Here is a 72,089-nt window from a genome sequence, read left to right as displayed (position 1 = left end):
TTCTATTCCATCTAGTGCATTTTTAATTTCACTTATTGTGTTCTTTATCTTTGATTGGCTTTTTTTTTAATCTCTTGTTAAGGGCCTCCTAATGTCTTCCATTCTTTTCTCAAGTCCAGTGAGTATCTTTATGGTCATTAATTTAAATTTTTTTAAATTTTTTTTCAGTTTATTTATTTATTTTGAGAGAGACAGCATGAGCAGGGGAGAGGCAGAGAGAGAGAGAGAGAGAGAGAGAGAGAATCAAAAGCAGGCTTTACACTATTAGCATGGAACCCAATGCGGGGTTTGACCTCACGAACCGTGAGATCGTGACCTGAGCCTAAACCAAGAGTCAGATGCTTAACCGACTGAGCCACCCAGGTGCCCCAATTAATTTAAATTCTTTATCAAGCATATTACATATTATCTTTTTTTCACTAAAGTCTCATGCTGTGGTTTTTATCCTGTTCTTTCATTGAGACATATTCCTTTGTCCCATTTTGTCTGAATCTGTGTTTGTTTCTCCGTGTTTGGAAAGTCAGCTACATCTCCTGCTCTTGAACATAGAGAACTTATGAAGAAGAGGTCCTATGTGTATTACATATGCCTTGCTGTTGTGCCTGAGCCACTTTTTCCTTCAGACCAGATGCCTACAGTGGCTCTCGTTGCCTGTTTTGGACGTTTTGTTCCTGTGGTGTTATTGGGGCAGTCTGGGGCTTCCTTGGTCTTGAGTCGAGTCAGCCCAGGTGTTTGCCTGCAATGCAATGCCACAAAACCACCAGGTGCTTTCCTTGTGTTGTCCATTGGCAGACAAGTCCCACAATCAGACCAGCTCTCTGCTCCAGCCCACTGCTCTACCCACAGTATGACTGGTGTGTGTGATTATCTTTCCATTTCCCCAGGGCAGAAGTCACTTTGCAGTGGTGCTGGCGTCTGTTAACACACTGCCAGGTTTGTGGTACCACTTTGGATGGGCACTGGACAAGAGTTTATTGGAGGGGGTGGATCTGTAATGTGCGTGAGAGACACAGAGTTTCAACAGGGTCTGAGTTCAGGTCCTCTGCAAGAGGGGACCAGCTACTATTGATAAGATGTACTCATACCTGGCTGGAAGGGGTGGGTCCACCAAAGTATAGGCAGGCTGGGCATGGTATAAGCAAATTAGGTAAGGTGTTGGTGCTATGCTGGTTTCCACAGGTATTCCTGTATTTATTCTGGGAAGAGGAGAGGAAAATGTCTCCTGCCAATTCCTTTGTTCTTAGAGAGGTCCCCCAGTGATCTCTGTCCCTTGGGGACATGATCTGAGATTAGTAAATAACTCTCCCTCCAGTATGCCCCAGGCATTTTTCAAACTGCTGCTGCTAGGCTGTAGCTCCATGGGTTGTCTCTTTAAAGGCAAGGATTCATCTTCCTCTAGCCCTCCTGGATCTCCCAGAGATGAGCCTACTGATTTTTGAAATTCAAGGTTTTATGTCCCACTGATTATAAAAACTCATGCAACTTGGCCTCTGGTTTTTAATGCCAAATGCTATGGGGATTTATCTTCCCTGTGCAGGCTTCCTGGTGTAATAGTCTGTTTCTCTCCCTACTCTGTGCCCATGATGTCCTTCCCTCCCTCAGACAGACCCATATGTCCATTTATCTCCAGACTGAATGTCCACCCTTCCTACCCTCTTTGATGTGACCTCTTCTCTACATTTACTTGTGGACTTTGTTCTGCCAGTCTGTGGGTCATTTTCTGGGTTATTTAAACCAATGTGAGTGTTATCTAGTTGTATCCATGTGATGATGTGAGCCTAGAATCCTCCTACTCTGCCATCTTTCTAGCCTTCATTTCTTTTCCAAAAGTATCCATTTAAAAATATTCTAGAGCATACTTTTTTATCAAGAAGGCCTGTCCTCTTGAGAAACTATTTTACCAGAGCCTGATTTATTCGAGTTTTATCAGAACTTAAATGACCTGGGGGAAGGGAAACACCCAAATCTAGTCTCTTCTATTTTTTGACAACTAAAGGGAGGATAGAAATACTGAGAAGCACTCTCAAATTTCACACAACATTGCCACAGAGTGAAGGACTGAGGACAAATCGTAGAAGTTTAGAAAGCTTCCCCAAGTCCCACACTATACTGCTATACTACTAAAAATCTTTTTACCAAAGTTTCTTTTACCCACTACATTATAATCACCTGTCAACAACAACAACAAAAAAATTGTTAAGACATATGAAAATGAAAGGTAGAAAACATAGTTTGAAGACACAGATTATCAAAATCAGACCCAGATAAGGTAGGAGTCATGGAATTACAGATTGTGAATTTAAAAGAACTATGATTGATATGTTAAGTGCTCTAATGGAAAAAAAAAAGTATACAATATCCAAGAATAGATGAGTAGCTTATGCAGAGAGGTGGAAATTCTAAGGAACAATTTGAAATGCCAGAGATCAGAATCTCTGTGAGAGAAGCTCTTTGATATGCTCATTATGAGACTGACCATGGCTGAGTCTCTGAGTTGAAGAGATGTCAGTAGAAACCTCCCAAACTGAAAAGCAAGGAGAAAATGGCTGAAAAATAAAAAAGGAACAGAATGTCCAAGAACTATGGGACAACTATAAAAGGTGTAAAAATATGTGTAATGGAAAAATGGAAAATATGTGTAAAGAAAATAATAATGGGGAGAAATATTAGAAAAACAAGGCCTGAGGATTCTCCAAATCAAGTGTCAAAAATAAACCACAGATGCAAGAAACCCAGACACACAGAGCAGGACACAAGCTAAAACATAAAACAAACCCTACACCTAAGCATATCATATTCAAATCATAAAAATTCAAAGATAAAAAAGGGATCCCAAAAGAAGCCAAAGGAAAAAAACACCTTATCTATAAAAGAACAAAGATTAAAATTACATCTTACTTCTCAGAAACTGTGCAAGGAAAAATGGACTGAAATATTATTTAAAGTGTTAATACAAAACAACAACAACACTTTGAATCCTATGTTCTGCAAAATTATCCTTCAAAAATGAAGGAGAAATAAAAACATTCTCAGACAAATAAAAATTGAAGTACTTATTTCCAATAGACCTTTTTTGCAAGAAATGTTTAAAGAAGTTCTTTACAGAGAAAATTATAAGGTCAGAAACTCATAAATACATACATAAAGAGCACTAGAGAATGAACAAGTGAAGGTAATAAGAAAAAAATCCATTTTCTTCATTCTTAATTGATCTAATGGATAACTATTCAAAATAATAAGAGTAGCAATGTATTCTTGTGTGTGTATACATAATAATAAACATATATTCACATGCTTATGTATAAATGTATTAATTTCAAACAGAACATACTTGAGAGCAAGGAAAGTTATCAAAGTTAAAGAGGAACATTACATGATAATAAGGAACTCAAGTCTCCAAGAAAACAGAAACTCTTTAATGTGTATGAGTTGAACAACAGAATATCAAAATCCAATTTACAACTGTAGCAAAAAATAAAATACCTAGGAATAAATTTAACCAAGGAGGTGAAAGATATGTATACTGAAAACCAAAAGATATTGATGACAAAAACTGAAGAAGACATGAATGAATAGAAAGATGCACCATGATCATGGATCAGAAGAATTGATATTGTTAAAATGTAGATTCTACCCAAAGCAATCTGCAGATTCAATGCAATCCTTATCAAAATTCCAAATGCATTTTTCACAGATACAGAAAAAAATCCTAAAATTTGTATGGAACCACAAGGACTTGTATGGAAACCCAAATAGCCAAAGCAATCTTGAGAAAGATCAAAGCTGAAGGCATTACATTTCCTAATATTTCATAGCCATAGTAATTAAAATATTATAGTAATGACATAAAAACAGAAACACATTTTAATGAAATATAACAAAGATCTCAGAAATAAACGTATGCATATGATGAATTAATTTTCAACAAAGGAGCCAACGATATACAGTGGGAGGACAGTCTCTTCAATAAAAAGTGTTGGGAAAACTGGAGAGTAATATGCAAAGAGTGATAGTAGACCCCTATTTTATACCACAAGTGTGACTACATCAAACTAAAATGCTTCTGCAAAGCAAAGGAAATCATAAAAAAAATGAAAAAGCAACCTACCAAATGGGAGTAGATATTTGCAAACCACATATCTGATAAGCAATTATTATTCAAAATATGCACAGAATTCATACAATGTGATAGAAAAAAATAAAATGAATAAATAAATAAATAAATAAATAAAAATAACCCAATTTTTTAAGTGACCAAATGACCTGAATAAGTACTTTTTCCAAAAAAAAAAAAAAAAATGCAAATGGCCAACAGGTACATGAAAAAGTGTTCAACATCACTAATCATCAGGGAAATGTAAGTCGAAAATGAAATGAGATATCACCTTACACTTGTTACAATGGCTATTATCAAAAAGATAAGGTATAACAAATGCTGGAGCGGATATGGAGAACAAAAATCTCTTGTATGCTATTGGTAGGAATGTTAAATGGTAAAACCCCAATGGAGGTTCCTCAAAAAAAGTAAAAATAGAACAGTATGATTCATTAATTAATTCTACTTATGGGTGTATATGGAAAGGAAATAAAACCATTATCTCAAAGCATATATGTACTGCCATGATCAGTGGAGCATTTTTCACAATAGCCAAATTATGGAAATAACCTAAATGTCTGTCAATGACTTATTAAATGAATGGATCGGGAAAAATAAAAATTTAGGAAATCTTACCATTTGCTGCAGCATGGATAAACCATGTTGGCATTATATTCTTTTTTTGGCATTATTCACTTTATTAAGTGAAATAAGCCAGTGACAGACAAATACTACATGGTATAACTTATGTAGAAAATAATTTTTAAAACGAGGTGAACTTATAGAAATAGAGAATAGAACAGTGGTTATGAGGGAATGGAAATGAGAAATAGTGAAAATTAATTAAAAGGTACAAACATTCAGTTACAAAATGAATAAGGTCTGAGGAACTAATGTATACATGGTGACTGTAAAACAAAACAAAACAAAACAAAACAAAACAAAACAAAAACAAAAACAAAACATGATAGTTGATAATGCTGTATTATAAAATTGAAATTTGTTAAGTAGTAGAATTTAAATGTTAATTACCTTGAAGGAAATCCTTTCACATTGTATACATATATGAAATCATCACACTGTATATTTTAAATATTTTATAATTTATTTGTTGATTATACCTCAAAAAAGTTTTAAAAAATGAATATTTGCACAAGAAGTAGAAAATCTGAATAGGCCTATATCTTTAAAGAAATTTAATGAATAATTACTAACCTTCCAGAAAAGCAGGTACAGGTGGGTTCACTGGTGAATTCTACAAAACATTTAAGGGTGCAATTATTCCTATTATCTTCTATTTCAGAAGATATAAGCAGATGAAATATTTCCTAACTCATTGTATGAAACTAGCATTAACCTAATACAAAGACCAAATACTTTAAAAGAGGAGAAAATTATAGACCAATGTTTCTTATGATTACAGATGCAAAAACCTTTAATGAAATACTAGCAAATTGAATTACAGTAATATATAGAAATAGTCTTATAAAATTACCAGGTGGCATTCATCCCAAGTGTGCAAAGCTGGTTCATTATTTGAAAACAATTTACGGACTCAATCACATTGAGAGGCCGAAAGAGAAAAATCATATGATCATATCAACTGATGCAGAAAAAGTATTTGACTAAATCCAACATCCATTTATGATTAAAAAAAAAAACAACTCTCAGCCAACTAGGCATAAAGGAAAACTTCCTAAACTTGATAAAAAGCATATACAAAAACCTACAGCTAACATCATAATTGTGAAGAAATAGAAGTTTTCCTACTAAGGTAAGGAACAAACAAGAATGTCCCATTTCACCATTTCTTTTTAGTGTCATTCTGGAATTACTAATTCAATAAAACAACAACAACAAAAAAGCTATTGGGAAGTAAGAAACAGTACTGTCTTTGTTTTCAGATGACATAATTATCTGTGTTGAAAATCTGAAAGAATTAACAAATAAACAAACAAACAAAAAACAAATCCTGGAACCAATAGGCAATTATAGCAATATTGCAGGATATGAGGTTAATATACAACAGTAAATCACTTTCCTATATATCAGCAATGAAGAAGTGGAATTTGAAACTAAAATGTAATATTATTTACATTAACATTCAGAAAATGAGACATGTAGGAATAAATCTAACAAAATATATATAATACCTCTATGAGGAAAAGCATAAAATTCTGATAAGTGAAATTAAGGAACTAAAAAGTGGAAAGCTATTTCATTTTTATGAATGGGAAGACTCAATATTGTCAACAAATGGTCCTGGAATAACTTTACATCCGCATGTAAAAAGAAGAAAATCTAAACACAGACCTTACACCCTTCATGAAGATTAACTCAAAGTGAATCATGGACTTAAATGTAAAGTGTAAAAATACCAAACTCCTAGTAAATAACATAAGAGAAAATCTGGAGTATAGTGATTACTTTTTAGATATAACACCAAAGTCATGGTCCATGAAAGAAATACTTGATAAACTGTACTTCATTAAACTTAAAAAATTAACAATTTCTAAGACAATGAAACAACAAGCCACAGACTGGTTGAAAATATTTACAAAAGACATCAGATGAAGCACTGCTATCAAGATATAAAATTTAAAATTCAACAAAGAAAACAACCTGATTAAAAAATGGACCAAAGACCTGAACAGGCATATCACTAAAAAAGACAAACAGATGGCAGGTAAATATATGAAAAGATGCTCCACATCATATTTCATCAAGGAAATGCAAAGTAAAACAAGGAGCTACTACCACATACCTATTAGCGTGCTCGACATCCAGAACACTGACAACACCAAATGCTGTGAGGATGTGGAGCAAAAGGAACTCTGATTCATTGCTAATAGGAACGAAAAAATGGTACAGCCACTTTGGAAGACAGTTTGGTAGTTTATTACAAAACTAAAAATAATCTTACCATGCAATCCAGCAATTCCACTCCTGATATTTACCCAAAGTGCTTGAAAACATGTGCACCAGTAAAACCTCTTTTGCCCCCTAAGTCCTTTATTTCTTCAGAGAAGGTTAAGACCCATTAGTACAAAAGCCTACTGGCACCAAATTTAAGTTTTCACACGTCCAATAATTTTAAACATAGCTCAAGTAAGTAGATTTTTAACCATTTAGAGTTTGCTTCCTTTTCATACCCCACAATATGGCACCTAACATCTGCTAGTCATAGATAAGCCCTTGCCCTATAAATACCCAACACCAGTACTGCCTGTCAGAGCTGTATGACTGAGACTTCCCCTCCGTGGTGCTAAATGACATCACAGAGACATATAAGCCAATTCCTTTATCCTCTGGAGCTCCCTTGCCCTCCTCCCCCTTCTGAATAATGACCCCAATACAGGAATTCCTGACAGTTTCCCTCCCAGACATCTAAATCTATCCGAGTATCACCCAACAAAGCTTGTGTGGGTTAGTGCCTCATGGTCATACCTTTTTCTTTAATCAACCCTCAAATCCCTCAAACCCCCCAGTGTAGTTATAAAATAGAAACATTAAGAATCCTTGTGGTAATAGAACTATTTTGTATCTTGACTGTGGCAGCAGATGCATAAAACTAGATGTGATAAAATTGCATAGAACTGAATAAACATACAAAATGAATACAAATAAAACTGGGGAAATCTGAATAAGATCAATGGGCTGTATTAATGTCAATTTCCTGGTTGTGATATTACATTATAGTTTCTTAGGGTATAACCATTGGAGAAAATGGGTAAAAGTACACAGTATCTCTCTATTTTACAACTGCATGTGAGTTTTCAATTCTATTTAAAAAAAATGTTTAACTTTTAATAAATCATCATGAGAACATTTTAGGATTACTTCTTACAGTTTAGTATCATTTTAATTTTGGGGTATATATGTTGAAAACACCACAATTCTTCTAGGACTTAGGGCTCTCTGAAGGTCCAAATAAAGCTCTACACTGTCTAGGTAATTTTCTGAAGAAAATACACACACACACACACACACACACACACACACATACTCCCTAAACTCTGAGAATTTGTAGTACAAGACAGATGATGTACCATGCTGGACTCCTGTGTATTAAATGCTGGTGTCCTGGGGCGTCTGGGTGGCTCAGTCGGTTAAGCGTCCGACTTTGGCTCAGGTCATGATCTCACGGTCTGTGAGTTTGAGCCCCGCGTCAGGCTCTGTGCTGACAGCTCAGAGCCTGGAGCCTGTTTCAGATTCTGTGTCTCCCTCTCTCTCTGCCCCCCACTGTTCACGCTCTGTCTCTCTCTGTCTCAAAAATAAATAAACGTTAAAAAAAAAATTTAAATGCTGGTGTCCTTCTCAGGCACAGGTTACATTGATCACTTCCTTGCTCTGAAAGGCCTCAGATATTCAGCACTCTTTTATTTTATTTTATATTTTATTTTATTTTACTTATTTTATTATCTTATTTTATTTTATTACTTCTGAGGGCATTTTTTTGAAATTTAGTTCCAACTCCCTAATCCTGATTCCCCCACCCAAATTCTCTAGAGTAGGATAAAGATTAAGTTTGCTCTTGACCTCCTCTTTTCAAAGCAGGCCCATGTCTCCCTTTTTAGTAGTATCCCCTGATCTCAGCCCAGATCCAGGGAATATACTCTATATCAAAATACAGGTAGGAGAGATTTTAAAGAGATTGCTTATGTGCTTTTCAGTCCCCAAATCTAGATTGGGTTCTGGATACCACATCCTCCATCAGGAGAGGAATTAAAATAATCGCTTGCAGAAAGATCAGTTTTCTACTTAGTTTTCCTGAAGCTGAACTTTCAATGTTTAGCCCATCCCTTCTTCTCTATTTTTAGAAGACCAACAATAAACACCTAAACAAAATAAATAATAATAATAATAGTAGTAGCAGTAATAATTCCAGATGGTGATAGCTATTTGAAAGAGAAAAAGAAAAAAAAAAAAAAAAGCAAACAACATGAATGATGCTGTTTAACATGTGAGTGTATCAGGTAAGTCCTGTCAGTAATTATGACATTTAGGATTTGAACTAAGATGTGAAAGTTAAAGAGCCAATCATAAGAAGATAAGCAGGGAAGTGGCAGTGAGAAAGGAGCTGTGACCCAGCTGAGAATACTTATGGTAAAAAGGCCCTGGGGTAGGAACAAGGCCAGGACTAAGTGAAGGAGGCAAGGCACTTAGGATGCAGAATGTAAGGAGATACTCAATCTCAGGGTCTGCTTTTTGACCTATACAGGCCTGAGAGTGAGCATTGCCTTATATTTTGTGGCCTTGGCACCTCATTTATAAGCAGCACTGAGTGTCTCTGTGCAAGTGCGGAGTCAGCTCCTGAGAGCGAGTGCCTTTTTAAATTGTGTGCCCTAGTGCCTCAGTAGTCTCCCTCAGTTCCAACCATAGGTAAGAATAAGTTTGTGGCATTGAGGAACAGAAAAAAAGACAGTATGTCTGGACAATGTTAAATTGTTGCTGAAGGGTAGGCATGAGCCAGATTGAGTATGGGTTTACTGACAAGAAAAAGTAATTTTTATTTTATTTTATGAATAATATGAAATTATGAGAGTTTTAAGAAGGGCTGAGATCTTAAAAACTCATACTAACTTCTTTGTGGATTTAAATGGGAAAGTGTGGAAACAGACCAGAAAGGAGGCTATTTTTGGTGTTCAGGCAAGAAATTATGATAATTTGTACAATTTGATAGCAAGAAATGAAGAAAAGCACACAGATTAAAAATGAATTTTGGTATAGCATGACCACCTGGTTGAAATGGATGTTATTGAAGATGTGGAATGTGAAAGAGAACTGTGCAATTGTGAACTGCATTTTTACCATGTGATTTGAGACTCAGTTATGGATCAATGAGTACTTAGAAAGAACATTTGCCAGGTGGACAAAATCAATTCAAATACATATAGTTTCTTGTAGACATCTTGTACTATGAGGAATTTTCCTCTTGGATAGAAAAGGTTGCTAGCATCAGCTGTGTTGTCCCTGCATCTTCAACTTTATTGGGTATTGAAAAATTGTTCTAAAGGAGCTTATATCAAACTTAACCTCCCAAGAACAATGTCTATTAGCATCACTAAAGAAAGAATTCCAAAGAAAACACATGGTTTTGTTTTAAACCTCAGCTGGGCCGTTCAAGTACAACAAGCTTAGCCATTTCTCTCCTGCACTCGTTTGGGTTTCTTTTTATACCGTCACTCTCTCTTTTCTACCCTGCCACTTCTCTCCTCACTCAGCATGTAGCCTGAAACATTTTTCCCACATAAGAGAACGACTAGATTTGAATCTTTTTTTTTTCCCACTATGTTGTGGGATCTAAGCAACTGTAAGTTGCTTACAGTAAAGCAACTTACTTTACCTGGCCAGGTTTTAGTTTCCTCATTTATTAAATGGAAATAATAGCAATACCTATCTCTGCTATTAGGAACAAATAGTAAATGTAAAAATATAAAATAAGCATCTAGAAAATTGTATGACACATAGTATGTGCTTAATAAACTATTATTACTTAACAGAGAAAAGTGAAGCCTTTGGATAAGAATTCCTAAATTTCTACCTATAAATGATCTGTATCATGCTTACTCACACTTCCTTTATTCTTATATAATGGATAATGTTAGCCTTCTAACTCAGTTTAATCCTTCTACCTGTAACTGGATCCCAAACTTCCAGCCTCTTTTGGGTCTGGAATGTTCCTTGGCTTAGGTATCTTCCTTTTCTATATCTTTAGTCTCTCTTAACTAATACTTCACACACAAAAATACAAACATTCACTCTGCACTCCCTGTTCCCAATTTCTCATCCTTGTTAGTTCAGTCTTCCATTGCAAGAATTCTCTCTTCAGTTATATCTAATCTGTTATTTATGTAGCTACAATTTTTTTTTCAATTTCAATGATTATATTTTTTATTTTTATATATTATATTTGGTTATTTTTAAACATACCTATTTTAACTACATAGTATATTGTTATTTTTTCATATTCCTATTCTTTCTTTGATATCTTCAGTCATTTTAAACATGTTTATTTATAGCTTCACATAGATTTATTATTTGAAATTCTTTGAGGTACAGTTCAGCTGTTTACCTATTTGCTGACTCTTGCTCCTGATATATTACCTACTCATATTTCTCATAACAGTCCATCTACAGTGGCATTTCATCTGTGGAATTTTTATTTTGGACTAATTTGAAGAAGTAAGGTTTACTTTTAACTTCAAGACTTATTACTGACCTAGGACCATGTTTGAGTTATTTCTCAGCTTTGAGCTTCCAAGATAGTGAGGAGTATATCGGTTGGAACCAAAAGCTGTAGGAGAAAAAGGCAATAGCTATAAACTCTCAAAAAGAGTTTTTTTCTCCCCACTTACTACACAGAATAAGATGACCTTCTTTCTTTTTGTTTCTTTTTTCCTTTTTACCTTATATCCCAGGAAGAATTTTTCTCAGTGTATTCCTTGACAGGCATTTTAACCCTTCAGAGATTCTAGCTTCTTGTGAGGATATTAATTCAAACCAGTTGGGCCCAAGGTCTTACATCCTGCCATGTATGTCTCCTAGGTCCCAATGACTTGAAAAGTAAATGTCCTCTTATGTTCTCCCATAGGGTCCTGCACAAGCCTCTTTCATTATATCCCACATGATATGATAATTCCCTTCCCTATCATCTACAGATCCCTGTAAGATAAGGACTGCCTTTCCTCTAGTGCAGAGCCTGGCACATTACAGGCATTTGATAAATATTCACTAAATGATTAAATTAATGACTAAAGGGATGAACCAGTTAGCTGAAAATATGGGGCAGGATCATGGAAAACTAAGTACAAAATAGTTTCAAATTAGCTAATCCTCTATGGCTGGTAGAATAATTACTTTGTCAATCCATTCAAGTCCCACAGTATATCCACTAATGTTAACTCTGAACCTAATATGTGCTTAACAAATATTTACTAGAAAAATATTTTTAATTTTTTCTTTGATATACGTTTGAAAAGGTATGAAATTAAGTGTGTAGGTATGGAAGAGATAGAATAATGCTGCCTCCATGTTACTCTAGTTTAATACAGCTGAATGGGGATGTAGAATCTGCAAGAAGGAGGGAAAGAGAGCCAGGATATTGTGGCTCACAAATATTCCACCTCCTCTGTCTGTCTCCAAGACCTTCTGTTTAGCAAGTCTCTTTTCCAGCTATATTTTCCCAAGAACATACTCTGTGAAAAGCAAGAGTAAGGATTCTTTTTTTTCTTTTTTCTTTTAATTAAAGCATATTCTAAATCTCCCAGAAAAGCTTTCTGGTATTGTTCCTTGATTTGTGTTATTGTTTTGCATCAGGGTATTGATTTTTACTTTAATATTCACTGAAAGTGAAATTAGACATGGTTAACTGTGAGCTGTTGTCATCTGTGAAGCAACCAATTATGTTTTAATAACTGTTTTGCAGTGAAGTAATATTCCTGTTTCTCTCTTCTGGGGAAACAAATTCTATAAGATTTTCAGAACCCAGCTATCTCACAATGGATTTGCTTCCCCTCATTACCCTTATCCTGTCACCATATTTCCACTCTACTGTTCAGCATTCTAAGTATGTGTGCCAAGGTAAATAAATAACACTTCAGAGTATCCAACAACTCTACCTTAATAACCATACAGCCACCAAATTAGAGATATGTCATTTACCAGACATAGCAGTTCACTTTTTCTTTCTTTCTTTAATTCCCTTAAGGTCTTTGGCAGTTCAGTCTGGAAAAGTAAAAGCTCTTTACCCAAAAGACATTTAGCAATTTTAAACTCCTCTTTCAGATGGTCTCAAGAAAGAAATGGAACAGAGGTGGGGAGGTGGGGAGGGGTTCTTACGCCAGCTGTTAGAAGCAATCTTGGCTTGGAGAAAAATGTCTAATCCAACCACAACACACTGGAAATGCTGGAGCTGTCAATTTCAGTGGAGTAGTTCCACAGAAGGCCAAACACCCAACTGCCCAGGCTTTTCATGAACAATTCTCATCGTTATTTCTCTCTGTGTAGCTGGACCCTTTCAGTGGGGGCTGGGATTTATACAACAGAAGGTAATGTCAACAACAGCCAAGGCTGCCTCTTCAAATTACCTCTGCACTGCCCCAGGCAGTGCTCAGCTCGGTCCTCTGGCTCATACTTCAAATCTGGAAACCCACTGAAAACCCCTGCTATGCAAGCCTTTTTATTTAGATTCAGGTGGCTTTATTTTCACTTTTCTTCTTTCCATTATGTTCAGGATACTCTTTCTGAAAGGCAGATTAGACGTTCAACCACTCTGACTGCATTTGACTAAAATCCCAAGAGATCCCCATTAAAAATCCACACAGGCTTTGGGGGAGCTACCAGGGGTTTGTTGTTGCTTGTTTTTGCTTGAAGCATAAGCCAGTTTCTTGGCTTTTCTGTGTCTGGTGCTGCCCAACTGGTAGGAGAGCCTCTGCCAAGCAGTGAGGAATTACATGTTACATCTATTAAGCTCAGCCATCCTTTTTTTCCTTTCTTTTTTTCTTTTAAATCACACAATTAGAGTGTATTTGGGGATGTGAGGTCTTGAGTTTCTGCATCCTGCTTCTATCAGCTGCTTTTACTCTCACATCTGCAATAACCATCTCAACTGGGAGTCTCCGGGGCGAAACTGAGCATCGAGAGGAAGAGCTGTTTTGATTGAGAGCCAGAAGGTCTAAATGTCTTCCAGCGGAGATGTACCTCTTCAGCCGAATATTACCACATCCAGCAACAGATGTAAAACTCATCTCTTTCCTCAAGGGTATGACAAAAGAGCAAAAATCCCAGAAGCCAGGCTGCATTTTCACCCAGCCCAGCTCAAATAGGCTGAGAGCTAAATGAAGAATGTGTTTCCCATTTGTATTCCCTCCTAGTATTTCTGACAGAAGAGAGATCACTCATGTGCCTGGATAGTAGCAGAAGGAACAAAAGAAGGAAATAAGAAGATGGCACTTTATCTGGCTGGTTCGGCTGAAACCAAATTGAGAGAAATAGCATTTATTGAGCATCAGAAATTTATTAGGCATTTGCCATGTGCTAGGAAGTGTGCCTCATGGTATGTTTCTAATACTTAATGTGTTTATTTTATTAACACTATATTCTAGTCTTGAGGCAAGGATGATTCTAGCCCCCATTTTCACCTGAGGCTTTTCCAGCCACATAGCTATTATGTGACAGAACAGAAAACTGAAGCCAAGTGTGTTTTGAGTTCAAAGTCTGTGCAATTTCTAGCTTATTATGATGCTCTTATGGTAGCATACAAAATGATGTCAAAAATTAAGATTACTATTTCACTGAGTTATGCCATTTAAATACTAAAATCACAGCAGTGACATAACCCAAAGAAAAGCTTGTTGTAGGGTCATGGGCAGCCATATATTCAATAATTATCTTTTCAGTATTGGGTATAAAAGTGAAAGAAAGCAAAAAATACTTTAAAAATTAATAATATTTGTTGTGAATCTGCTTTGTGCAGAGAAAGCACAGCATTAGCAGTGTTGGTGCCACCACAAATAAACCAGAAAGGACCAAGGACACACAGCTTCATTCATAACAACAAAATTGCATAATCAAAAAGGAAACTCAAACCAACAGCTTGATTTTTTGAATATTAAAAATATAAATATTTCTACTTCTAAGTGCATTTAATTATGAAATCTTGATACATAGTTAAAAAAATCTTTAATTCGAGAAGACATAAAATATTCATTTAATTAACCAAGCAGTTAATCAAAATCTACTTCATATCATAAACTATGGTTGGCTCTGGAAATACAGAGATTAAAGATACCTGTGTTATGCTAAGGGGTATTATAAACTTACAAAAGTCTTCACAACAGATTTACTTTCAATGTTCTTTAATAAATGTGCTCCAGTTGGATCTTTGTTTGTCATAAGCACTATGACATTTGGCAAATCAAGGTAGCATGATGGAAAAGCTGTCAAATTAGGGTTTTGGACCTTGTCCTCAAACCTCTCTAACATTTAATAAATGGTGACTATTCTATTCACTAAGAGTAAGTCTCTTTATATCTTTAGATAGTAATTTTCTCATCTATAAATTAAGAGGTTTGATAGATAGGAAAGCCCTCTTGGAACTATTGTACCAATAATTCTTTAAACCTAATTTCGAAAAGGCTCACCCGTAGGAGATATTGAAGACTGTGTCACAGTCAGCAACTAATATCAGGGAAAGAAAAGTTAAGGCTAATTTTCTACAGCAGCTACTTTTGCTACAAAATAATAGAATTCATTTCCTCCTCTCTGCCCATTGCACCTCTGCATGGCTGTTAACCAGATTTCAAATTGACAGGTTTAAAATTCCATCTCATTTCTTGCCCACCCTAAGCTCAAATATCTAATGAGCAGAAAAATGACCAGAAGACAGGAAAGAGGATAAAAACAAAGTACTAGGATGATAACGAAGAATGTGACAGCTGAGAACTGACTGCTACTTGTTGACCTGTTCAGGGAGCTTCTTGAATAAATATATGTGGTTTAATTTTTTAACAAGGTTTATTTTTCAAGACCCTTCCCCATAAGAATAGTAAAAAAGAAGTAAAACAAGATCATTTATTAAAATGGTTTCAGGAATTCAAAAATCAGAAGAAAGAAAGATGAAGTGTAAAAAGAAATCTGGGTCTTTCTAGAAAGACAACAGATAGTAAAGGATTGAAAACCTCTAAGTCATAAGCATTTCCTGGCATGAGCCTAATCTTTTGTCCTCTGTGACAGTCCCAGTTACAGCCTTGAAGGAAGCTCCTATCAGTAGCACCCACCAGCACCTATCCGTGGGTGTGTGGTCACCAGTGAAATCTCCCCGCAGTTAGTACAGCTCTCACCCATGCCACTCTTATGTGGTCGCACCTTCTGATAGCAGTTACTAATTCTCTAAGCACCTGTCCTTTCACCCTGTCATCTGGTCACACACATTCTGAAGCTGTAATTCTGCATAGTGAAATTCTCTCATCTCCACCCCCACAGAGTGGCTCTTTCGAAAGCTAGCCCTGGAAAAGGCCAGAGACCCATTTATTTCTCATATCTCAATCCCACCCCTGTCAATACCCAACACTCTCTCTCTCTCTTTCTCTCCCTCTCTTTCACATACCCATACCCACCCACACACACCCCACACACACACTTTTTTCATAAGAAAACCAAGGTCCAGAGATATAAAGCAGCTTAAATCAGTGTACTAGTCCCTCAGCGTTCATTCCACCCTCTGTATCTCCTAAGGATGGTAATTAAAGGAGCTCTTTGAGATGCAGCTTGATCATTCAAAGGAGTTACACTAGGGAAGACCCATAGTGCTGCACAGCATCATACTCCTTGCTTCCACTTTCTTCTTATTATGCAGAAACAACATCTGCACACGTGCCACAGGAAGTCTTCCAAGGAAATGTGCTCTTTGTCACTTCATGAAGGCCGTGACTAAATGTGGGGACTAAGACAAAGGAATGGTGGAAAGAGCATGGTACTTGGCAACAGCAGTTTATATTATTACTACTTATTAATTTTATACTTTTATGTAAGTCATGCAAACATCCTCATGTTCTAAACTTAAGCATGGTATATGAAAATAATTTGTGAATAGTGAATGTGTTGGGAATACTGGATTTAGCAAAAGCCTCATTTTTCTTTTTATATACAAACCCTGCTCCAGAAGAAACAAAAAGCAGATGTGGAAACAGTTCAAGCTACAGTCCTAATTGTTTTACTATCCCCAACTAGTTATGCAAACTAAGCTCCAAAGGGACCCTGAATTTTTAAGAAAGAAAGTGTTTTTTAATAATCATAGTCGTTTGTCAAATGCACTCTAATCATCATTGGGATTTGTATAGTGCTTTACACAAAGTTCTTTATAGCTTCCAAAGAGCTTTTTCTTTCATTAATTGTAGTCATAGCATTATTAAGCAGTGAATTTGGGTTTGAAACCAGGTCTTCTAACTCTTATACTATTATCCTTTCAGTTTACCCAGTATCTGAAAATTGTGGGTGAATCTGAGATTATGAGAGGAATGGTGTGCATGTGAATTTAGGACTATTGTTTTTAAGTAAACCAAACAATGTTAATGGTTGAAGAGACCTTTTACTACTAGGAAGTCAACACATTTTATGCACAGATAAATGGAAGCCTGAATAGGAAAGAAAATTTCAAGTTTGGAGATATCTGATGTTACATCCTTGGCTGGAATTCAGATATCCTGATGACTACATTACATTCACCCTGGGCACATGCACACAGATTGCTGCTAGCACACAGATCCCTGATTTAATTAGTCATTGACTTTTCTCCAAGCGGGAAGAGCCATCTTGGCCAACTCACTTTGAGGATCACATTTCCATTACCAATAATAGACAAGTGCGCTGGCACGCATTGTAGAAAAAGAGAGGAGGTGTAGTGAGGTGCTTTTGGGCACAGTTTCCTCAGAAGATAGGGACTCAAGAGAGAGGCAACACTTTCTTCTGCCTGTGGAAGTTGTTTAGCTGTGGATGTGATGCCTGGAACTGCTGTAGCTAGAATGCAATCCTTAGGAACCAGCCTTAGAATATACTCAATTTAGGAAATGAATTAGTCTTCATTATTTAAGTTTAGAGTTTTGTGTAGCAACATAATGCATTCTTATTAGTTTAAATCACTTTGAGTTGTAGTGCCAGGCATTGTGCTTAATAAAGATAAAATATCCACACGGATGGATGGACAAATGGACTAATGGACGGATGATAAATGGATGAGTGGATATATAAATTAATATAATTATATAACTACCTATTATTTAATGCTCATGATAATCCAGAGCAAAAATTATTATGTGTATATTACAGAAAAGGAAGATACAGCTCAGAGGAGTTAAATATCTGTCCAAGGTTATATAGCTTTTGAGTGACATAACCAATTCATACTCATCCTACCTGACACATCATCCATGCATCTACTGCTTCCTAATACAATTTAGAGATACAAGGAATGAATATCTGAACAGTAACGAATGTTTTCCATTTCTAATGGTACAAATAGCTGTTTCATAACAAAGTATAGGTGATTACCCGGAGAATAGCTTTCTACACACAAAATTAGAACTAATTTCTCTATTTATTGAGTAGTGACCCAACAATTCAACAAACAAAGTAACTAGAATGACTACATCATCTATTAGCTAATTCAGAACACTTTTGAGAGTGAAATGACATACTATTAATAATTAAGCCATCACAATAAGCATAGACCCAACTGTTCTATGATAATTGGGATATATGGTCAATCTAAAGGTAGCCAAAGTGCACGTCCTGGATCTCTCTGTTAGAGACATCAACATAAAGAAAAATACAAATGAAATGATGAGAATTGTCTCATTCTCTCCCTGTGCAACTGAATCACTCCATACCCTTCCCTATTACACATAATAATTAATAATTTGTTCTGAAACTAAGAGTAAAAAATATAGTTCAGGAGTTTGGGGGTGACTTGGGGGTTGAAAGCAAACAGTTCCAGAAAGAACTCAAGCTAGATAAGCAGTAATAATGGTACTTATCATTTTACCAACTGACAGGCAGGGAAGAACAATGTAGGAGAGGGAAACTGTGCCATGAAAAATTGAAATAAAGAAGAAAACAAAATAGAGAGAAAATACAAAAGAGCTGGTCCTGAAAGAGAGCTGGTATCCAGGAGCGTATTTTACTTGCCCTATTTCACCATAACCCTGGGATACTTTTAATTACTTGGCTCTTTTACAAACAGCGCCTGACTATTTTGTCAGAGGGTCAAGGATAACAGCGGGACCTGCCCTTTCCTTGTGCTTAAAGGGACACCACCCCCATATACTTTCAGGGACACCCAACCTGGAACGACTCGTCAAGGACACGCATTTTTCCTGAGCGATCTTTCCCCAAAAAAAGCCTCTCCCGGAGACTGTGCTTGCTAAACCCGTGAGAAGAAGTCGGCATCATCAGACACTGTCTAATAACCCAGAATAAGATTTTGTCTGAGGTGCAGCAAATGCCTAGTCGATCTCATATTTAGTACTCACACTGAGACATGTCCAGACAATGGAATTAGAGACACAAAAAGGAAAACCAATGAATAAAATGCCAATGTTTAAAAAAAATTTTTGGAGAAAAATAAGACATGATTCTTTTTCTTTTGCCTTTTTTTTTTTTTTTTACCAGTTGAGGAAATGTGCCTTTTTCCTCAAATGACATAAATTACACTTTACTAACAAAGCCATTAGATTAAAACATTCAATAGGATGCAAGAAGATTTAAACTGGGAATTTATCATATAGCAGAGTTAATTAAAAGGATGCTTGTGTAGAAAAATCCAGCCTATTTTTACATAAGAATGAAAAAACAATCATGTCCATAATAGGGTTAAAAAGGATTATCATTTTCATATTTGTTACTTCTTCTTTAAGTTTTATATTTTGCTTCTCTCCTTAACTGTAAATCTTTAACATTGCATAACCCCAATTAAGAAAAATAAAAAGCAAAATGAGAGCCTGTATTCATAGAGGAATGCTCTTGGCTAAGGCCCCAGATATTTTTTGTATCTCCAGTGAATTGCTTGTAAAATTTCCAGGAAGTTTGGGAAAACTTTGCATTGACATCACTCAGCAAACCTTGGAAAAGTTTTACCAGGGGAAAGATTGGAAGCCAAGCTGACCGTCTGGGGTACTGATCCTGTGATATTTGTAGACTTGCTTAATGCTGATGAATTTTGCAGAAATCTCCATTCTCTCCTTCTCTCCTAGGTTTCTAGTTTATTCAGGAATAAGTTAATAATTCAACCATGTTTTGTTTTATCTTTTCTCCAGTTTTTCTGCCTTCTCAGAATTTTGTTATCTTTGTTAAATATTTTTGTTGATGTGGAAAAGCAAAGAAACTAAATTTTAGGTTTATTTTACTTTAAATCAAAGAATACATTGCAAACCTACACAATTGATAAGTTTATACATAAAAATTGTATTATGTTTGTATATTTAAAATTGTGATTGGAAATTGTCAATTTTAATTTAATTTAATTTAAATGTGAATCTTACAAAGAAATATTGTATTAGTAAGAATATATTTTTGAAACAAAATATGTGAACTAAAAAAAGTGTGAGCATTTACATGTTGTAGTGTTCACTACTGTGTACTCTTGGTCAAGTGTTTTGGTAACAGTTTTATTGAGATATGGCACATATCACACAGTTCAGCAATTTAAAACTGTACAATTTAATAGTTTTTGTTATATGTGTATATGTACAATCATCATCACAGCCAAATTTACAATATTTTCATTACCTTAAAAAGAAACTCCATATGTTAGCTATAGCCTCCTTATCTCCCTCCCCCTATTTCCATCCTCAGTTCTAAGCAGCCACGAATCTATATTCTGTCTTTATAGATTTGCCTATTCTGGAAATTTCACATAAACAGAATCAGGTAATATGCGTTGTTTTTATGACTTGCTTCTTGTACTTAGCTTAATGTTTTCAAGGTTTATCCTTGTTATGGTGTGTATCAATATTCCATTCCTTTTAATGACTGAATAAAAGACTTTTTAAGTATCTAGATTTGAATTGTTTTTTTTTTCATTTAAGTCATTAAATGACTTAAAATGAAATTCTGATCTGCATTGATATTAGGATGCTTCAAAAATACATTGATTTTAAATTCTTAATATTCTAAAATTTTCTATATCTTGCTAAATTTTTCTATAAAAATAATGTATCAAGTAACAAACCTCTTTCTGAAATCTATCAACAAAGAACTAAGTGTTCAGTAAAAATATACATGATTATTTGTTCAATAGGGTCAGGTTTTTTTAAAGGAATGAATCAGGTAAGATTTATTATAGATATTTTGGGAGAAAACTTTTACAACTGAAAGGATTTCAAGCATGTTTTGTGTTATTACATGATAGTTATTATTTATTGAAGACATTATATATTGGAGTGCTTACATGTGAGGTGCTTAGTTCTTTGCACCTTCATATTTATTGGACACTTATGTCAACATCTCCCCCAGCTGACAGATGGAGGAACTGAGGCTTTCTTAATTTTCTGGATATTTCTCAAGATAACAAGTAACAGAACCTAAGTTTAAACCCAGAGCCTAATTTCATATCCTATTTTCAAAACCCTATTTCAAAACCATTACTATGACAAATGTAAATAAGTGGAAAGAATTTTAGATGGGATACTAAACACCTAGATTCTGTAGTTAACATTATACAGTATTTGATTTATCACATTTCAATCCATTTGTTCATCCCTTTGTCAGTCCATCACCCCATATTATTTTTTAAATTCAGTTCATAGCAGAGTCCAGTTTGTGGCATTAGGCAGCTCAAAGCATAAATCATGGCTCACCTTCTTAATAGTTTCTCAGGCTAACCTCCGTTTCCTCATCTGTAAATTGGAAACAGTAATAGTACTATGGAAGATTCTTTGTAAGAACAGTCCTCATTTTACTTCTAAAGCTATGTCCCATTGTAAAGTGACTTTATAACTCTTCCCATCAAGAGGCAGAGTCTATGTTCCTCCCCTTGAATTAGTGCTGGTCTTGTGGCTTGTGACTTTCTTGGGCAACAGAAAAGGAGCAGAAATGATAATGTGCTTGTTCTGGACATAGACTCCAGGAATCTTCTGTCTACTCCTTCTCTTAGAAACCTTCCCAGCTGCTACATGAAGAAGCTTAGGCCAGAATGCTGAAAGCAAGATACCATATGGGGCTATAAAAACAATACAGCTCAGCCCATTCTAGACCAACCTGCCTCCTGATAACCCAACAGCTGACCACAGATTCACAAGGGAGCCCAGCAAGACCAGAATAATCACCCAATGGGCTCTAGCTTAAATAGCCAACCCACAGAGAATCATGAGCTAAACAAATATTTATTGTTTTAAGCCACCAAGTCTTGGTGTAGAACACAATACAAAATTGATACAAGAATCTACTTCACAGAAGTATTGTGAGGATTAAAAAAGATATAAGTGCTTGGAGTTGTGCTGATATGCAGGAAATAGCCAGTACTATTATTAACAATCATAGTTATCATCATCATCATCATCATCATCATCATCATCTAGGCATAAACTACTATGGTTTCTTAATGGTAACTCTAAGATCCTCCTCCCCTCTAACCGTAATAATGCTTCCCTCTCTTCCTCCCTTGGAAATATTTTCAGGCCCAGCCCAAATGTCACATCCTTGGAGAAATCTTTGGGTTACCTGCCAAATTAGCTTTGTCTTCTCTTAAGTACTTTGTTCATTTCACTAATACCATACTGTGATATGCATATTTGTATCAGTGTCTCTTCCCAAACTATACTGTAAGAATCCAGAGTATATCTTATTCTAATTTGTGACCTCGGCAATAGCATACTACTCAGTTAATAGTAATTAAATAAGTGAATTTTTAAAAAAGATCCATAATGCTTTATGCCAGAAGCTCAAAAACCATATTTGGTGTTCTTATTTTATTCATATAGGAAATCACTTTCCGATTTCTTTTCAAACCTAGCTTTTTCAGACTAATGACATCTAAATTCCACATTCACCTTGGAATCTTGCACTTATAAATACATCACAATCTAAAACTTTCATCAGAACTCATTCATCCTTTAAATTGTCTTAAGTTACTTATATAAGAAATTTATGCCATAATATCTAACATTTGAAACAAAGTGTGAATGTAATTGTGTGTTGTTAAATGAGGACTTCACTCATGTCCAGGCAAACACTGATTTATTTACAGTTAGAACTGTCCTTTTCCTCTCTGGAGTCATTTTGTAAATATTTAGTGATAAAATAATTAGTAAAGAAGAAACATAGCCTAAGTCATTAAAGCCATGGGGGGAAAATGTCATAATTACAAATCACATACAACTCGCCAACCTTCTGACTCGTCAGTTCATCCTTAATTGTTTGCCTTTACATCCCTTATTTGCACACTGTCACATGCAACCAGCTAGAACTGTAGAACATAAAAGATACATATAAAGTAGGAATTAAATAGGGCATAGGAAAGGTAAAGGGCATACTCTGTTGTCAAGTTTAATTAATTTGATGGTAAGTTTTATAACACCTTTTATATGTAATATGTGTTTAGTAGTTATGTTTCATCACTAGATGAAACCTAATAAAGTAGGTAGAATACCCAGAATAGGATCAGTGGATACTTTATGGACTGGAGAAAGCAGAGAAAGGACTGTCAACATGAATGAGTCTTTAAGACCCATCATTCTACTTTGTCTCTATAAAAAGTGTATTATTTCAAAACTTACTTTTGATGAATCCTAATAGTAGAAAACAGAAATCTGGAGGCAAGGTTTTTAGCTCCAGCTTTTAAGCTGTCTTCTCCCATGGGTCTGAGTAACCAGAACTTTTCTGTGACTCCATTTTATTTTGTTCACTTGTCTGGCTACTCTAACTGTCCTTGTGTGGATATTATACCCCCCCAAGAAAACTATTATTGAAATATTCTGGATTGAACTGGGCTCCCCTGTAGCACATGTTGCTCATCCCCCACCAGTAAGACTGTAATTGTCTCTGCCCACAAAACAACAGATTTTGGTTTTCTGTTTTTCCATTTTTGTTACTCTAGCCCTCACCCAATACCTCAAACAGAAAAATTATTTGGTAAAAGGTGGGAAGATTAATGGAATATTTAATAATTCAAAGCTTTGTGCTGAGCTTTGTAAGGGATCTAAAACCTTTCCATATGCCCTCTCAGGAATGTTACAGTCCAAATGGGAAGATATGACATGTATATGTGTAAAATCAGATAGCTTCATATATATATATATATATCTTCAGTATCTTCATGTTTACATGACATATTGCCTAGAATTTTATTGTTTCACCAATGTTGATAAGGAGATACTGGTAGCATATTGTTAAGTTTTAGGAGTATTTAGATTTAATTGGTCCTAAAACTGCAGTCAGGATCAGCACACTATGTCTAAATGTACAAATTAATTATTTAACTGAACTCACTTTATTTTTAATGTAGGTTATTGACTGGCAAGTTACTCAGTAAAGTCAATATGGTTACAGCACATAGCACAGTCTCATGGTAAACATGCAGCTCCAATTTCCTCTTCACAACAATAAAAAGTGGATAGATAAACATTACCTGCCAGAGCAAAAGAAAGAAATGTATATCCATGAAAATTTCCTGAGTATTCTTTTTTTTTTTGCCTTTTTAATACCATTTTAACCATTTTTACATACAATTTTTATTAACATAAGTATGCAGTCTGGTGATATTAAGTACATTCACAATGTTGTGTGATCATCACCACTATTCTCCAGAAGTTTTCTATCATCCTAAACTGAAACTCTTTACTTATTAAACAATAATTTTCTATTCCTCTAGCCCCTGGAAACCACTACGTTGGTTTGTTTCTATGAATCTGCCTATGCTAGGTATTTCAAGTAGGTCAGATCATACAGTATTTGTCCTTTTGTATCTGGCTTATTTCACTTACCATGTGTCTTCAAGTTTCATTCATGTTGTATCATGTATCAAAATTCATTCTTCTCTATGGCTGAATAATATTCTATTGTATGAATATGCCACATTTTGTTTACTCATTCATCTGTGGATGGACATTTGCATTGTTTCTACTTTTTGACTATTGTAAATAAAGTTGCTATGAATATCAGTATACAAAATTATTTTAGAGTTCCTGCTTTTAATTATTTTGAGTATATACTTAGGAGTGGAATTGCTAGTGTTATGGTAATTCTACGTTTAACTTTTTGAGGAAATGTTATACTGTTTCCAACAGTGGCTATACCTTTTTACATTCCTACAGCTATACACAAATATTCTAATCTCCATCCTTGCTAACACTTATACCATTCTTTTTTTTTTAAATTTTTAATATTTTATTTTATTTTATTTTATTTTTGAGAGAGAGAGACAAAGCGTGAACAGGGGAGGGGCAGAGAGAGACGGAGACACAGAATCCAAAACAGGCTCCAGGTTTCAAGCTGTCAGCACAGAACCCCATACAGGACCTAAACTCACGAACCATTAGATCATGACCTAAGCCAAACAAAGTCTGATGATTGACTGAGCCACCCAGGCACCCCATTTTATTTTATTTTATTTTATTTTATTTTATTTTATTTCATTTTATAAAAATCACTTTTATGGATATGAAGTGGTCTCTTTCTGGTTTTGATTTGCATTTTCCTTATGGCTATAAGTGTTGAGTAAATTTTCATGTACTTATTGACCATTTGTATATCATCTTTGGAAAACTCTCTTTATCAAGAACTTTTGCTCGTTTTTTAGTTGGGTTATTTGCTTTTATTTTTTTCTTGTTCTTAAGCTGGAGGAGTACTTTCTAAATTCTAAGATATTTATACCATATCAGACATGTGATTTGAAAATATTTTTCTCATGTTGTGGATGTCTTTTCAACTTATTGACAGTGGCCTCTGATGCACAAAATTTTTAATTTTGAAGTCCAACTTAACTATTTTTTCTTTTATTTCCTATGTTTTTGGTGTCATATATAAGAAATCACGGTCAAATCCAGTGTCATAAAGATTTTCTCCTATGATTTCTTCTAAGAGTTTTATATATTTTTTTCTTATAGTTAAAATTTTTTATTCATTTTGAATTAATGCCTATATAATGTAAGGTAAAAGTCCAACTTCATTCTCTTGAATGCATCTTTCATTTTCCCAGTACCATTTACTGAAAAGACTGGCCTTTCCTCATTAAATGGTCTTGGCACCCTCATTGAAAATTATTTGACCATATATGTGACAATTTATTTCTGGACTCTCTATTTTTTTTACCATCTCCTATGTACCCAGAAACTACATATACTGGTACTATGCACTATGCAAGAGAGAAAATCAAGTGGAGGAAAAATGATGGAGGAGAACCTTGAAAAGATGCAAACTTACTGAAGTCATAAGAAAAGGGTGTCTGTTACTCCTTGCAGGGTAGAATACCCAAAATAGGATTAGTGGATTTGAAACAGTAGAGAAGGGATTCCTAAGATGATTTTTTAAGAATCTACTGAGAGCTGCCAAGTATCCAATCCTTGGACTGAAGAATGGAATTTATTGTTCTTCCTATATTATGTTTTAATTTTCTTTCACACACAATCATCCATCCAATTATTTTGTCTTTCTCTTTTTACCATTAACTTACTATATCGTTTTGTATTATAAAGCATGTTACACTGATTGATTATGAGTATCTCCAATGAAAACAAAATACACATGGAAGGAGCTACACAAAACATTTAAACTATCCCTCTATGCCTTTATTCCTTTTCTCACCACCAAAACTTTCATTCACTACGTAAGTTAAGAAGTTATAAATATGGAGATAATGAGGGACAAATGCTATTCAGTCTAACACAATTCATTTAACTTTACATAGAATCTTCAAGGCTATAATTTGAGACGAAGACTGAACTCTTCAGAGTTCCCTTTCACAGAGAATTTCTGGCTCTGAGAGAATTCATTGATGAATTTTCTGACTGACCACTTAGACTGGAAACTGCAGTCTGATTGGCTGAAGTCAGCCATGGTTAGGTTTCTGCCAAAGATATTTTTTTCTAAGTTTATTTACTTATTTTTGAAAGAGACAGAGAGAGTGAGCGGGGGAGAGTCAGAGAGAGAATCCCAAGCAGGATCTGCACTATCATCATGGAGCCTGATGTGGGGGTTGAACTCACAAACCATGACATCATGACCTAAGAAGGACCCAGAGTTAGTCACTTAAAGGACTAAGCCACCCAGGTGCTCCTCTGCTCAAGATCTTAATGGCTATTCACAGAATTTTCTTTTAATGTTCTAAGAACTTCCTACTTTAATAATCGGCACTTATCAAACATTAACAATAAATTAATCCATGTCCACTTGTTCATAGGCACTCATGACAACTGTTAACCTTCAAGTCTTACCATGTGCTTTTCTACATTTCAGAAGAAATTCTCCATTTCCCAACCAAAGCCATTGTTCAAATCCCACAGCTGGCTTGGCACTCACCACACAGTGGAATTCTAGATGCTTCAGCTTGCTTCCTTCCCTTGAATGCACTCTTGACCCAACCCTGGGCAGAAAGCACCTCAAGGCAGGGATTGTGTTCATCTTTGGCACAATTTCATCCATTGTGCTTGGCCCTAGATGTCTCTGCCCTTGTATAAATATTAAATAATAGCAAGACAATGACTGTTCTTTCCCCTGGAGGGAAGGGGATGTTTTCCAGTACTTACTTTCACCTTCCTCACTTATCATTTAAACATTTTAACTGAAACCTTTATTTTTAAAAATAACCAAACAATGTATATACAAATGAAACCTAATTTCTGCACACTATTATAGTGCCTTAAAGAAAAACACTACTCACCAAAAAAAATATTGGGGGAAAAAAAACATTAAAAATGAAATGAAACTTTTTTTAACACAGTCCATGAGCACTCCATACATTCTCATGTGCCTTGCACATCAGCTGTTGCTAGCAGGGTAAAAGTAAAATTATGAGGTGTAGTGTTCGTTTTGTTAACTACCGAGAAAGGAAAGCAGGTCTAAACTCAGGGAGGAAAATGTGAGCATTGTGAACTGCCATGTCTTCCTGCCCCTGGGAGATTTATTTATTGGAAATTATATTGTGAGGAAAAAGTCTAAATAAATTAAGTCCCTAGTTATTATGTCACAGGTAACTGCGTTTTAGAATATAGCCACAATTTTCCAGTTATGTAAACTAAGCTGTCAAGCACTTGTTATTTTAAAGCTGGAACCAGGCAGCTCCCCTGACAGCCTTGCAGTCCCAGCTCCCAGCCTGATTCATGGCTGGTGCTGAGACACAGGAAGTTCGTGTCTGCTATAATCTAAACACCATGAAAATGGAACATAAGAAGCAGTGCAGAAAGGTAAAAATAGGCTAAACCCCATAACCCAGACAAGAACCATACAACATACTTGGAAGAAGGAGAAGGAAAAAATTAAGCCTGTGGAGTACAGCAGCAGCTTATTCACAATTAGGGATATCCAGGCCCAGCCACAGTGTTTGCAAGCCCCAGTGCAAAGTGAAAATGAAGGGCCCCTTGTTAAAAAATTATGAATTTCAAGACAGGGACAGCAGGGCATTAAACCAAGTATGAGGGCCTGCTAAATTGCCTAGCCCTGTTAACTGCACAGGCCACTCATGCTTGAAGCTAGGCCTAAGGCTACCTTTTAAAAATAGCTGACTAGTTAAGAAGAGTGAGATGTCATTGCTACAGATAGAGAGAAACAACGTCCCTCATCTGTATTTTTCTATAACAACATTGTGCTTTTAAAATATAATATACAATGATACACATTCTATACATTTTTAAGCTTTTTTTAAAAAAATGCGTGGTTGTATAGCAAATGCTTACAGTCAGTATAATTCTTTCCATATTTTTCTGCTCAGACATAGTAATCTGAATTTTACATCAATTTGACAGGAACAAAATCTGAACTCGTTGTTTAGCTGGAAATTATATTCACTGCTCCAGGATTAGACACTGGGAGAGAACGTTTATTTAAAATACACTGTTATAAATCTGTTTGTTTGTTTGAGGAGAGAGAGTTTGACCATTCCTACCCTAAATAAAGGTAAGCTATGATTTGTTTCTTATAACAAAAAATGTATATTTTACTGCCCACATTTCTTATTTAAAAGGAAATTATTCTTTTCTCTTGTTATACTGTACCTAAAAGAAATGGGACAAATTTTTGTCTTCAAAAACAAGAATTTACAAAAGTAAAAAGCATGAGATTACAGGGGCAGCAGAGTTGAGCAGCAAATCTGATCCTCAAAGCATCTTTCTTTTTAGCAAAAAGGTACCTTTTTGGCAGGGGATCCTGAGCCACTGCCTCTGGGGCCTTCTATTCAGCTCAGCTCAGAGCAGAGAGACAAGGCACCCCTAAGGAAGCTCCTTGGAACAGTAACATTATCTGCCATAATTTGCCTGCACCAGAGACCCTGTCAACAGGCAGTGGTAGGCCATTCTGTTTAAACTGAAGTAATTAAATCTCTCTGCTCTCATAAAAGTAAAATAAAATAAAAATACAACTGTCTGCTGCTGGTCGGTGGAAATACATTGAGTGGAGTTAAATTTTAATTTCACGGTGCAAGTGTTAAGTTATTGCCCTCTAAACTTACTGCCAATTCTACATGAAATCTCACCACATTTTAATAATTCGTCTTTTGTTTAGGATGGAAAAAGACTTAGAAATAGCACATGTGTTATGATTTGAAGGGAGATTTTTATGTGCAATTAGGCTCCTGAGAACCACAACAACATAATGACATTCAGGTTCTCTAATTGGACCAAGAGGAAACCATCATTTCTGAAATGTTTTGGGGGGACTTAACCTTTGTTCACCTTCTCTAGAACACTTGAAATTATTTTGATAGTGTCTGTTTATTTTCAAGATTTAAATTTAATTTTAAAACTGCATTTTATAGATGTGCATGTCCATTATTATGTAAGATTGTTAATAATCAGTCTCTTTCATCACATTGTGAAACTATCAAGAAAATTGTCATTTATAAATAATTCTACATGAGTCTTTAAAAACTTGTTTTTTAGCATAATTTTAAAAGAACCCCACTCTATGCCAAGACTCAGAGCCAAATAAATATCAATATGTAAATTATGTCTGCAGCAACTAATCAGTAAAAGTTAAATATTTAGAAAATGTCATTTTGGAATATTAATAAAAGTCTCAAAGGTTCTCAATGATGAGCATTGAAAGAGTCTTGACATAGTCTCATATATATCTCATAATTTTTGCATAACTACATCTAACTAGTGAAATCAAAATGTTAAATAACTTTAAATGAAGAAAGTAGAAAAGAACTGCTTTAGTTTGTTTTAATCAATATTTTATATTTTGCTAGGACTATGCTGTGTTTGAATCAATGATTCAATACATCCCTTGTAGTTCAATTGATTTGCTGCCCTTAGACATTCTGCATAGCTATTAACGTAAAATGGAATTAAAATAGAATGCTGTACAGTCAGAACTGAATAATCCATATGTAGTTTATCCATACCCCAGGGTATCTGAAAAGACTACTTAGGGAGTGAATCAGCCTGACATCCTCCATATGCTATTGACTTGTTGAATTCCAAATTCTTTAATCTGAATAAAAATAGCATTTTCAAACTGACTCATATTGGAGAGATCCAGCTACATCAAAATCAATAATTCCTTAGACACAGAAGAGTGCATATTCACCAAATAGAGCATGGAATGCAAAGCAAAGGTGAATATGTGTGTGTGTGTGTGTGTGTGTGTGTATATATATATATATATATATATATATATATATTCATTCTTGGCCATTTATATATGTATTTTTTAATGGGGCAAGGATTTAAAAATCTAGATAACCAGAGTTTAATTTATAGAATATTTGTAATTGGAGTAAGAAGAAAGTATAAGTATCAGGAATGTGGGTGATAGGTGAAACCTGGTAAATCAGCTCAGAGTAAAATGTTCTCAGATGTATGGTGACTTAATTCAGCAGGGTTTTAAGTTTTCAAGCAAGGAATAATAAATAACCTATGCTTATTTCATATTTCCAAACTAGTTCTTGACAAAAGCTTCCATTTTTAATTTATGTTTATTTTAATCATTTTCTTATTTGCTGTAAGATATCTCTGAGTTATCTTCACTGCCCTTTATTTCAGGAAGTTCAAGGATGAAAGTTTTCAATGGTCATAATTCGAAATCTAGTTTAAGTAACCTTAATTCCCTGGAGCAAATCACCTCCATCCTTCAGCTTCTCACAATAAAATAGAATTCACAGAACATAAATGCAAACATACATATATATGTAGTGGCAATTATGTGTTTATACCTATATATTTACATATAGATGTGTATATGTATTCATCTATATATCTATATAGGTGTATATACACATAGACATATGTATTTTTATACATACTGTGAATGTATATCCATTCAAATGTCCCCTAAGGCAACAGACTTAAAAGGCATAGATCCAAGAGAAACTTTGAGAAGTCTTTGGACCCTGTCTATAAATAAATCGTTTTCTTGGGTCATTTCAAAAGAGATGGTGGACATTGAGCAAATAGTAGTGATTGTTGAGTCTGGATGATGTATTTGGGGTTTAATTGTTCTATTCTTTCCACAAATGTGCACGTTTTACAATGTTCATAGTGAAATGTTAAATATAATAAATGGAAGGCTATGCTGTTATTTTGATTTTCTTTTTTGTTGTTTTGCTTTCGGTAATTGTTTTTCCTCATTCAGGGAATCATAGAGTGCCTGGATGGCTCATTCGGTTAAGCATCTGACTCTTGATCTCAGCTTAGGTCTTGATCTCAGGGTCATGAATTCAAGCCCTGTGCTGGGCTCTGTGCTGTCAAATGTCATCAACAAAATATAAGACACAGTGTTATATTATGGAAGATGAACCCTGACAATTAAATTATTGAAAATCATCTCTCATCCCTTTATAATTTATTTCATTTTAGTTTTTTACTTTTATTTTAGTAAAAACTCTTCTAGAATTATTTAGACATCACGATTATCATACAACACTTAAGCATACATAAAAATGAGAATATAAACAAAATAAATTAGTAAGAATTATTTACTTCCTACTCTGATTAGGAGGTGCTAAAGTCTATAACTTTGCACACAGTATCAACCTCCATACAATGAAGAGCATTGATGATGCAGTATTTCTTGGGAGTGCTCCATTCTTGTCTCCAGAAATTTTTTCCGAGCCACTGACACCTATTCTGTAAGTTTGTATGTGTGCATATATGTGTAAATTCTACATATATAGTATTATTTGTCTAAGCTTTTTATTTTGAAAATTATCAAACCTGTAGGAAAGTTGAAAAAATGTATGATGAATACTTGTAAACCCTGATATATTATACATATTACACAGTTGCCTTATCTTTCCCTATTTGGACTTTGACAAGCCATCTGAAAATAAGCTTTGACATCATGACATGTCACTCTTAAATATTTTAGTGTGCATCTCCTATGAAAAGAACATTATCCAACATAGCCATAATATCAGCATCCTATTAAAGAAAATTTACATTAAATCAGTAATACAGTCAATCCATATTTAAGCTTCCATAACTGTCCCAAAATGGTCTTTTGTAGCTGTTTTTCCCCTGATCCAAGGTTCAATCAAGTTGGTTATTACATCTGTAAGTTTATTCTATTATGGTATAGTTTCCCATATTATGTGTGTGTGTGTGTGTGTGTGTGTGTGTGTGTGTGCATGTGTGCATCTGAATGTGGTTTGTATTGTGGAATTAACTTTGTTGGAAAGTCCAGGCTATCTTGTTGAATGTCTCACATTATAGATTTTCCTAATAGTTTCCTCATGATTATGTTCACGTTAAACATTTTTGATAAAATGTTACATAAGTGATGTTATATATGTCTAATTATATCACATCAGGAGCCAAATGATATCAGTTTGTTCCACTATTGGTATTGCTAAACTTAATTACTTGATTAATCTGATGGCTACTATAATCTCATTGTAAAGGTAACATTTCCCTTAAAAATTAATAAGTATCTATTGAGAAATACTCCAAGACATTTTCAATATCCCATTCCCTCAGCAATCTATTACATAACATTTTTAATATTCATTAATATCCTCTGTATAAATCAATCATTATTTTAGAAGTTAGAAACCATTCTGCAAGTTTTGATACAGGTTGCATCTTAATCTAATCCAAAAATATCAACGAAGGTATATATTCAACAATTTGGATTCACATAACTTCCAATAGTCTCTAAATGATACATCAACTAAATTAATAAGAGGTTCTAATTGTTCTGTCAGCCATTAACAATAGTAACCAGTTTGTATTTTCATAGGCAATGGCAAGTACCATATATATGGATTTGTCTGGACAACAGGTAAGGTATTCATAATAGGTCCCTCCCCTGCCTCAGCACCAACCTTGGTTCTTGAGTTCAGTTAAGAAAGAATTCAGAGCCAAACTTTCAAGTAAGAAAGAGTTTAATAGCAATTTAAAAGAAAGCATACTCTCAAGATGGGAGAGTGAACAGACCCAAAGGCAGCAACTATACCAGGGGGTAGGTTTGTCTTGTTTTTTATACTTGCATGGGTTATGAGTCATACCTAGGGTGGTCGCTAATTGAAGTTCCTTCCAATCATCTTGGGGATTCCTCCCGTAGTTCGGGAAGGGAAGTTTTTGGCCCTATATGGTCCTTGTTGGAACTGTCATGGCATCCCTCCTCTGCACAGGGTGGGATCAGAACCTCAATGTAGGGGCACCTGGGTGGCTCAGTTGGTTGGACTTCAGCTCAGGTCTATGAATTCGAGCCCCCTGTTGGACTCTGTGCTGACAGCTCAAAGCCTGGAGCCCGCTTTGGATTCTGTGTCTCCTTTTCTGTCTCTCTGCCCCTTCCCCACTTGCACTCTGTCTCTCCAAAATAAATAATAAAATCTGTCAAAAAAAAACCCTCAGTGTAAATATATTATAATAAAGCTATAGATTACTGTAGGACAGCAATCATAGGGAAGAACACATGCATATCCCCCCAGGGTCTTTTCAGGCTGTTTGGAACTTGGGCAGAATGCCCTTTTTAATAGTCAGAAAGCATTTGTTCCTTCCTCATATCTGGCTAACTGTCCACTCTATCAAGATGTCACAGAGATGGTACAATGCAAAAGAAAAAAAAATTCATCTCAGAATGAATGAAATAGGGCAATTCTGACTTTTACCAACCAAGTAGTACTACTTGCTTTTCTAAATACTTTTAACAATTCCACAAAAGAAGAGATGAATTAAAGAATTAATAAATTAGACGAATTAGTGAATGAGTGCATGAGTAATGGAATGTGTGCTTAAATAAGTGCAAGTGTGATATTAAAAGTCAAATATACTGGGGCGCCTGGGTGGCTCAGTCAGTTAAGCGTCCGACTTCAGCCGGGGTCACGATCTCACGGTCCGTGAGTTCGAGCCCCGCGTCGGGCTCTGGGCTGATGGCTCAGAGCCTGGAGCCTGCTTCCGATTCTGTGTCTCCCTCTCTCTCTGCCCCTCCCCCGTTCATGCTGTGTCTCTCTCTGTCTCAAAAATAAATAAATGTTAAAAAAAATTTTTTAATAAATAAATAAATAAACGTTAAAAAAATTAAAACAAAAAAGTCAAATATACTGTTATGGAAATTCAATCATAAGAATGATTTGAAAATTTAATACGTGCTATATGGAAGACTGCTCACAAAAACAATACCCATACAGAGATTAACATGCAGAAAGTTTATTAGGAAGAACTTTACGGATTAATAACTGTGGGGGAAGGGAGGGATTGCACAGGAGATTCAGCAGAACTGGGTTTCACTGTAGTCACAAACAAAGGCCTCAGTAGACCCCTCTGGTTGCTCTAAAGCTGGAATGATTCTTCAGAATTGACTTGAGTTGAAAGGAGGGGACTGAGACATTAAACTTCCAACTTGACCAGTCACTGAATGCAGATTGCCCCCTGGGAGTGGGCATGACCTTGAGAAAGGTGATTTTTTTCTGTCAAGGGCAATTCCTAGAAAGATCTGTTAGCTAAGGGAATGAGTCTTTTAATTCTGAAATATATTTGGATACTAACAGGTATAGGCATTTATGGAATAGGTAGATCTGAATAGCATAGATGATAGGGACTTATATATAACAGATTGCTTGCTTGTTGAAGATTATTTAATTTTGTCAATTTTAAATATATTATTTCTTTTTTAATGTTTACTTATTTTTGAGACAGAGAGAGACAGAGCATGAATGGGGGAGGGTCAGAGAGAGGGAGACACAGAATCTGAAACAGGCTCCAGGCTCTGAGCTGTCAGCACAGAGCCCAACGCGGGGATCGATCTAACGGACCGCGAGATCATGACCTGAGCTGAAGTCAGCCGCTCAACCGACTGAGCCACCCAGGCGCCCCAATTTTAAATATATTATTTCAAAAAATATAACAAGTGTAGTCATACTATATACAATCAAACTCTAAGGTTTTATCCATAGTTTTGATGTACATTATAAAATATTGATAATGTCATTTCATTAGACATACCACATTGTCTAATATTATGGTTATATATATATCGGTAAATACTCTATACTTGTTTGTCTATCAGTTAATTTCTTTCAAGTTGGAACTTCTGATATCCTGGATTGCCTGTTTATTTGTTTGATGGATTTGTGAAATGAAATATCTCATTCGGGGTGAATTAATAATAGTTTCTCTGAAGACTTATGTTACATTAGACATTTTATAAATTTTGCTGAGTATTCACTGATTTTCATCTACTTTGAGAACACAAAAGTATAATTAAATTAAGCTACTGGTGTAGACAGCTTCCAGTTTTAGTCATTCTAAGTACATTCATTTATTTCATAAATATTTTTCCTAAATATACTATGGGCAGACGCCAGGCAGTAAATATATAATAAAGAGCTAAGTTTAGAGAGATTGAGCTTGACAAATAAAGCAACAATAAAAACAAAGTTAGATTATTACCATGGCAATGGGTCTGTAGAAACACAAAAAGAAGGAATCAAAGTCAACCTGGCTGAATGAAAACTTCCCAAGGTGTTAACATCTTAATTAAATCTTAAGAGAGTAGGAGTGGGTCAGGCAAAGAAGAGAGGATGGAGGTAGAGAGAACTTATGGAGATAATAGTCATTTGTTAAGCATTTATTATGCATCAGACACTCACCCAAGTACTTTACATGTATTATAACATAATCATCAAAACAACTCTTTTGATCATATCCTATGACTGCTCTTTTTTTTTTTATACATGAGGTTTCTGACACTTAGAGAAGGAAGGAAAAAGCCCACACACTCACACAAGTAAATAGCAGAGCTCAGGTTTACACCTATAGGGAGGTAGAGAGGTGTGAAACAACATTGTATTAGGAAAGAATGTGAGAAGATCAGGAAATTTAAGACATAGTCTGAAACCAAATCATGGATTCTCTATGTTGAGTTTATGACTTTGAACTTCATCGAGGGAGATGAGTGACAAGATTGTATTTGTATTCTAGGAAGATTATTTTGATATCATTATGAAGAATACATTGAGGTTGTTAGGAAATAACTGCAGAATTCTAAGCTGTAAGCAGTGAGTGCTGGTAATAAAGCAGTGGCAGAAGTGAGGAAAGAGAGACAGATTTTTTAAATTAAGTTTTGAAATCAACAGCACTTTGTTTCCAGTTAGCAAAGAGTTAAAGAACAGAATCTGCTAGACTTCAAATTTCTATCTTGGGAAATTCGAAGGATGGATGGATTCACTAGGTAACCTAAATACCATAAGTATTTGCAAAGAAGATGATTCTTAAATTCTTACAATATTATATCCTAACATGACAATATTTTTCCTAGAATATCAATGTATTACTCCTTAAAGATCTTTGTACATGGTTTCAGTTTGAGCCAGGGTTCCTGTTTCCATTGTTCCATTTCTTTCCATGTTTCAATATGCTGTAGACCTTACTTCCTTGTTTTCTTCCAATCTTTCCCCCTTTTCTACTTCAAGAGTTAGAAGGAAATTTTCTGACAAGTCATCTCTCCTTGGGTATCAGTTATCTATTACAGTGAGATAAATTATGCTGAAAACAAAAGATTACATAACAATGGACATTTACTATGTTATATAGTTTCTGTCAGTCATGAATTTGGGAGCAGCTTAGCTAAGTGGCCTGGCTTGGCTTTTTTCATAAGGATGCTATCAAAATGCTGGCCAGAGCTGGTGTCATCAGAGGGCTTATCTGGGGTTGGAGGGCCTACTTCCAAAATAGCTCACTCACATGGCTATTGGCAGGTGGCCTCAGTTCCTTACAATGTGAATCTCTCCATAGGGCTGCTTGACAGGGTATTGTTGTGACATTGGCAATTGGCTTCCTCCAGAGCAAGAGAATAAGCATGGAAAAAGCTATAATGTCTTTTATAACCCAGTCTTGGAAGTCACATACCATTACTTCCACCATACTCCAGTCTTTAGAAGTGAATTACTACATCCATTCCACAACCAAGGAGAAGGGAGATAATGTACTTTAGTTAATAATAATGTATCAATACTGGTTAAATGGGGGAGAACTGAGACAAAGGCAAGAGGTTATATGGAAACTTGCTGTACTGTTTGTTCATTTTTTTGTAAACCTGATACATCTTAAAAAAATAAAATCTAATAATTTTTAAAAAGAAAATTAGAGAGTCTGGATGAAAAAGACAATTCAATTTTTATAGCAAGTGAATAAATATCAAATATAAGGAGAAGGAAGGAAGGAACGAAGGAAGGAAAGAAGGAAGGAAGGAAGGAAGGAAGAGAGTGAAGGAGGGAGGGAGGAAATGAGGGATGAATTATAGTTATCTTTCTAAAATTTTTAAAATTTCTTCCTCTTAACTAATTTCTGTACCATCAACACCAGACTGTGATAATTACATATTTTTTATATTTGATCAAAATATTATTTTATAAGACACTCTGAGATCTAAAGGAGATTCTACTAGACCAGAGGGTATTTTTATGATTCACTGCCTTGAGTAGCGTTCTGTCTCTCATCACTTCATAATAAAAGAGAAACATACAACTTGGTAGTTAACAAAGCTCTGGATTCAGGCTAAATGAGTTTAAACCTGGTTCCATCACTAATTAACTGTGTGATGTCAGGTAATTAGTCTTAGGCATATAGTAAGCATTTAGTGTTTTGCCTTTAAAGCCTCAATATTAATGAGAATGAATAAAATGATCCAGTTTAAATTTCCTAAGTATATCTTTCCTAGGATATTTCCAACAGATTTTCATCAATATTGTTCCCATTTAGAAAATCCCTCTTTACTTCAAACTGAAACCTTCCACTTCACATCTCTCAGGTTCTCTATAAAAGTAGTTTAATTTTTAATCTCCATCATCCTACTTTGTTACATAACAGAAAATTGGAAATACCTATTTTTCTTCAGTTTGGCCAACATGGGGGCAAGTTCAGTGCAGCAGGATCTGCCTGAGCAAAGTCATTGAACCCAAACCCCACAAATGCTGCACCATGAAGCTACAGAAATGGTGACCTTAGGAAAACCATCCCCAGAAAGGTTATAGAAAATTAAATTAAGATCATATTTCAGAAAATATGCTTTTTAGAACAATGATACCTGCAATCTCATATATTACATTCAAAGCTTCCTTCCTTTGATGATGTCCTGAGCTCAAATCCCTGAGAAGCTTGGCTATGAAAGGCAACACATATTCCCAACATGAGGTCTTTCTATTTCAATTTTCTAGCTGTAGCAACTCTGAATCCACAAATTTCAGTGATGGTTATTACTAGATATATGACATTAGTTGTACTCTCTTTTTTCCACTGTCACAGAAACTTAAGATTTTCCCCTTTCCATGACCAGCCTTGCTTTCATTAACTTATCTACTGTGCCTTTGAGAAATCTTAAATGATTGAGCCAAAAAGGGAGGAAATAAATTTCTGCCTGGTGACACTTATGATTCTAGGTCCAAAGACAAGGATTATTTTATTTTATTTTATTTTATTTTATTTTATTATTTTCTTTTACTTATTTTATTTTTAGATACAAAGTACTGAAAACCCAAGAGCTATTAATTGATAATGTCTCTGTCACACATAAACCTAATTTGCTTCTATTAACTACTTACACTAATAACATAAATCACAAAGGCCATTTATTCCTTCATCTAAAATATGATTGATTATATTTCCATCTCTGCATGATATTTTTTAATGCCAGATATGCATGTTACTTTTCTGGAGCACTCAAAATAGCTTAATAATTCTCTGCAAACTGAGTTGCCAAAGCTGCACTAGAATTTTGATGTTTCCATTAATAAAAGATACATGCCTGCAGGAGGTACAGATTTGTGATCTCAGGATCCAGAGTTTAGGGTCAAAGGGAAAATGGCTTGCATCTGTACAATGATTAAATGTATGTTCAGAAAGAGGAACTCTAAAGTGTCTATACAGATCTAACAAGACCTATTTGGACCTGGGGCTTGCCCCTGCAGGGTGTTTTTTGATAGCTTTATCTATGTCAGACACTGGGGCTTTATCCATTCTCACTTGTCAATATGCCATGATAGCTTCAGAGCTGGAAACAGGGAGATGATGGGCCACACGAAGAGAAACCTGAAAGTCAGGGAACCATTTCACCAACTCCCTACATAACCTAACCAAAATGCAATGTCAGAAAAAAAAGAGACAAATCAAATGTCAGAAAAAAAAATTAAAAGGATGCCAATCAAGCCTAAAAATGGAATCTGTAATTAGTAAAGAACTTAAACTTCTCAAAAGAAAAACTGAAGTAAACATACTTAAGAATCAAATATTAGTCCTAAACATCTGCCTCCTGGAGAGTGTAGGAGAGAGAGCACCATGAAAAGAGAACTGAAAATAAATAGAATCTAGCAATACTGTGTTTCCATGAAGGCTTATTGTGCTTTTGAAAGTCATTTTAACAAAAACCTTCCAATTCATACAATCTAGTCTTTATTTGTTTTAATCAATACAATTTTTATTATGCCCTTTCCATACATAAAGCACTATGCTAGATGTAAAAGAAAAACAAGAATCAACTGAGTACTGATCTTTTTTTTGTGAATTAAAATGGATTTATTTTTGTTCTTCTAAAAACAGATACTAATTGTAAATATCTAGAAAAAATATGCCAAAAACTGTAAATACTGTCTAGAAAAAACCGCTATTAACATCGTGGGATATATTATTCTAGTCTCTCAAATATATAAACATGAAAATGTTATATATGTGTCTCTATATAAACGTGTATATTATAAAAGGATATGCTTATATACTTATAATTTATATGTAATATTTATTTATACATGCATACACTCATGTACACACTGAAACATATAGCATTAGTTTGTTAGGGCTACCATAACAAAATATCACAACTGGGTGACTTAAACAATGGGGATTTATTTTCTCTAAATTCTGGAGGCTAGAAGTCCAAGATTAAGGTGTGGGCAGGTTTATTTTTTTCTGAATTCTCTCTTTTGGCTTGTAAATGGTTTCTTTCTCACTGTGTCCTCACATAGTCTTCTCTGTGCATACCTGCTTCCTTGGTGTTGCTTTATCCGCGCAAATTTCCTCTTCTTATATGTCAGTCAGATTGGATTACCCTAATGATCACATTTTAATGTAATCATGTCTTTTAAGGTCCTATCCCCAAATATATTCACATTCTGAGGTTTGGGGGATTAGAACTTCAAAATATGAATTTTGAGGGGACACAGTTCTGCCTAAAACATACATACATAAGTATGTACATACAGAAAGAAAGAGGGAGATTTCTATTTTCATATCAAATGAGACCCTGTTAGGCATCCTAATTTATAATGTGCTTGTTCATTATCCATTGATATATTTTTGTCATATATAATTAATATGACTATGTAATAGGTTATTGGTTGAATTTAAATTTAAATCAATTTACTAAATTGCTATTATTCAACACTTAGATTGTTTATGATTACTTAATACATATAAATTATCTATCTATCTAAACTTTATATTAAACCTACATGTACATTCATTTGGACTTTTGAAGGGGTTGTTTCTTTAGGAGAAATGACTGTAAATGGAATTGCTGGATTAAAGGATATGCACATGATACTTATTTTTTTTAATGTTTTTATTCATTTTTTGAAAGAGATCATAAGCGGGGAACGGGCAGAGAGATAGGAGGACAGAGGATCTGAAGTGTGTTCTGCATTGACAGGCTGACAGCAGCAAGCCCGATGTGGGGCTCAAACTCAAGAACTATGAGATCACAACCTGAGATGAAGTCGGATGTTCAACCGACTGAGCCATCCAAGTGCCCCATAATACATATTTTTAAATAACTCTTTAGAAAGTTTTGATTAATTTTCAAAAGAAGTTTGAGTACTTTCCAACATCCTGATTATACTATTAGTGTTTATTTTCATCTTTGAAAATAAGATAGGTGGAAAATATTACCTTGGTTTTGTTTTATTTGCAATTATTTGCTTACTATTGAATCCAAGCATCTTTTTTTGTTTATTGTCCATTTTAATTTATTAATTTTTTAATTCCATGCTATATCTTTTGCTCAATATTCCATTAGGATGTTCCTTTTTTCCTTATCAACTTGAAAGAAACGTTCACATATCAGAATTAGTCATTTGCCTATAGAAACTAGATTTTTTTTTCAGATTCGCGGTTAGCTTTCTATTACTGTTTTATAGTGGTTTTCTGACATTATAATTTTTTTTTATCTCCTGTTTTTATTTAAGGTTTTTGTTGTCAATCTATGAACATTTCCCTATGGTTTTACAGTTGGCCATGCATAGAAAGGCCTGACCCCACAGGAAAATTGTTTGTATATTCACCAATTTGCATCAAGTATTTTATGGATCTGTTTTGGTAGTTTTCAATTTAGTTACAGTTAAAGTATGACATAACAATGTAATATTGCCCATAAAATATGGTTAGCTCATTTTGTTAAATAAATAGTTCACTTTTTACTTAATGATTTGATGTGTCATAATACTATGACTTATAATACTATATGTATATTTTAAGTTAATTTATTTTTGAGAGAGAGAGAGAGGGAGGGTGAGCACGAGTTGGGGAGGGACAGAAGGAGAGGGAAAGAGAGAATCTCAAGTAGTCTCACATTGTTAGTGCAGAGCCTGACAATGGGCTTGAACCCATGACAGTGACACCATGACCTGAGCTGAGATCAAGAGTAGGATGCTTACCCAACTGAGCCACCCAGGTGCCCCTATAATACAATATTTTAATACTATAATACATATGGCCTGATGGTTCATATACTATATTTTTATCTATACTTGTCTTGATTTACCTTACCATTATAGTCTGGTTCTAATCTAATCTACTAGAAAAATGTTGTCTATTTATTATAACTTCATAATATGTTTTAATATGTGAAAGGATAAATTATTATTTTTTCAAAACTTTCCTAACCATATTCTTTCATATGTATTCTTTAAGATTAATTTAAGAATTATTTTATCAAAATTAAATCATACCAAGAGTTTAGTTTAATTTTTAAAGATTTAAACATTTAAATTATTTACTCTCATCATCCAGGAAAATAGCATGCCACTTCTTTTATTCAGCTTTTATTCTATGACACCCAGTAGAGTTTCATAATTACATGTCTTATATGTCTTTTATTAAATTTATTCTTGAATAATTTATAGATTATTTGCTATTGTGGATATGTTTATTTTTCAATTGTATTTTCTAATGTATATAGGAAAGCTATTATGTCTTGGTATCTTTACTAAATAAATGATTACCTATTCAAATTTTTATTAGTTCAGATGTAATTGTAATTGATTATCTTATGTTTTCTACAGTATCAAAAAATAGTAACTAATGGCAAGTTCATTCCAAAGTGAATGGATTCTTATTTCTTTTTATTTTCTTTTTATACTTGTTAGGACTTCCAGAACACTGTTGGTTGTAGAGGCAAGAGCAGGCATTGGTAGTTCTTGTCATTAACAGAACATCCTTTTAGTGTACCTTCATTCAGCATGATATCTGCTCTTGGTTCAGATAAAACATCTTAACTATACCTAGTTTACCATAGATTTGGTTTTTAAAAAAATTTATGGGAATGGATTCTAAATGGTTGTCATGGCAAGTTTCCTGAAGAAAACCACCAGCCTTATAGGATTGGCTTTTTATGAGTCCACACAAGAGGCTAAGAATATTATACACAAAGGTTCTTGAGGTTCTTGAGCAAATTCCTAAAAATGTAACATATAGAAAGTATACATAACAGATTACAAATAAGAAGCCTAGTATGGTTAAAATGGAAACAATTGGTTTTTTGGTGTGTTTTTTTTTTGTTTGTTTTTGTTTTTGTTAACATTTATTTATTTTTGAGACAGAGAGAGACAGAGTATGAATGGGGGAGGGGCAGAGAGAGAGGGAGACACAGAATCGGAATCAGGCTCCAGGCTCTGAGCCATCAGCCCAGAGCCAAAGGCGGGGCTCGAACTCACTGGACCGCGAGATCGTGACCTGAGCTGAAGTCGGACGCTTAACGACTGAGCCACCCAGGCGCCCCAAAATGTAAACAATTGTTAAGAAATTAGAAGACCAGCTTCAGGGTGGCCACCTGATTCTTCAGGCTGAAAATGAACTCGATCTGGCAAAAAAAAATGATACAGTGGAAACCATGGGAAACTTTAGTTTTCAGAAAAGCCTCTTGCTAACCAATGGAAATGGTCAGTATAATCATCATTAAATGACTAGTGTGTTATATTTTTTAAAAAATGGATGCTGAATTATAACTAATGTTTGTTTGTTTGTTAATTGGTCATGATGGCCATGAATTTTTCTACTAACATGAGGAATCACATTACTGTATTTGCCAGTATCTAATAAGACTTACATTCTTGGACTAAGTAAAAATTATTATGCATAATCTTCTTTTCTTTTGTCTTCTGTTATTTTTAATTAAGGCAATATTTGATACATGTAAACAAACATAAGCAACATATGCATAAGTTATAAAACATAACTTCTAAAAACACTCTCAAGAAATTTCCACCCAGGCTAGGAATAAGAACATTTTCAATGTCTTATATATCAGTGCCCTGTCTGTCCTATCAAGCCAACTAGTGTCTTGAATTACATTATGTACTACATTCTTCAAGCACACTATCTGGTTGAACATGCTAATGATTTTTTAGAGATGTTTTATCTATATTCATATGGGAATATAGTTTATACTGTTCTTTTCTATGCTTTTGTAGCTATGTTTAGAAGTATCAAGCCTCAGGAAATTGAAAAGCTTTCAATATTATCCTAATATAAAATTTATCTGTTCCTTGAATTCCTGGTAGAGCTCATTTTTAAAACCAAAGGTTTGGGAATAAATTCTTTTGTGACTTGTCTCATTCTTTATAGTTTCTATTATAAGAAGTACTTTACTTTGTTATGGTTTGTCTTGTTTGGGGGTTTTCCTTTTAACTTTTATTGCTTCACTTTTAGTGATTCATATTTCATACATACCACATACACACACACACACACACACACAAATACGTTAGACCAAAATTCAAATTAATATTTGTTTTTCATTAATGATGTCTATGTAGTCTAATTCCTAATGTCTGAACATGAATTTCATTTGGCTTTTTTGTTAGGTTTTCTCACTCTGGAGTTGAATTGTCAATTTTATTACAGTCTTCTTTAAAAAAAAAAAGAGGTTTTTTGTTTGTTTGTTTGTTTATTTGTTTGTTTTAGTCAAGGAGATCCTATAGATTGAAAGTAATAAAGTTTGCTGTAATGTCAAAAATTTTTTTTAATATTTATTTATTTGTTTTGAGAGAGAGACAGAGAATGCAAGTGGGGTAGGGACAGAGAGAGAGGGAGGGAGAAGCCCAAGCAGGCTCTACAATGTCAGCATAGAGCCTGACTCGGGGCTCGAGCCAATGAACCGCAAATCATGAGCTGAGCTGAAATCAAGAATCAGACTCACAACCACTGAGTCATCCAGGTGACCCAGTCTCCTTTTTAATTGATTAAATATCTTGTTTTTATTGTTTTATTCCTTTTTAGCAAATTGTTCTCTCTTGGTTCTGGAGTTGATCCTTAGCAGTAAGGCCTTTTATTCAAATTATTATCAAAAACTTTAACTCAAGAGAAAAAAAAAAAGGTCGAATTTTGCTGGTATAAACAAAATGGAGATCTAGAATCACACAGACAAGAGAGACTGATAACAAATGCTAAAGATTATAGTATATACTGTTTTCATTGCTGTGAATTTTTAAATGAAATGAAATGTTGGTTTTTGTTTTCTCATTGAACCTGTCAATATGCATTTAAAGGGTGTTTAAAAATTATTTTCCAAGGAAACTGTGTTTTAGCTCTTAGCTGTGTTTCTATAGCTTTGTTGCACTCTACAGTCTGTTAAACAGACTGCAATTCTGACTAGGTTAGTCTGTGTGAGATTGCTTTGTGGCTTGTGAAAACAGTAGTTTTGTATGTTTCAAACAACACTTTGGGGAATGTATTCATGTTTTCCTTATTACCAATTTTTATAAATACCTCATAAATACTTAAAAATAACATTGTTTTGGGGGCACCTGGGTGGCTCAGTCAGTTGAACACCTGACTCTTGATTTCAGATCAGACCATGATCCCAGAGTTGTGGGATTGCGCCCCATGTTGGGCTCCATGCTGAGTGTGGAGCTTGCTTAAGATTTCTCTCTCTCCCCTTCTGCCCCTTTCCCTACTCATGTGTTCTCTCTCTTTCTCTAAAAAATAAAAAATAAAAAAATAAAATGTGTTTTCTTTGTGAAATATATAACCTGAATGTTTATTAAAAAATGCTCAACATCACTCATCATCAGGGAAATACAGATCAAAACCACAGTGAGATACCACTTCACACTTGTCAGAATAGCTAACATTAACAACTCATGCAACAACAGATGTTGGTGAGGATGTGGAGAAAGAGGGTTTCTTTTGCATTGCTAGTGGGAATGCAAACTGGTGCAGCCACTCTGGAAAACAGTATGGAGGTTCCTCAAAAAATTAAAAATGGAACTACCCTATGACCCAGAAACTGCACTATTAGGTATTTATCCAAGAGATACAGGTATGCTGTTTTGAAGGGACACATGCACCCCAATGTTTATAGCAGCACTATCAACAATAGCCAAAGTATGGAAAGAGCCCAAATGTCCATCGATGGATGAATGGATAAAGAAGATGTGGTGTGTGTGTACACACACACACACACACACACACACACATACACACAACAATGGAGCATTACTCAGCAATCAAAAAGAATGAAATCTTGCCATTTGCAACTACGTGGATGGAACTAGAGGATATTATGCTAAGTTAAACTAGTCAGAGAAAGACAAATATCATATGACTTCATTCATATGAGGACTTTAAGACACAGAACAGATGAACATAAGGGAAAGGAGGCAAAAATAATATAAAAACAGGGAGGCGGACAAAACAGAAGAGACTCATAAATATGGAGAATAAACAGAGGGTTGTGGGAGGGATTGTGGGAGGAGGATGGGCTAAATGGGTAAGGGGCATTAAGGAATCTACTCCTGAAATCATTGTTTCACTATATGCTAACTAACTTGGATGTAAATTAAAAAAAAATAAAAAAATAAAAATAAAAAAAAAACCCAATTAATTTAATTAACCATATTATTCAGATGCTGTATAACAGGGGCTTTTCAACTTCTAGCCACAAACTCCTGCTTGCTATATAAAATTGCACAGTGTCTATAATTTCAAAAATTTATACTTACCATTAATTTTATTTTGCTAATACTGCAATTTATTTTGAAATTTTAGAGAACACTTAAGGAGAGTGTTTTTTATGTTTATAAAATTTTTTATGTTTATAAAATTTTTATGTTTATAAAAAGGGAGAATTGTTTTTTTTAAACCATGAGAATGACTACTTAATAATTATTTTTGGCTACTTAATTGGTAAAGTATAAGACAAATATGTTATACCTTCTTACTTGGAGATCTTATAGTTTCTCCTTATGTTTATATGGGTTATTTCTTTTAATATGGTATAATACTTCAGGTTCATAGTGATACATTTTTGCTCATCTTTATTCTAAATCATATATTCTATCTCAAGATAACATTCTTTTCTCACATTTAATATGTGTCTATTTTGAATTCTTCTTTGTCTGATGTTGATATTGCTTATCTGCTTTCTGTTGGTTTTCATTAGCTTGATATACCCTATATTTTCAACATTACTCTTTCATTTTTGTTGAAGAGTGATGCCTTAAAGATAGAATAAAAATGAACTTTTTTCTATTAAAGTCCTTGTTTTTCAAGAGTAATATATTTTACTTACATTTGTTTTAATAATTGTATTCTTATTTCAGTCTTCTCATGTTTTCTTTTTTAAAATGTCTTTATTTTTTGTATTTTTTTCCATATTAATTCATTAGATCATTCAAGATATTTATTAAGCACCTGTGTGCCAAATATCATTGCCCAGTTAATTTGTCCTTCCCCTAATTATAACTGTAATAGTAATAGTCAAAATTTATTAAAGGTTTCCATAAAATAGATACAGTCTCCAAATTTCAAGCTACATTAACAGATTTAATACTTACAGCAGGTAAGTTGGTACCATTGTTATACCCATTCCAAAGAGGAAAAAAGTGATGTAAAAAAAATTCAAGGGGCGCCTGGGTGGCTCAATTGGTTAAGCATCGGACTTTGGCTCAGGTCATGATCTCTCGGTTCATGAATTCAAGTCCCTCATTGGGCTCTGCACTGGTGGTATGGAGCCTGCTTGGGATACTTGCTTTCTCTCTCTCTCTCTCAAGATAAATAAACATTATATGTGTGTATATATATATATATATATATATATACACACACACACACACACACACATATATGTATATATATATATGTGTAAGTGGTGGAGTCAGGAAATGGAACCGGATAGTCTGACTCCAGAGCTCTCTGATTTGGAATTTTTTTTTCTATTTTCATTCCGCTGGTTATTTCATCTTTAAATGTATTTTCACTTATATTTAGCAACATGAAAATGGAACCAAATTTGTGTTTATTCTCTTAAAATTTCCATCACTATATTTTCTCCTAAGAGTCTGGGTCCAGCTCATCACCCTGTAGACTCTAAACTCCATACTCAGTCTTTTCCACCACCCACCTGGCACACAATAAATACTTGTGAATATTGCATAGATGAATAGCCATCCATATTTACCTATTTGGTTTTGTGAGATATCCAATTTGTTCTTCATTGCTTCCATTGAGTTACTTCTTAAATGTTCGTCATCTTCTATTACTCTATATATTTTCACATCAGTCCATTTTGATAAAGTTAAAACTGTCACTTGAATCTCAATATTTTTCCCATTCTCTTTAGGAAGAACTATGTTTCTGATTCACTTGAATGAATCCTCTTTTTAGAATATATCCCATATATATGGATCTGAGAATAGAATATTTCATGATTTCACTTTATATGATTTGAGTAAATATTTGAAATTTTTTGTCGTTATTGAAAAAGAAACAACAGAAAATCTAGACAAGCTATTTTTAACCAATAGCTCTCACTAAAATATGTGTAATTTCATTAAAAGAATGTTACTTAGTTTTGTTTAAACAGAACCACATAAATGTATCAATGATGCTATAAAATATTTTTCCCTTAAGTATTTACTATTCCACAGCTTTAGAAAATCTGATTTATATATAAGAAAATGGAAAGGAGTACCAAGTAATTAAAATGCAAGAATTGCCTCTGCAGTCAGCAATCACATGCCACCACAATCCACATCAGTACACATATACGAGCCCACAATCTCCTCACCTCATGGAGATACTCTGTGTAGCCATTGTATACACCGTGACAATATTCTCTTCTGTTGATTTTTTCCCAATGCATGTAAAGTACATTATTGGCTCTTTTTCTCCTTCTCAATGACATGTCATTATTTGCTAAGTGTTTCATATGGGTTTTAGGAACTCTATAGCTAGAATATTTTTGTTAACTAGACAAAGAACATGGCTCTTTTCAAATTGCAGGTTAAGTATCCTGTTTGGGGTGGGTACAGAAAGAACAGGCAGAGAAATGCCCTCTTGGCTGGAAGAAGGGAAAAGAATTGAGTACACATTATAAAAGCAATTATTCCCTTTGCTGTAGAGTATACAGAGAGAAAAGTAAGAAGGCCAAAGAATTACTAAAAAGGAATTTGCTGCTTCAGTGACCCTGTTAGATACCTGTTAAGACCTTTTGCTTCCTCCATCATTTCTAACTAAATCTCAGCAAAAAAGAGAAATCTAAAGAAATGGTGGGAATTATGTTAGAACTGGGCATTTTCTTCTTCAGTGTCACTGTAGCTGTTATTCCCTGGCAGCATAATTGTAACTAATTAGAATCTAGTTACATACAGAGACAGCATTAAAACTCTTTGCTTATTTTTTCTCCCTTGATGGTCACAGTTTGTGCTTATATCTGTTCAGGGCAGGGGAAGTTTCAGTTCTACAATCACTTTTCAAGTTTAGTTTTATCTGTTTATTTTTTCTTCCAAATAATTTGCACAGGTTTTGACATTTCGCTGCGGACTCCATGAACCACTTTCAACACTCACTGCCAGGTTAACCACTGAGTCCACTCAAGGCAGGATAAAGCACATCTATTACCCCAGTAGCTCTAATTGCAGGATAGCCAGAGGGTATCCATTTGGTCTATAATTAGGTCATTTCTCTCTCATCCCCTGCAAGTGTGTATAATTATAAATTAATTTAAAATCCCACTGTGAGAAAAGAAATTCGCTGTAATATAAAGGAAAGACAAAAGCTGCAGGAAGTATATCTTTAAAAACATTTTTTGGCATTTCCTTCAAAACTGATCCTTAAACCGGGTTTTCATTCTACTATTCATTTTCCTAGCTAGGAGCTTCATCATTGTGCATTTAAATTGTGGGTCAATTTAAACTTCTACTGCAGCTTTAAGGTTTTGATGCTTCCTGCAGAATTTACATTAGCAGATCAAAACTATTCTTTGGGGGAAATAAAACTCATTGAGAGGCCAGTCTCTGAGTGATGCTTAAAGGTGTGGCTCTGTACAGGCCCTGACACGATAACTTGTTATGTTTAGCATTCTCTCTAGGTGCCACACGTTGGCCCTTTTAACACTTGCCTTTCTGTTTTCACAATAAAAATGTTATGTGTTATACTAGGGAAGATGAAACATTAAAAACAAAAACTGGTTCACACTGCATACTGCAGTAGCTGTTCTTTTCATCTGTTTGGCTAAGCTGCTTCTGTTTTCCAAAACCATGGTTAAATGTATTACCCTGCACACTTTAGAGAGATGGTACAGGTGAAAACATGCATGTCTGACAACAGGATAACCTCAACCAAGCTATTGAGTCAATGTTTTGACTTGCTAGACTTCTTGTTTCTGTCAGGAAATCAGTCTCTTTCGTAGACTTGGTGGAAATGTGGCAGGTGGTGCCTAAGCCAAGACAGTGTGCATAAAACCTAAACTACATGTGTGACTTTTTTATTTCCTAAACACTGAAAAATGAGAGAGTAAGCAAGAGACAAATGTTCTGCCATCTGAAGAAGAGGTATTGTATTTGAGTACTTTCTCTAAGAATATCCTGCTTAATTAATTAGAATCACTATAGAAATGTGGAACATTTGTTTTTCAAAAAATAATTATTTTACTGTTTTGCAAAGATCCTTACCTGCTTCTTACATTACTATCCATTTAGAGGATAATAATAATAACACTTCACACTTACACACTGTTCTAAATTCTTAGCATTCAATACACCCTACAAAGTGTATACAAAGAAAGTGAAACACAGGAGTTTAAGAAATGTGATAAAGGCCTACCCAGGAGGCCACTGGAACTCAGACACTCAGTTTTGAGAGTGCTGCTCTAACCACACAATGCCATACCAGGGTAATAGGAATAAAGCATGACCAGCCAGATGCCACACTCTACATGACATGGGAACCTGAAAGGGCAGGAAAGCATTTGACTGGTACTCTGCAAGTGCTCACCAACTATTTTATGGACTTAATATGGCAGCATCTTCTTAAATCTAGTGATACTATATGGTCAAGTTCGCTATACAAAAGATTATCTCTATCCAGAGAATAGCTAAAGATATATCATACCACCAGGGAATTCCATAGTTAAAAGCTGCAGAAACTACTTCTGATACAACCAAGTCTAGTTTTAATTTGTGTTTATTTGGCAACCAAATGAAAGTAGAGAATGGAATGCTACTGAAACCATTCCCATCATCAAAGGCTTTAAACTCTCAATAACATATTCTCTCATAAAAATAAGCATAAGGAGGATTTTACCAAACACAGAGGGGAAAAGTTTTGTTTTCAGAAAGTCATAGTTCTTACTTCTATTGTTTGAAATTTTAAAGACATTTGGATTCAATTAACAAATAACACTGAATTTTGAATTTTATGAGAAGCTAATCAGCCTAATATATTTCCTTCAAAACAGGTGAGAGCAAACTTCTATTGTAAAGGGCCAGATGGCAAATATTTTGGGTTTTGTGGGCTATATGGACTCTGTCACACCTATTCTGTCATTGCAGCACAAAAGCTACTGTAGATGGTAGCTTTTTTTTAAGTTTTTTTTTTTTTGAGAGAGAGAGAGAACAAGCAGGGGAGAGCCAGAGAGAGAGGGAGAGAGAGAATCCCAAGAAGGCTCTGCACTGACAGCATGGAGCCTGATGTGGGAATCAAGCTCATGAAGCATGAGAACATGACCTTAGCAGAAACCAAGAGTCAGATGCTTAACTGACTGAGCCTCCCAGGTGCGCCCATAGGTGATATATTAATAAATGAGTGGGACTGTATTCCAATAAAACTTTATTTACAAAAACATTTAGTTGGCCATATTATGCATGCAGGATGTAGTTTTCCAATTCTAGAATTATAACATAGAAAGATCATGTATAATTTTTACTTATCTTCTAGCAAATAATAATATATTTATAAATCAAATTATTTTTTCAACATGATAATAAATTCTAAACAAGACCATTTCTATATTTAAAAAACTCCCATATTTTACCCAATAGTATACTACTTCTGCAATTGTCTTCTAACTCCCATGTACTCACCATGGATTATATTCCTCTATTTCAATAAATTGATATTCAGACCCAGCCAAAGTTCTAGAAAATTAAGGGAAGCTCTCTAATCTTATACATAGCTGTGAGATCTGAGCCAACACTAGGTACTATATTGTACTTCATAAGCATCAACAGCAGCATGGCCCATGACTCCATTGAACATCACATGGCAAAACAAAATTACTGACAGCCAAGTGTGTGGCAATCAGTGATTCTGCATCCCTTTTCATCTGTCTGCTCCCTTCCTGATGAAAATATGCACATTTTTAGTATCCAAACCAAGTTCTGGAACTAACCAAACTAAATAGATTCATTAAGCAATGCATTTTTTAGAATTCTTCCCGGAGAGAGAACAGAGAGGAATGAAGTGGTAAAAGTGCCTGGCATAAGTGAACTTGATCTTTTGTCTATAATTAGCTTTAGATTTGGGATACCCACTTTTCCTGTCCTCCATAAATGGTTAAGAATTTAATGACTTCTTAATGAATAAATGTGTTTGTTGAACAAATTTATTGGATACGGCCCTGCTTTATATCTAATATAAATCTTACTTTTTAGTAAAATATTTTTAGACAACTGGAAAGATTTATAAATGACACAATGAAATTATCTTTTTAGGATCACTGAATGAAGGGCCTCAGTTTTTTTCTAACTAGATGCATTACTAAAGCAATCATTTCTGAATATAAACTATTCAAGTATACAATATGCCCAATTTGTTCTCAAAATGACTGATTGATCTCAGAATTATGTTTTTCTCCTTCTCCTTCTTCTTCTCTCCAATGCAGATAGAGTGCCATTTTCCTATGGACACCTCAGAGTGTCTATTCATCTCAAATTAAATCACCGAATTCTTGAAAGAACTAGGTTTTGTTAAATCATATAATCAGTACTTTTAGGGCACTAGAAATAATTTTTAAACAAACATAAATTATAATGATTCCCAAAGGGTAGGAAACAAGACCAGATATCTTTGTGATTTTCTCCCGGTGCTGGTTAACTTCTCATGTGTCCTCAGATTTGGGGCAATTCTCTCTGGAGGATCTCTACAAAGGCTTCGCTGCCTGTTAACACTAAAATGTCCACCTCAGTCCTCATCTATTTGCCCAGATAGGTCAAAGTCACAGCAGCTCAGGAAAACCCAAGAGTCTTGGAAACTCTGCAAATATAGCAAGGTGCTCCTTAGTCTGTTGGGAATGAAACAGAAATCTGGCAGAAGGTCAGGAGAATTCATTAGCTAGGCAGTGCAACACAGCCACTGTGAGGCAGAAAGTGGATTTAGAGCAAAAGGCTAATTACTCCAGTACCCGGTTCAATCTCCTGCTAGATTTACTGCTAATTAATTTTCTCTTCATTTTTACCTATCCAGCCAGTGAATCAGGAGCTATTACTCACTTTCTGCTATTCCTCCTGTAACCATCACTAGTTTCTGCTCCATTAGCAAATTGCCTCTTGAGTTTCTCTTTTCTAAAGGTTGGTTGCCTGGGCGATCTCATGGTCTTGACCTTGGGAAGGCCTTTGAGCAAAAGGACTTAGGGCAATCAGCTGCAATGATTTAAAAAACAACAAAATGGGGATATAATAATGAAGAAGGGGGGTTGCTACTTTTTTCTTTTGCTTCTCTCATAAGGAAAGAAAATTATTTTTTCATGATTCTTATATTTTTCCTATTTCCTAAAGAGTTTATGTAAAGAAGGCATAATTTCTAGGACTGGTGCTGGTCAGGGAAGTAAATGCCTGTGAATAACCACACAGAGCATATGGACAGCATTGAATGGAGAAAGAGAGAAAGAAAACAATTTCAAATGCTTTTATTTAGATTTTATAAAGATTTATAAATGTCTTATTTTAATCAAACATCAACACCCTTAAACACATAAGAATATAATGCAAGCCTGTGTTTATATGCACCATCTAGTACTTCTAAAGAGTTGCTATCTACGAAAATAACCAGTGTGATACAAGTTTGCTATGCCAGAACTAAACAATGCTCCAATAGCACCAAATAACAGCTTTCTATAAACCAAAAGGAAGCTTATTGACTGGTTTGTTTCAAGAAATTTATTTCCATAATGTGTCTTATGTGTTTTCTATGTGTTCCAAGATGACATAGACCTTTACTATTAGCTTCCTTTTGAACTGAATTAAATGAATGTTTAGACATATGAGCTTTTCAATGGAAATATCATGGCTTTGAATCCAAGCTGTATTAAATATACTTTCTAGAGCTGAGGTCTGTGGATAAACACATATCAGTTATGAATTTTGGTTTAGAAGGAATTGGAAAATGGATCAGTAAATTAATAAATATAAGGTTATGAAAATATTGTAGAGGAAAATGAAAAGATGTTCATAAACTCCTAAATATTAAATACTGCCTATAAAAACAAGCTCTACAGACTGTTTATGGTGGCCCTTTATAACATGAACACTGTTCATGGCACCTCAATTCTTGCCATCCATTCCATGGAAACAGATGGCTGAAGGCTTTCTACCTTGCCTAAGAATCAAAACCCTGTAGTAGTGGATAGGGTGACATTCTCATGGGTTTGCCACAGGTAATTTATTTGGGCTTACTTATTATACATCAACTACTTCAACTGAATAAATCTAACTTCCTGAAGTAAATTTTTGTTTTTTGTTTGTTTGCGTGTTTGTTTTATTGCCATAGATGTCATTCTCAACACTTTTCTCTCCTGGAATCCTTATTGTATACTTCAGAAAGACATGGGTATCTTTGGAGAGGTAAATACGAAAATTTTGCAGGTTTTTTCTGTGAAATGAGACATATATAAAATATTAAAGACATAGCCATAATGAAGGCAAACAACCATATGATTTAATACCCACTCTACAACTACCCAAACAAACTATTTCAGAATCAGTAAGCTAGGATACCATGACTTTCATGAAATAATAACCAAAAAAAAACATGATATCACCAAAATATCTACACATGACACCAGAAAGTTTAAGTCTTAAGTTTTAGATGATTACATATAGTTGACATTTAATAACAATATTTTCAGATGCTATAAAATTATCTAGATTTGCCAATTCTAATATAACCTAATAAGATTTATAGTGATGGTATCAATGGTATTTTGGAGATAAATAAATGAGTTCATAAATAATAGTTATGGCATCTTTATCACAACAATTTAGAAATGTAAATGGCCAATAAAACTACATTTTATATTAAGGATCCACTGAGTTCTGGCTTACTTCATGGGAGACCAGTTAGTATTTGGGAACAGAAAGGGGAGAAAGATGTGGAGGAAGTTGCTAATACATCCTAACAATATCAAGAGACTCAAGAAAACTGCTATTATGAAGGCTGGGAGGAGTTCTAAGGAGCTTCTAAGGAGCTAAGAATAATCCTAGGCCACATCCAAAGATTATATCTGCTCTGAGAAAAACATTCATGGGATTTGGTTCTAGAATTGAGTGGATCCAAAATATTCATATTATTCAGATATTCATTCCAGAAGCTAAGAGATTTTAGAATACCTATAGAGTAGGTTGGAAATACAGCATAGGTTTCAGTTAGTGAAATATAATTTCACCCAGACTTCTTTACCCCTAATGAATCTTAACATTAAACATCCAACTAAATGTCATATCCAAGGTGAATTGTAAACATTTACATGATAGTTGTAAAGCATTCCTAGAAAACAACTGTAAACAAATTTGTCTGCTTTATTATCTATCCAAAGGAGAAAGTATTTAGTCCACAGGACATCGTTGGACCATGATTTAGCAGTTCTGATGCATAAAGAAAACAGTAGGCCTTGCTAGCTTCAGAAATTAAGTCATATGGAAATAAGAGAGATTTTAAAGTGCATTTTTCTCATAGACTAATGTTGGGTGTGCCATGCCTTAAATCCCTTCCCATGATGGAAAGCATACCCATGCTATGGCATCATGGGTAACTCATTTTATTTCTTGAGCTACAATTTCTTCATCTGAAAAGCAGAAATGATGATAGTTAACTTTCAGTAAAGATTAAATAGGATAATGTATGACATATTGCCCAAGAAATAGTAGATAATTAAGAATGTCCCACCAATATGTCTTCACATAATGGGGAGGGATATTATAACTGGGCAAGTTATATGTCAAAAAAGACTTTTATGAGTTTATTCAAAATATTTGTAGATGTCTAAGAAAATAATAATTTCTTTGAAATTAATTGCAACCTGCCCGGAGCTTAAACAGAGGATCTTTTAAATAAGAGAAAATTCAGCTTTGTAATAATATGGATTTATCTTACCATAAATAACTGAAATTAGCAAGAGAAATTATATACATATGTGGGCCTATTTTTCAAAAAAAAATGGAAATATAAATATTTGGTTAAATTTTATTATTTTTTTAGTTTTTTTTTTAATGCTTATTTATTTTTGAGAGAGAGAGAGAGAGAGCGCAAGCAGGGGAGGGACAGAGAGAGAGGGACACACAGAATTCAAAGCAGACTCCAGGCTCTGAGCTGTCAGCACAGACCCGACACAGGGCTCAAACTCATGAGCTATGAGATCATGATCTGAGCCAAAGTTGGACACTTAACCAACTGAGCCATCCAGGTGTCCCAAATTTTGTTTTATTATTTTAAATGAAATTGTCTCATTATCTCAGTATTTAGTGTGTTAATGAACACACCTACTATAAAAGACTCTTTCTAGGTTTTAATCATGACAACTAAAATGTTATTGTTCTTGATTATGTTAACTCCCTTTTGCTTTATTCTACCACTGTCACTACTGTAATTAATTTAAATAACTTGTAGAAACCATGGAAAATAAACTGAACATGATGTCTTAATAATTTCTTAGAAAATTTTTAATAACCAAATATATTCAAAATTTCATTCCACTTTGTTGATTTACATTCTCACATTTTAAAAATAGATGTTCACTTGGTATTTCTAATCCTCCCACTTCCAGGTAAGTCTGCCCTTGCCCATAAGTAGGGTGAGAAGCCATCTCCTTTTTTACATAACAAGACATTTCACATACAAACATCTTACTTCTTTGTCTAAAATTATCCCCTAATGTTAAATTTTAGCCTGAATATTTCAGGCAGCTATGAAAGCAGAAAGGTTAGCTAAAATGTATTACCTATTAAACCATCATGGGCCCTTTCTTGCCAAAGTATTGGACCTATGGGAATGGATATGGGAAGAAAGGAAGGAAAAACTAGCATTGGGTGTTGGAGGAATTCTTAAATCATGACACACACATTCCCGAAGGGAAGAGCAGAGCACAAAGTGGCTGGAAGAGCCCAAAGAAAACCTAGTCTACTTCACAATTTCGTCATGGGCCAAAGCTGATCCTGCTGAAGTCCTTCCTTCCTGCAGCCCACAAAGTACCCTTTAATTTATATACCTGCTTCTTCTCAGGCAAGTGGGGGATTATGAGTGCAGCCTTTGCCTGCTTCCCTTTACCTACACTAATCTCACAGCTTGATGCTAAGGCTAATTATTTGACTAGGATCGTAAATCCTAACAGTTACTGTGGAGTTAACATCATTGGAAAAATAGAACCATTTAGCTGAAGAAATCTATAACCTAGTTTGTGCTCAGCCTCTAGGCAGTAAGAGTCAACTGACAATTCCAAGTAGTAGTGCCCACATTCTTCTTATAGAGCTTTAGGTAAGAAGCTTTAAAAGTTTCTTTTTTTCAGTGTTTTACTACTTTATTACTAGGAAAGCATTCTTTAAAAAAAATCTTTCTGGTACAATTTAAACCAATATCCCTTTGTCTGGAGGTCAAGTAAAACCAGGTGAATTGCCTGAGAAAAAGTATAAACTTCATAGCTTTACAGACCATTCATAGTGTTGGGAAGATCCTTAGAGATCATTTAGTTCATCTCCCTTATTTTTCTTCTGGGGATTAAAATACAAGGTTATACAGTTACTTCACCAAATTCGAACAATCATAGATCCCCATGAGCTTTAATCATATGCATTATAAATAATTCTAAATCATTCACCCTTGGATGACAAGGCTTTCCCAGGAAAATAGATAAGCTCAAACAATATGAGTAGGTTTAGTCAAGAGTCAGACCACCTGGGTTCCAATGCTGGCTCTGACACTTACTGTTGAGACTTTAGGCAAGTTCACTTCATTTGCCCTTCAATTTCCTTATCTGTAAGATGGCATCAGTGATAGCACTGACTTACAAAGATCTAATGAAGATTAAATGATCCCATGTACAACATTAATAACATATTTTTATGTGTCCAGCACTATTCCATGTGTTCTATGCATATTAATTTCTACAGCAAACCTTTGAGGTAAATACTATTTTCTCATTTTACAGATGACAAAACTGACAAACTCATAAAAGTGCCAGGCACATAATGAGTAATCAATAAACTTTAGTTGCTGGCATCATCGCAATTATCACTCTCATTAGGAGGTGGTGATTTACATGTAGATTAGGTCTTTTTGAGCAGACTGGTTTGCTACTATGGTACTTCCAACCCAGGGCAGTTGATGAGCTCAGAAAATGTAAGCATTAAAACAAAATTTTACCTGAAAAAAAAATCTGTGGCCCAAAGAAAATCACAAACAGCATTTCAGTGCCAAATGAAAATAACAATGGCATTATTTTTTATTTGGAATTATCTCCATGTTCCTCCCTTTGGTTGTATGAATAATAAAAAGCACAAGAAAAAAAAACTTTTCCCCCAATTGCTAATGAAATCCCCCCCAAAAAAATTGCCATATGTTACTATAGTATTAAGATTCTTGAAATATATGGCATTCACATGTATTTCTTTTTTCCTGAAATGTTCTTGTGACTCTTGACAGCTCATTAACAATCCATACAAACCCAAGCTGGGCTTACATGTGCTGTAACCAGCTGCTCTCACCTCTCAGAATATAGCTGCCACAGGCATGGACTGGGCAGTCTGGAGGGAGGGTGGATAGAGAGAGAGGATGTTTAGTAAGACTTCTCAGCCTCCCCTGCTGGCTTTTATTTTGACATATGGGGCTGTAACCCAAAGTGCACAAGGATTAGAGATGTCATTTTATGTCAGTTGTAAGACAGAATACAACAAAAACTGAGAGCAGATATACCATCATTTGTCGGCAGTGACACTTCCAGAAGGGAAGATGCCATGGTCAAATCAAACAGCCGCCTTTTCAGATAGGGTTTTTCTTTGCCCAAACTGTCAGCAGTTTTAACCAGGGAATTTCACAAGCTGCAAAACTCAACTTCTTGCAAGAGAATGATTCTACTTCTCCACAAATGGGTAAATGGAATGGGTGGGTGTAACTTAGAAGCTGCTAGAATCCCCGAAAAAGAAAGTCACCAACACAAATCCAAACCTGACACAATTGGGTTTCCAAGTAGTTACACCTACCTAGCATTTCGTGGGTTATGCTAGAACATAGCAACTAAACTTAATTTTTCAAAGTATAACTAATTCCAAATAATTTGCTTACATAAAGAGTAAACAGGGGTGCCTGGGTGGTTCAGTCAGTTAAGTGTCCCACTCTTGATTTCTTCTGTGGTCATGATCTCAGGGTTGTGAGATGGAACTCCCTCTGGGGGTCTGTGCTGAGCTTGAAGCCTGTTTAGGATTCTCTCTTTCCCTCTTCTCCTCTCTCCCCACACTCCCTGCCAAAAAAAAAAAAAAAGTAAACAATAAAACATATGGAGTAATCAGCAGGGTACTAAAAAGGGGATTCTTCCACAATACATAATTTGCTTAGTAATAACTTTTTATATTTATTGAACATTCCTTATATGCCAGGGAAATTGCTTTGTATCCCTTATATGTTGTCTCATTCAGTTCTTTTATTTTTTTAATGTTTTATTTATTTTTGAGAGAGAGAGAGAGAGAGAGAGAGAGAGCATCTGTGAGTGCCTGTGCATGCACGAGCAGGAGAGGGGAAGAGAGACTGAGACAGAGAATCTGAAACGGGCTCCAAGCTACAGTGCAGAGACAGATGGGGGGCTCAAATCACTGACCATGATGTCCTGATGTGAGCCAAAGCTGGATGCTTAATTGACTGAGGCACCCAGGCATCCCTCATTCAGTCCTTAAAAAAATATGAACGTTAGGCTCAGAGGGCTGAAGTATGCTACCTACAATCACATAAGAAAAAAGTGGCATAGCCAGAATGCAAACTTTTCTTCTTGATTCTAAAAGTCATATTCTCCCCTAATGTTCATTCTCTCAATATGGGGCACATATTTCCCAGAGGCATCTGTTCAGAGGCTAGGGTGCATTTCAAACATTAGGTAAAAATGATGCAGCTTCCCAACATTTTACTGTAGGTATAGAGAAACAACAATTTAAGTGTTTGAAACTTAGAAATATTATGTTAAATGTACTTCTGCAAAAATCTCCACTTCCACTTTTCCACTCCTGCCAGTATGAATATTTATTTGTTTATTTATTTGATAGCTAGGGAAAGAAATACTTATATGTAGTAGGGGTTTTGAAAAGTTGGTGACTGATTTACATAGCTAATACCAAAGTAGACTTGTTGACACTGCAGATTTCTTAGAAAGTGGGTGGAAGAACACAAATTGGACTTTAAAATAAATTCTTAATTTTAATGCCTTTTTTAAAATTTCAACTTCATAATTGATCACCAAAATATGTATTGACTATGTTTAGTATCACTACTCACCAAGGGATTATCCTTAATAACTTAAAAGTACTGAAATTCCAAGGTTTGTGATTTTTTTGCATCATTCTTCACTTCTTTCTCTCTCTGTCCTTTGAGAGAGAGAGAATGAGCTGGGGAGAGGAGCACAGGGAAATAGAGAGAGAGAGAATCCCAAGCTGGCTCCATGCTCAATGCAGAGCCCAAAATGGGCTAGATCCTACTACCCAGGATCATGACCTGCAACAAAATCAAGAGTCAGTTGTTCAACCGACTGAGCCACTCAGGCATACCCAAAGTGATATAATTTTTAAAATATAGTTTCAAATGAGGACAAGATTGGTAGATAAAAATTACAAGTCTTAAGTATATTATTGATACTGAGAAAGACCAGTATGGGCCAAGTGAGATAGATGGTATGGTTCCTGAGTAGTCACAATACTAATACGCTTGCAGCAGAGAAGGTAGGACCAAGATTCAGGCCACAATGGCAGTCAAAAAAACAAGGCATGCACTATTCATCCAAGCTTATGTACAATATGATTAATATTACTGTAAGGATGAAAATGAGTAGAAACCGTGATGTCTCTCGTGCAACAAAGAAACAAAGAAACAAACAAAACTACCCAGAGTAATAACTCTATCAAATTGTTGTTCTTGAAGTAAATTTAAAACAAATCATGCACATCTCAAAGGAAACTCAACAGATTATTACAAGTAAACAGAAATTACATTAAATTTTTTTTTAAAAAAACAGCACAAATCAAACTAAAAAATTTTAGTCTTTCAGGTTTGATAACCAATTTCAGAATCACTTTGAAAGGTGATGCTTATGAAATAAGAAAATAAGGTAAATTTCTATTCTTCAGATATGAAAAATATCTCCTTTTGATAAAACAAAGACAGCAAAGCTAAAGAAAAAAAAAATTACTTCATTCACACATATTGCCCAATAACACACTTTTAAGTGACCAAAAATCCAAATTGAATTGGTTAACAGACTTTAGGTTCTTGGGCAATTAGTTCACATTATATTTTAGATTTTTTCACTATATTTATACTGATTTTATCTATGAAGATATGTTTATTGAAAATGTTTATAGTTTTTTTCTTTTAATTTTTTGAATTTAAAATTTTAACAATAAAGATATTTATATGAGTTATTTGTCAATCTAGCACTTTTCACTTGAAGAATACACATGTGCCTGTGTGGATAGGGAACAATTTACAAGTGGTTAAAACTATATGAGTCATCACTTACATCGAGGCCATCAAAACCCCATTTTTGCCAGTAATTACTGAATCACTCAGCAAGAACACCTGTCTCAAATAGTTTTATTTATGATATTGTTTACTTTATTCATTGATGGTAAGAATGTTAAATGTTCTTAAAACAATAAAAATACTGGTTTGAATATTCATTCTTTAGAAAATCTGAATTAAAATGGAAATGAACTTTGGAAGTTTGCTCTACTACATAGATCTATTCTGGTACACTCAGGGGTAGATGATGGACAGCATTTTTATACTCACATTTAATTATTATTTTTATTTGTGAAATATAGAGAAGGTAACACATTTTTTAAAAGGCTAAAATCCTGCAAAATGTTTGTTGACCTAGAGTTAACTTGTTTACCAGATATATTCTTAAGGCTGAATACCTTAAGTCAAGGCAAAGCTACATGTTTCAATTGCCTATGAAGATTGCTATAAGGAAGGTAAATTGGATGAAGAAATTTGACATTGGAGATTATGAATCATTGGACTCTTGATTTGCTGGTGTCAAAGTATCTATGGTAAGATAATCTAAAACCATCTACCATTATCTAAAAGAGTGTGAATGAGTATTTTGCAGTCATGGTAATACAATCTGATCAATGTATCAGAGACCCTCATAGTATATATTGTTATATATGACAAAGTGACCTAAGAGATACAGTTAATGAATTTCTTCCGCAATAGCTTGAAACACCAAGAAGCACAAACCTCAAATGCCCTAACGGCAACATAAATTAGTGAGCCTGAGGAAGTAAGAGAGAATATCTGCTAAAGGCAGTTATTTTCCTTTCTTGGGGAAGGGTCCAAATTTTATTCTCAGGTCACTAGTATGTGACCCCTGTACTCTAATATGTCCCTTTTCTGGCAGAATTTTAAGTATCTCTTCTCAGTCATTATTCTGACTTTACTTCATATCAGAAAGTGCCATTTTGTAGAGCTATTATGTGAGTCAGTACCCTTAAAACATGTGATGTCAAAATGGGACCAATTGGTCTGAGCATTGATCTTGTCACTCAAAATTAGCTTTATGTAATGAGTATGATTTTTTGAAATTGCAAGTGAAATTTGCATCAAAATGCATTGTCTCTTAAACAATGGCATTTAAAATGAATTTTAACTCAAATCAGCCATTGTTGATCCATTAGCCAATAAGTGAATTTAGTTTTGTTTTAATTTGTCTTTTGAAGATAAATGATATGAAACATTAAATACAATGTAAATGAATCCTGTAATAAAACCTTTTGCCACTTCTTTAACTCAGTAGATTGTTTAAAGAGCAAAAGTTGGAGAACATTCAATAAATTAAAAGTTTTGAATGAATAAACCAAAAGGTAAGACAAATAATTTTATAATTAAAGAAGGAAAATCTTTCAAAGAGAAAATAATAACACTTTTTAGACAAATACTGACAGATTTTCTAAAACGCGGACTTTCTCTATAGGAAACTCTAAAGGCTATTCTCTAGAAAGAAAGAGAAAGTAATATGTCTGGAAATCTAGTCAAACGATGGTTATACAGACAACAATGGAAATAATAATACATTTTATACAATTTAATAAAATAGAGTTTAAAATAGAGCTTAAAATATTTGCATTAAAGTATACAAACTGGAAAGAAAGTGATCATAAGCATGAGATTTTGAATTTTTTTTTAATATATGAAATTTATTGTCAAATTGGTTTCCATACAACACCCAGTGCTAATCCCAAAAGGTGCCCTCCTCAATACCCATCACCCACCCTCCCCTCCTCCCACCCCCCCATCAACCCTCAGTTTGTTCTCAGTTTTTAACAGTCTCTTATGCTTTGGCCTTCTCCCACTCTAACCTCTTTTTTTTTTTTTCCTTCCCCTCCCCCATGGGTTTCTGTTAAGTTTCTCAGGATCCACATAAGAGTGAAACCATATGGTATCTGTCTTTCTCTGTATGGCTTATTTCACTTAGCATCACACTCTCCAGTTCCATCCACGTTGCTACAAAAGGCCATATTTCATTCTTTCTCATTGCCACGTAGTATTCCATTGTGTATATAAACCACAATTTCTTTATCCATTCATCAGTTGATGGACATTTAGGCTCTTTCCATAATTTGGCTATTGTTGAGAGTGCTGCTATAAACATTGGGGTACAAGTGCCCCTATGCATCAGTACTCCTGTATCCCTTGGATAAATTCCTAGCAGTGCTATTGCTGGGTCATAGGGTAGGTCTATTTTTTTTTTTTTTTTTTTTTTTTAATTTTTTTTTTTTTCAACGTTTTTTATTTATTTTTTGGGACAGAGAGAGACAGAGCATGAACGGGGGAGGGGCAGAGAGAGAGGGAGACACAGAATCGGAAACAGGCTCCAGGCTCCGAGCCATCGGCCCGGAGCCTGACGCGGGGCTCGAACTCACGGACCGCGAGATCGTGACCTGGCTGAAGTCGGAGGCTTAACCGACTGCGCCACCCAGGCGCCCCTATTTTTAATTTTCTGAGGAACCTCCACACTGCTTTCCAGAGCGGCTGCACCAATTTGCATTCCCACCAACAGTGCAAGAGGGTTCCCATTTCTCCACATCCTCTCCAACATCTACAGTCTCCTGATTTGTTCATTTTGGCCACTCTGACTGGCGTGAGGTGATATCTGAGTGTGGTTTTGATTTGTATTTCCCTGATAAGGAGCGACGTTGAACATCTTTTCATGTGCCTGTTGGCCATCTGGATGTCTTTTTTAGAAAATTGTCTATTCATGTTTTCTGCCCATTTCTTCACTGGGTTATTTGTTTTTCGGGTGTGGAGTTTGGTGAGCTCTTTATAGATTTTGGATACTAGCCCTTTGTCCGATGTGTCATTTGCAAATATCTTTTCCCATTCCGTTGGTTGCCTTTTAATTTTGTTGGTTGTTTCCTTTGCTGTGCAGAAGCTTTTTATCTTCATAAGGTCCCAGTAATTCACTTTTGCTTTTAATTCCCTTGCCTTTGGGGATGTGTCGAGTAAGAGATTGCTACGGCTGAGGTCAGAGAGATCTTTTCCTGCTTTCTCTTCTAAGGTTTTGATGGTTTCCTGTCTCACATTCAGGTCCTTTATCCATTTTGAGTTTATTTTTGTGAATGGTGTGAGAAAGTGGTCTAGTTTCAATCTTCTGCATGTTGCTGTCCAGTTCTCCCAGCACCATTTGTTAAAGAGACTGTCTTTTTTCCATTGGATGTTCTTTCCTGCTTTGTCAAAGATGAGTTGGCCATACGTTTGTGGGTCTAGTTCTGGGGTTTCTATTCTATTCCATTGGTCTATGTGTCTGTTTTTGTGCCAATACCATGCTGTCTTGATGATGACAGCTTTGTAGTAGAGGCTAAAGTCTGGGATTCTGATGCCTCCTGCTTTGGTCTTCTTCTTCAAAATTACTTTGGCTATTCGGGGCCTTTTGTGGTTCCATATGAATTTTAGGATTGCTTGTTCTAGTTTCGAGAAGAATGCTGGTGCAATGTTGATTGGGATTGCATTGAATGTGTAGATAGCTTTGGGTAGTATTGACATTTTGACAATATTTATTCTTCCAATCCATGAGCAGGGAATGTCTTTCCATTTCTTTATATCTTCTTCAATTACCTGCATAAGCTTTCTATAGTTTTCAGCATACAGATCTTTTACATCTTTGGTTAGATTTATTCCTAGGGATTTTATGCTTCTTGGTGCAATTGTGAATGGGATCAGTTTCTTTATTTGTCTTTCTGTTGCTTCATTGTTAGTGTATAAGAATGCAACTGATTTTTGTACATTGATTTTGTATCCTGCAACTTTGCTGAATTCATGTATCAGTTCTAGCAGACTTTTGGTGGAGTCTATTGGATTTTCCATGTATAATATCATGTCATCTGAAAAAGCGAAAGCGAAAGCTTGACTTCATCTTTGCCAATTTTGATGCCTTTGATTTCCTTTTGTTGTCTGATTGCTGATGCTAGAACTTCCAGCACTATGTTAAACAACAGCGGTGAGAGTGGGCTTCCCTGTCGTGTTCCTGATCTCAGGGAAAAAGCTCTCAGTTTTTCGCCATTGAGGATGATGTTAGCTGTGGGCTCTTCATAAATGGCTTTTATGATCTTTAAGTATGCTCCTTCTATCCCGACTCTCTCAAGGGTTTTTATTAAGAAAAGGTGCTGGATTTTTTCAAAGACCTTTTCTGCATCGATTGACAGGATCATATGGTTCTTCTCTTTTTTTTTGTTAATGTGATGTATCACGTTGATCGATTTGCGAATGTTGAACCAGCCCTGCATCCCAGGAATGAATCCCACTTGATCATGGTGAATAATTCTTTTTATATGCTGTTGAATTCGATTTGCTAGTATCTTATTGAGAATTTTTGCATCCATATTCATCAGAGATATTGGCCTGTAGTTCTCTTTTTTTACTGGGTCTCTGTCTGGTTTAGGAATCAAAGTTATACTGGCTTCATAGAATGAGTCTGGAAGTTTTCCTTCCCTTTCTATTTCTTGGAATAGCTTGAGAAGGATAGGTATTATCTCTGCTTTAAACGTCTGGTAGAACTCCCCTGGGAAGCCATCTGGTCCTGGACTCTTATTTGTTGGGAGATTTTTGATAACCGATTCAATTTCTTCGCTGGTTATGGGTCTGTTCAAGCTTTCTATTTCCTCCTGATTGAGTTTTGGAAGGGTGTGGGTGTTTAGGAATGTGTCCATTTCTTCCAGGTTGTCCAGTTTGTTGGCATATAATTTTTTATAGTATTCCCTGATAATTGTTTGTATCTCTGAGGGATTGGTTGTAATAATTCCATTTTCATTCATGATTTTATCTATTTGGGTCATCTCCCTTTTCTTTTTGAGAAGCCTGGCTAGAGGTTTGTCAATTTTGTTTATTTTTTCAAAAAACCAACTCTTGGTTTCGTTGATCTGCTCTACAGTATTTTTAAATTTTTTTTTTTTCCAACGTTTTTTATTTATTTTTGGGACAGAGAGAGACAGAGCATGAACGGGGGAGGGGCAGAGAGAGAGGGAGACACAGAATCGGAAACAGGCTCCAGGCTCCGAGCCATCACCCCAGAGCCTGACGCGGGGCTCGAACTCACGGACCGCGAGATCGTGACCTGGCTGAAGTCGGACGCTTAACCGACTGCGCCACCCAGGCGCCCCTCTACAGTATTTTTAGATTCTATATTGTTCATTTCTGTTCTGATCTTTATTATTTCTCTTCTTCTGCTGGGTTTGTGGTGTCTTTGCTGTTCTGCTTCTCTTTCCTTTAGGTGTGCTGTTAGATTTTGTATTTGGGATTTTTCTTGTTTCTTGAGATAGGCCTCGATTGCAATGTATTTTCCTCTCAGGACTGCCTTCGTTGCGTCCCAAAGCGTTTGGATTGTTGTATTTTCATTTTCGTTTGTTTCCATATATTTTTTAATTTCTTCTCTAATTGCCTGGTTGACCCACTCATTCGTTAGTAGGGTGTTCTTTAACCTCCACACTTTTGGAGGTTTTCCAGACTTTTTCCTGTGGTTGATTTCAAGCTTCATAGCATTGTGGTCTGAAAGGATGCATGGTATAATTTCAATTCTTGTAAACTTATGAAGCGCTGTTTTGTTACCCAGTATATGATCTATCTTGGAGAATGTTCCATGTGCACTTGAGAAGAAAGTATATTCTGTTGCTTTGGGATGCAGAGATCTAAATATATCTGTCAAGTCCATCTGATCCAATGTATCATTCAGGGCCCTTGTTTCTTTATTGACCGTGTGTCTAGATGATCTATCCATTTCTGTAAGTGGGGTGTTAAAGTCCCCTGCAATTACCACATTCTTATCAATAAGGTTGCTTATGTTTATGAGTAATTGTTTTATATATTTGGGGGCTCCGGTATTCGGCGCATAGACATTTATAATTGTTAGCTCTTCCTGATGGATAAACCCTGTAATTATTATATAATGCCCTTCTTCATCTCTTGTTACAGCCTTTAATGTAAAGTCTAGTTTGTCTGATATAAGTATGGCTACTCTAGCTTTCTTTTGGCTTCCAGTAGCATGATAGATAGTTCTCCATCCCCTCACTCTCAATCTAAAGGTGTCCTCAGATCTAAAATGAGTCTCTTGTAGACAGCAAATAGATGGGTCTTGTTTTTTTATCCATTCTGATACCCTATGTCTTTTGGTTGGCACATTTAATCCATTTACATTCAGTGTTATTATAGAAAGATACGGGTTTAGAGTCATTGTGATGTCTGTATGTTTTATGCTTGTTAGCGATGTCTCTGGTACTTTGTCTCACAGGATCCCCCTTAGGATCTCTTGTAGGGCTGGTTTCGTGGTGACAAATTCCTTCAGTTTTTGTTTGTTTGGGAAGACCTTTATCTCTCCTTCTATTCTAAATGACAGACTTGCTGGATAAAGGATTCTCGGCTGCATATTTTTTCTGTTTAGCACACTGAAGATATCGTGCCAATCCTTTCTGGCCTGCCAAGTTTCAAAAGAGAGATCAGTCACGAGTCTTATAGGTCTCCCTTTATATGTGAGGGCACGTTTATCCCTTGCTGCTTTCAGAATTTTCTCTTCCTCCTTGTATTTTGCCAGTTTCACTATGATATGTCGTGCAGAAGATTGATTCAAGTTACGTCTGAAGGGAGTTCTCTGTGCCTCTTGGATTTCAATGCCTTCTTCCTTCCCCAGTTCAGGGAAGTTCTCAGCCATAATTTCTTCAAGTACCCCTTCAGCACCTTTCCCTCTCTCTTCCTCCTCTGGGATACCAATTATGCGTATATTATTTCTTTTTAGTGTATCACTTAGTTCTCTAATTTTCCCCTCATACTCCTGGATTTTTTTATCTCTCTTTCTCTCAGCTTCCTCTTTTTCCATAACTTTATCTTCCAGTTCACCTATTCTCTCCTCTGCCTCTTCGATCTGAGCCGTCGTCATTTCCATTTTGTTTTGCATTTCGTTTAAAGCGCTTTTCAGCTCCTCGTGACTGTTCCTTAGTCCCTTGATCTCTGTAGCAAGAGATTCTCTGCTGTCCTCAATACTGTTTTCAAGCCCAGCGATTAATTTTATGACTATTATTCTAAATTCACTTTCTGTTATATTATTTAAATCCTTTTTGATCAGTTCATTAGCTGTTGTTATTTCCTGGAGATTCTTCTGCGGGGAATTCTTCCGTTTGGTCACTTTGGATAGTCCCTGGAGTGGTGAGGACCTGCAGGGCACTTCCCCTGTGCTGTGGTGTATAACTGGAGTTGGTGGGCGGGGCCGCAGTCCGACCTGATGTCTGCCCCCAGCCCACCACTGGGGCCACAGTCAGACTGGTGTGTGCCTTCTCTTCCCCTCTCCTAGGGGCGGGATTCACTGTGGGGTGGCATGGCCCATCTGGGCTACTTGCACAGTGCCAGGCTTGTGGTGCTGGGGATCTGGCGTATTAGCTGGGGTGGGTAGGCAAGGTGCACGGGGCGGGGGGGGGGGGGGGGGGGAGGGCAGGAGGGGCAGGCTTAGCTCGCTTCTCCTTAGGTGATCCACTTCAGGAGGGGCCCTGTGGCAGTGCGAGGGAGTCAGATCCGCTGCCGGAGGTTTGGCTCTGCAGAAGCACAGAGTTGGGTGTTTGCGCGGAGCGAGCAAGTTCCCTGGCAGGAACTGGTTCCCTGTGGGATTCTGGCTGGGGGATGGGCGGGGGAGATGGCGCTGGCGAGCGCCTTTGTTCCCCACCAAACTGAGCTCTGTCGTCGGGGGCTCAGCAGCTCTCCCTCCCTTTGTCCTCCAGCCTTCCCGCTTTCTGAGCAGAGCTGTTAACTTATGACCTCCTAGACGTTAAGTCGGGCTTGCTATGGGAACACAGTCCGTCAGGCCCCTCCGCTTTTGCCAGCCAGACTCGGGGGCTCTGCTTGGCCGGCGAGCCTCCCCTCCGCCCCGGCTCCCTCCCGCCAGTCCGTGGATCGCGCACCGCCTCGCCGCCCTTCCTACCCTCTTCCGTGGGCCTCTCGTCTGCGCTTGGCTCCAGAGACTCCGTTCTGCTAATCCTCTGGTGGTTTTCTGGGTTATTTAGGCAGATGTAGGTGGAATCTAAGTGATCAGCAGGACGCGTGGTGAGCCCAGCGTCCTCCTACGCTGCCATCTTCCCTCTCTCCCTCTTGAGATTTTGAATTTTTCAGAAAGAGGGTAAAGATACTGATTAGTTTTAGACATTTTTTAAATGTTTATTTATTTTTGAGAAAGAGGGAAAGAATGTGAGCCAGGGAGGGGTAGAGAGAGAAGGAGACAGAGGATCCAAAGCAGGCTCTGTGCTGAGACCAGAGAGCCCAATGCTGGGCTCAAACTCGCATACCATGAGATCATGACCTGGACTGAAGTTGGACATGACTGAGCCATACAGGCATCCCTAGTTTTAGACATTATTAAGTTCTGTTTAACTTTATTATGCTGAACTTGTTCAGGTAATAATTAAAATATAAAAATAGGGGAAATAGAATAAAAACAAGTACTTTAAAGAGGTGAAGAAAAGTAAAACCTAAAAAAGTGAGACAAATAGAAATAAAAAAATATGGTATCAGTAAGCCTAAATATTCATATAATAATAATAAATATAAATAACCTCCTTTTAAAATATAAAAATTATTTTTTATAGAAAACTGAGTTTCAAAATGTTGAAAGGAAATTACATAAAAAAATACACCAGGTAAATAGTATTTCCTTCCTCCTTCCAAAACAAAGTTGCTGATGAAGCATATTACCAGACTTAAAGCAACAATTATATCTACAGAAAAATATATAGTCTCTAGATAATAGTGAAATATTCAATTGACCAGGAAGATGATATTAAACTTTAAAATATATAATGGAAAAATTGAAAAAATTATAATGGGAAATCCCATCATAGTGGAATGTTTTAATATTCTCCAAGAGTCATAATTTATTAGAGATTAGAAAATTTGAGCAACACAATTCAGAAACTTAGAACCTAATAGACAGTTACAGGATATTATATGGAATGGTTGAAGAGCATTTTTCAAAACTCTTGAAAATTCAGAAACATTTAAAGACATGCTATACCATTAAGCAAGTCTAATAAACATCAAAAAATCATGTATCAGGAAGAATACCTTCTCTAATCCCAACACAATTAAGTTATAAAAAGAACTTTTGAATCCCGTAAATTGGAAGTGTGTGAGATGTAACTTTGAATAGCTCACAGATTATATATAATATGTATATATATATTGGGATCCATGCTGATAGTGTAGACCCTGCTTGGGATTCTCTCTCTCCTCTCCCTCTGCCCCTCCTGTGCTCTCTCTCTCACTCTCAAAATAAATAAATAAACTTAAAAAAAAAGAACTACATGGTAAAAATATTAAATATAAATATTTGTGTGATTGTGCTAAAAGACTAATGGTAATTTTAAAAGCTAAAATTCTTGTACTAAAAAAGAAGGAAAGATAACATTAATATGTCAAACATTTTCTTTAAAGAGTTAGGAAAAGAAAACAGAATAAATGCACCAAAAAAAGCAAGCAGAAGTAAGAAAATAATAAACCAAGAGCAGAAGTTAATAAAATAGAAAGAAAATTAGTTCTTCAAAAAGAATAATAAACATGAGAAACCCATCACAAGACTGAAGAAAAAAGGTAAAAATAATATTAAGAACTAAAAAGAGAATATATTTAGTCAGACAGGAGAGACAGTCTCTATAAGAATATTGGGAATATATTTATGCAAATAAATTTAAAATCTTAGGATAAATGGACAAATCCTTACAAAAATATAAATTACCCAAACTACCTCAAAAAGAAGTAGAAAACATCACTTGCTACATCCGTTTTGAAAAATTGATCACACTTTAAAACATCCTTACCAAGAAAGCATCAGTTGTTTTACAGATTCATTCAGTTACACATTCACGGGAAAAAAAATTCTTTCAGAGAAAGGGAAAAGGGAACAGAGTAAGGGAAACAGAACCCTCCCTATTGTTGAAGTCATTACAATCTTGTTACCAAATCCAGACAAAAAAAGCATAAGATAAAAAATAATTATAGGCCAATTTCACTCAAGAACATAAATGCAGAAATCTAAGTAAAATATAAGAAAACAAATATAAGATAATGTATTAAGACCGTATGACCTCATTGGGTTTACCTCAAGAGCACAAGAGTGGTTCAACTTAAGGAAACCTATTAATTAAATGCACTATCAAAATAAAGTAAAAAAAAAATAGGATTACTTCAACAGATGCAAAGTAAATAGTGAATAAAATTTAGTACCTATTCACAATAAGACAAAACATTAAATTACAAATAGAAGGAATCTTCTTTATCTGAAAACATTCCCTTCAAACTCAGGAGCAAGACTAAAATCACCATTTCTTTTCTTTTCTTTTTTAACTTTTATTCATTATTGAGACACAGAG

General features: G+C 35.2%; 1 pseudogene; it reads left to right on the top strand.

The window, feature by feature from the left end:
* The first annotated feature begins 42,792 nt into the window (after positions 1-42,792).
* LOC122225527 lies at positions 42,793-43,398 on the top strand (annotated as a pseudogene).
* The last annotated feature ends 28,691 nt before the right edge of the window (positions 43,399-72,089 follow it).

Source organism: Panthera leo, chromosome B4, assembly GCF_018350215.1.
Source record: "Panthera leo isolate Ple1 chromosome B4, P.leo_Ple1_pat1.1, whole genome shotgun sequence".
Classification (NCBI taxonomy): Eukaryota; Metazoa; Chordata; class Mammalia; order Carnivora; family Felidae; genus Panthera; species Panthera leo.
This window is presented reverse-complemented; position numbering and strand designations above follow the sequence as displayed.